Below are 72,089 nucleotides of genomic sequence, written 5' to 3'. Positions count from 1 at the left end.
CATTAGCGCCCATAAGCATAAAGACAACACAGCCCAGTCTCTTAAAGGTTATTCTAAATACAACTGTATTTTTCAAAAAAGACACAACATTTACATGAATTCTGGAATTGAAACAGCTTTCTTATACATCATCTAATTGTACAGTTCTGCATGAATACTCTGGAATGGACTCTTTGGTATTTTTGTGCTTTTGCTTAGCTGATGCCACACAGCTCTGTGCTCAGCACGTGTGTGGTGGTGCAGCACCGACAGGGACTCATTTCAGGGACCTGGAAGTTCAAGGAGAGGAATGAGGTGGATTGAAGGAGTCATCTCAATAAATTTAATTTTAAAAAAATTAAAAAAAGAAAGGGAGTGGGGAGATCAGGACTGAAGGGCTTGGGGGGAAACAAGGTGTTATTTTGTTTTTCGTTTGGGGAAAGCTCAAGAATATCTAGATAATAAAGGAATGCGATCTGTAAAGGAAAACATTTGCAATTACAATATGGCCTCAGGGATAGAAAAAGACAGTCTGGGGAATATAATCAATAATGTTGTAAATATTTTTTAGGGGGCCAGATGGACTCATGTCCTGTTGGGGAGACCACTTCATGGTCGGTGTAGAGGCCTGACCACCGCACTGTATTTCTGAAGCCGATGTTGAATAATATTGTATGTCAACTATAACTATATATACATATAGTCACAGGACATAGAGGAGAGAGTGGGAATGGAATCAATGGAATTGTAATAGATAAGCATGATATCGGGGATGGGAAGGCAGTACATAGGGGGAGGGGGGTTGCTACTTTGTGAGGGTGAAAAGGATAACTATTGCATTGTTCTGTACACCTGAAACTAACAATAAAATAAATAAATAAATAAAATAAAGAAAGAAAACATTTGCATATGCACAGGAGAAGAAACAATTGGTGAAGCAATGTTTCCTGAAATGTTGGAAAGGAGAAGAGTGGGAGAAGAAATAAAAGGATTAGTGTTAGTCACCAAAGCAGCACAGTTTCTATAGGAAGTACAGTAGGAACCACTGAGATGTCCACCTGGAGTAGTGTGTTCAAGGTAAATCAACATAATGCAAAAGGAGCTCTATCTTTATCAATGGTTTAACATGTGCATGTTCCTACTTAGTGCACAGAGGTGTAGTTTGTGTAAACTGTGAAACATACATGTGTATTCATTTATTTTTAGTGAAGCGCATTGTGTTTTGAGCATTAGATCGAAGAAATCAGTTGAACGAGACCTTATGTAGTGTTTAGTAAGAGAATTTAAAATAATAGCTAGCAATTTCTAATGCTCCCATGTACCAGATATTCTGCCAAGTACTTTACAAGCATCATCTTATTTAATTTTCATCACAAACTATGGGTTAGCGACTATCAATATTGCCAAGGGTCATGTAGCCAGAATATAAACCAGGATTTGGTTGTAAAGCCCCTGCTCTTTTCTGTAGTGACTTGTTTAAAGTAAGATTGAATATGCAAAGGTTATTCCTATAACCAGTTCGGTTATCACTGTGGATCACAGACTGAGGTGCAGCTAGACTGGACCACGAAAGTAGATGACCAATCAGAATTCAAAAAAGGTCACACATTATGGAAACTCAGTAACTAAGCTTGCAGCATTAGTGGAAGGGGTGTTTTATAAGCAACTGATATAGATCAGTTTAAAGCAAATTTTTCATGGCAAGTGACAGATAAAGTAATGAAGTGATATCTACCACAAAAATATCTACTGAAACTCATGAAGAAGATTGATCGAAAGGGGCTATGCAAAAACGCAAAGACATATCCAGGGAGTCATGTACCCACGACTCTGTGAGCCCCGAGGCTGTCTCTGCAGGAGTGGTTCCCCAGCTTTCCTTTTGTCTCCTTCTGGTCCATCCCTGACATGCTCCCTGCTCTCTTCCTGTTCACTCAGAGACCACTCTGGGGTTGTCTTCCATTGTCCGCTCCACTTTGTCCACTGTAGGCTCTAAAATCTATACTCTCCTTTGCACGGAGATGCCTGCATCTCAGGAGTGATTTCAATTCAACTTCCAGCTGGGAAGCCTGCTCTATGTGATTGTATTTAGGCACATAATGTTTCTGGGAAGGACAGCCTACTGTTTTCATCTTCATTTTCCGAGTGAAGCTGAGAGTGATTTTTCCATGGTCCAGCCCAGAATAAGTAGTGTTGATGGAGCTTCAATTCCTGCTTCCTAAAGCCAAGTATCATAGCCTTCTATGGGATAGTATTGTCTAGATCTAAATAGAATTCTGCCAAGACAGTTTGCAGCACAATGTAAATTGCTTTGTGGATTTCACTCATTCAGATCATAATTCTTAGGTTTGATAGGTAAAGATGCTGCACTGTGAAGAGTGATGAAAATAATGTGTGAATATAGGTAAAGGCACAGATGGTTGCTGAAAATTATAGAATCCAAGTGCCAGGGGTTATGAAGAATCATATTCTGAATGTACATGTTCCGGCTGTTCTCCACACTACAGAAGCTTATGTTAAATACATGAATGCATGATGTCCTTGATATTATTTTTTTATTATCATATTATTATCAAATGCTCTTAGTGTCTTATTTATCACTATGAAAGCTCAATAGATTGCAGTATTGTAAAATACATACAGAAAACTATTACTAATGCAAAACCACTGTGACACAGTGAAAAATCATTAATATAATAGCAAATTTCTTTAAGGATGTAAAAGAGCCCATTAGGAGCATTTTGACTGTGCTTTTTGTTGCTGTGTTTTCTATTTTTACTTTACTTTCTCTACAATTACAAAGAGAAGAAACTACTATTACCACCTACTTCAGCGGCTAGAAATGAAAATGAGCGACAGACAATTCTTTGTCTTTTTTTCCCCATGCAACATACCAATTTTATGTGACTTCTATTATTTACTGAATTGTTGTTAAATTTTTTTCTGATAAGCTATTTCAGAATTATCATACAATGCAAAAAAAGTTAATTCAAAACAAGCTAATGCAGTAATGTTACACAATCGATAAACTTCCTAGTTGACCTCTTTCTACATCTTTAAACAAAATAAAATTCCTTTTTTCTTATTATTAGTTATACTATAAGTCAGTCACATAGCTCTGCAAAGGGTCATAGAAAAAAACATCCCTTTCTTTTGAATATGATGAGCTAATTTTATGCAGCACCTGCCTTCCATCTGATGCAGCTATGTAGATAACAAGTTTAGATTCTAAACCTTCATTTTAAATATTCAAGATTGAAGAAGTATATATTAAAGGAAGTTTAAGGTAAGAAAGTCCCTATTAATGCCTTTGTAAAAATGGAAAGGCAAATGTACCAGCTCAGCTATTAATATGTAAACCCTAAGGAAGTTAGTTAACTATATGAGATTCAATTTTCTCCACAAAAGTAGCATACAGTTTTTTTTCCATAAGACCAAGCATTTTAATAATATTTGTGACCTTGTATCAGGCAAAGAGTTCTCAGATGTGATACCAAAAGTGCAATCCATAGAAAAATAAATAACCAAATTGGACTTCAAAATTAAGAAGTTTTGTGCTTCAAAAGACATCTTTAAGGAATAAAAAGACAAAAACCAGACTGGGGTAAAATCTTTGTAAATTATATATCTGGAAAATGATTTGTATCAAGAATATCTAAAGAACTCTTACAACTCAACAATCAAAAAACCCCCAAACAACTCAGTTTTTAAAAGTTGGAGGAGAAGGGAAATGGTGAGTGATTGTTAATGGATACAAACTTTTTGGGGGGATGATGAAATGTTGTAGAATTGGATTACTGTGATGATTGCACAAGTCTGTAAATATACTCAAAACCATTGAGTTGCACACTTTTAATACATAAAGTATATCTTATGTAAATAAATTTCAATAAACTATTAAAAATGGGCAAAATAGATGAATAGACTTTTCACCAAAAGAGATCTATGAATGGCTAATAAACACAATAAAAGTTGTCCAGTATCACCTATCATTAGGAAATTGCAATTAAAACCACAATGGAATAACACTTCACACTCACTAGAATGGCAATAATAAAAAAGATAATAGTACAAGCATTGGCAAGCATGTGGAGAAAAATGGAAACCTCAAACATTCCTAGTGGAAATGTAAAATAGCAGCTACTTTGGAAAATAGTTTGGCAGTTTTAAAAAACGTTAAATATGAATATGTCATACATGAATATGACATACAACCCAGCCATTCCATCCTGTGTCTACCCAAGAGAAATGAAAGATATCTGCTCACTAAAGACTTGTATGTAAATATTCATTGCAGCATTATTCATAATAGACAAAAGGTGGGAACACTTAAAATTTCCATGGACTGATGAATGTATATGGAGAACATGATATATCCATATAATGGGATACTAGTAAGTCATAAAAATGAACTAACTACTGATACATACTAAAACATGAACGAACCTCGAAACATTGTGATAACTTATTAAAAATATACTCAAAGGACAATTATGTGATTCCATTTATATGGAATGTCTAGAAAAGGCAAATCTATATAGACAGAAAGGTTCATGGCTGCCTGGGGCTGAGATGGGAACAGAGATTGAATGCAAATGTGCATGAGGAGTCTTGTTGAGGTGATGGAAATATTCTAAACTTGACGATGGTTGCACAACTCAACATGGGCGATGTTTAATGGCATGTAAATGATACTTCCATAAAGATGTTTAAAAATACTAAATAAACAAAAGTAAAAATAAACTGGAAGAGTGATTTAGAGAATTAAGGAGTACTAGGGAAATTGTTGATTTTCTTTCTCTCCATATATTCACATAAGACTGTTAGTCACATGAATGTATATATTTATTATACATATATATATATATACATATGATTGGGTATATATGTGATTGATAGTCTGATGTCAATATGCTATTATTCTTACATTTCTACAGGAGTACTACTGGTTAAATAATGGGAAAGCTTCTTCAGAATAATTATACATTAGAGTAGGTTTTTTTTAAGGTAATGAAATCAGGAGATCTTGTAATGTAGTATAGACCACTTACCATCTTTGCCATATGACATAATGAAGGATCACTGTTGGTAGAATGATCAATTAAACAACCTCCTGGGGTTCCCTTAGTGTTATAAGTTAAGTAATTACTATGATTAAGAAAGATGTCTGTTTATTGAAATGGTGAGGATTGCTTGTTTTTCTTTTATTGCTCATTGCTAATGATAAGAGGGGTAAATAATGTGGAACATACTGTATTCAAAACTAAGATTCTTTTTTCTTGAATGATATTTTATTTATGGAATTAATTTCTGTGAGAAGTTAAGAACAATAGTTAATAATTGACCTATGTAACACAAATATAATCTTGGTGATTTTCTGAGACCTAAGAGGCAGGTTAGCTCTTTGGAAAGCTTTAAAAGCCGTCACAAGGTGGGCAGGAAGAATCTGCTGATGAGAGTCCCCACCGTGAGTCATCCGGAGAACTCATAGCTATGGTGTGTGTGCTTTGTAGGTTAGAAGGTGATGGGAGAGGCCAGTTTGTCTCTCACAAACCACGTCTTTCTTTTGCAACCACCCTTCCTCTACCTCTGCCTACCTAACTTTTTCAAAAAGTGGAGATAACACATTCTAACAAGAACATTTCATTATTCCTCTTGGGAGAAGATTCCCATTGTTCCCTGGTATAACAGAATGGCAATCCCTTATATACACTAGGGATTCATGGTCTGTTGAAACACTTCCAGGGTTGAGTATCTCAGTGGTACAGTCTACGCCTCCACATATCGGTGCTTCCTCTGACACAACTTTCTTGTGCTGATGAACTTGCATATCAAGTGCATGTGGATTGGCGGCTTCCCACCATCAAAAATGCATGTTGCAAAAAAAGAAGATGTATAAATGTATCTTAACTCTATAGTGAAAGGGTACTCCATCAAAATGGATAGAACATTTATTTTATGGTATTTGCTAGAATTCTGTGAGGACATTTCCTGAGCAGAAACCATTTGGTATGCAATTTTGTGGCAATGTATAGTCATGCTGTATATACTATGAGCAGGAATTGCAGATTCAGTTAAATTGCTAGGATAACATAACAGCGCCCATCAGTCACTATGCCTTAATTGCTGAAGGTAACAGCCACCTAAGGCAAGAATAAATTATGCCCAATTGTTAAGGGCAATTATGTGCCTTATCAGCTGGTCAGCAACAAGAGGCTGGAATATATGGACCATTAATCTGTGTGTGAGCAGCTGTTCTAATGTCCCTTCCAGAGAGAAAGTGAGAGACCTCTTGGCTTCCCTTGTCAATCATCAGCAAATTAAAAACAACTTAACTGGCATCTTCTGTATCGCAGGTCATTTTTTAAAGAGGAATATTAGCCTAGATAATAGATCTACGTTCCTTTTAAAACCAATCAAGGCTTCAGAGCCTTTATCCCTCATACTTCCTCATATTCTGTAACTGAAGCATTTCAGGGAAAAAGAGATGCAAAACCAGGAGATTCTATAAAGCATCACGAACCTTAGTTCTTCATTTTCCTATAATTACTTGCTTACTTTAGTGTTCCATCCTTGATGCTGAGAGGATAAGAAACTGATCAAATATATAACTAAACGAATATGCATTTTAAAAATAAGAAACAATGGGAAAATGTAGGTAGAGAAAAAGGATAGAAAAGGGAAAAACATAGGTAGAGAAACCAGGAAGGATAATTGTGAAATTTATTCTTTGAAGCTCTGTATATTTTCTAGGTCAAGTTTCAAAGTTACGTTTTAGCAAGTTTACCACAAACGTACCTGATTTTATGGTACCAAAAGCAAGGATGGAAATGATTCATACTGTCTTTACGATGAAAACAACCCGGTGATAAGAAAAATACTCTCCTTAGCACTGCCACTGGAAAGACATTCATCACACAGAGATCAGTGTGTTACGTGGTGACTCTCACCATCAACAACGTCCTCGTCCATGAATACCAAGAGCATCATGTTTGTCTTTTATTTTTGTTTGTTATAACATGACTTAGAGCAGCGGTTCTCAACCTGTGGGTCGCGACCCCTTTGGGGGTCGAATGACCCTTTTACAGGGGTCGACTAAGACCATCGGAAAACAAAAAGATATTTACATTGCGATTTGTAACAGTAGCAAAATTACAGTTATAGATTAGCAATGAAAATAATTTTATGGTTGGGGGTCTCCACAACATGAACTGTATTAAGGGGTGGCAGCATTAGGAAGGTTGAGAACCACTGACTTAGAGGATGGCATAGCACCAAAAAGTTGTTAGGTGAAATAATTGGTTCTGGGGAACACTTGGAAGGCAGGCCATGTTCCTAATGAGCTCTAGGGGGAGGGATTAGAAAAAAAACCTTAGTCATGCATATTGGCTGAGTAGTACAAGAAACATATGAGCTCAGGGAAGGATTGGCTGTTTTACAAGCAGGAAACGACCCTGCATCACCTACATAGGAACTGAATCCAGGCACTGAGTGGCTTTATGGTCACCTCCATGGAGAGAACATGAGTGTTTGCTGTGCTTGTGAGGACGAGTCAAGTAGGTATTTAGATATGACAAATGTAGAGTGTGGCAGAAACGGGTAAGGTGTTTCCCAATCACATTTCCTGTTTTCTAGACGTGGGGGGAGAGCAACGTGTCCCAGTCTCCCTTGCAAGTAGTTTGGGGTCGCGGGTCTAGCTCTGGACGGTGCAATGTAGCAGGGCATAATGGATGCATTTTCTAGGCCTTGGCCCTGAGGTCATTTGTCTGTACTGCCCATGTCCTTTAAGGTGGGCACAACAGGAAGGGAGACTGGGTTTCTGAGAAACCATATGGGAGAGGGGAGGGGCTAGCCAGCCGGTGCACATCAAGCTGGAAGGTATTACTCTGATTAATCCAGTTCATGGTACAAATAGTTGTTTTATTAATGAAGAAATAAATGAGAGGCGGAATTTATCTATTGTCTTTTACTTTTATCATTATTTAGTCTAATATTAGTTATCCCATTTTTTTAAGTATAGTGTAATTTCAGACTTATTTTAAGTTTTCCCTACCTCTGTTGTCATCAGAATATTCTTTGCTTTCAGTATTAAGAAAGTACAGATATAGTAAGTGACCCACACAAGTCACAGAATCCATGAAATTTATCTGTTGGCTTTTTTTTTTTTTCAAGTAGGGAGTGATTTGGTAGCTTTTTCCATTTATTACTTGGTAATTTGTTTAAATCATATTTTTGATTGGGTCAGTAGTGGCTTCACTATATTATTAAATATTCTATTCATAATTATATTTTCCTAGGTAACCATCCATTTCATCAAAGTTTTCAAGTTTATTGGCAGAAGAGTTAAGTAGTGGATTGCCATATGGTTTATACATCTTGACCTGAATGGGCCTGTCTTCACCATTTACTATCTGTATGAAATTGATAGGCCACTTGAACTAACTGAAAAACTCTCTGTTCTTCACTTTCTTTATTTTTTTTAATGAAAAGGTAATAACACCTATTATATGTTTGCTATGATAATTAAATTCATGTATAAAGTCCTTAGAACCCAGTAGGAGGTCAGTGTATATTAAGTAGTAATCCTATTCCTCAATATCTCTAGTGGTTTTCCCTACTTGCATAATTAGTTGTGTTCATTTGCTCTTTCTTCTTTGAAAATGTTTAATTAATTAAAATTTGAGTCATTTCCCTAGTCCCACATCCCCATGTCAATACTCTAGCCAGATGGCAAGCCCGTCTCTTTCTCACTGCCTGTGGATGAGCAGGGGCGGGGTGAAGAGCGTTTGGCTTGCCTGGCACTTCCTGTTGTGGATTCCTTTTTGATTGGCACCGATCCTTGAATCCTTGAATGGAGAAAGGGCATTCTTTGTGCACAGCAGACCAAAAAAGAAATGGAAAAAGTTAACAAAGATGAACTAAATTGAAGTTTGGGGATCTTAATATCAAATTCTTTATATACATTGTGGAAAACGAGCAATTAGAGGGTAGAGAGTATAAATATTAATGTCTGGGACAACAGGTTTGGATTATTGACATTTAAAAATTAACAAAGTGAAGCAGCAACAGTCTTTGCTGTAGAACCTAAAAACAAAAACCACTAACTTGTCTTACTTGGTAAGGATACATAAAACAGAAAATATTTTAGGAAGCAAGAGTTTTTATATAGATTGGAAAATGAGCTCTCTATATTGGTAAAACAATATTACACATTGATTGAACATTTCCAGCCCTGCCGTTTGTTAACTATATACCTTTAAGCAAGTCTTCTTATAACTCTGAGTCTCAACTTGTCATTAAACAGTAAAAACAATATTTTTAGTGGGATTTTGAGTCAGTATATAAAAAGTACTATAGATGGCACTTAGAGGAGGATAGGAGCTTAATGCATGTCAGTACTCTTTCCCTTTATTATTCCTATCTTTTATAGATAGACTCAAGGTGAGAGTAATAAAGAAAATGTAGCTGTGCTATATATTGCAGCAATGCTTTAGAAAATAACGTAAATAGTAAACTATTAATGGAATTTTGATTCCAACTGAAATAGGGGCCACAGCATAAACACTGAAAAGGAAAAACTCTAAACAACAATTACTATATGGTTACAGGCAGGATTTTAGTTTATGTTTTTCAGATTCAGAATGTATGATGATGCATAAGACCATCAATGCCTTAAAGTAAAAAACAAAACAAAAAATATCAGTTAAAGTATCTTTTCCGTAAAGCAAGAAAATGTACTGAGAGAATACATAGAAGTTTTTTCTTTCGGGAGCATTCTGAATTGAAAAATTCTGTTATTTGGAAATATTTTATGCACATGGAATTTTTCAAAATAACAGGTCTTTTTAATATGTAATTGCTAAAACTGTATCGTAGGAAACATATGTATACTGATAAATTTATAAGTGAAATCCTAAAAGGAAAGGGAAATGGGGAATTTAATTGATATCAAATCTATTTTAAATATATTCTCAAAAAGAGTACATTTACTTGTTTTCATACTGAGTTTTTCAGTGATGTTCTTAAAGTTTTTCTATTAATAAATGGAAAATTTTAGAATTAATTTTGCTGGGCCACAACTTTCACCGAAAAACAAAACAGAACTTCTGAGCGCTTTCTTATTTCAGATCGATGATTCTCAAGTAAAAATATTTCATCCAACAATTCATTAAGCTTCTCACCAAAGGATTAAAACAAAATTTATGACAAATAGGGCAATATCATATTTTGTATGATGAACTAACAGCAGGGTTTACAGGAAAAACTATAACTTAAATACTTATATTATTAAAGAAAAGTAGTCTAAAATCAATAATCTTAGTTTCTACCTAAAGAATCTAGAAAAAGTTCATTAAAGCCAAAGAGAAACAGGCTAGATGAGTAAACAATAGAGAAAATCAACAAAGTTAAAAGTTATTATTTAAAATAACTAATAAAAATTGAAACTCCAGCAAGACTGATTTAAGAAAAATTACCAATATCAAAAATGAAAGAATGGGGGTGGCTGGTTAGCTCAGATGGTTAGAGTGCAGGCTCATAACACCAAGGTTGCTGGTTCGATCCCCACATGGGCCATGGAGGTGTGCCCTCCATAACTATATTGAAACAATGACTTGACTTCGAGCTGATGTGATACACACTGTTCCCCAGTAAATAAAAAATCCAAAAAAAAAAACCAACAGAAAAAAGAAAGAATGATATTACTACAGAATCTACAGATATTAAAAGGATAATAAGGGACTATATGGACAAGTTTCTGCCAATGAATACAATTCAGTGAAATGAATAAATACTTTGAAAAAAATAACTTACCAAAACTGGGAAAAAATAGGAAATGAAAATATTCCTATATTTAATAATAAAATTGTATGCATTATCTAAAACCTCCCTCAAGAATATTGTGGTTACATATGATTTCATTGAAGAATTCTATTGAATGTATGAGGAAGAACTAATATCAATTTAACAAACTTTTCTAGAAAACACAAGGGAAGAAAACATTTCCCAACTCCTTATATGAAATCACCATAACCTTGATACCAAAACCAAATAAACATATACCAAAGATAAAACTGAAGACCAATATCCCTCATGAAAATAGATACAAAAATCCATGACAAAAATAATAGCAAATTAAATATATATGTACACACACACACACACACACACACACACACACTCTAACACACACACACACACACACACACACACACACACACAAAGGTGCCAAAAAAATGTATACACATTTTTAAGAAAACACTGTTTTAAAAGTATGCTGATGGTAACCACTTTGAGCACCTCTTGTAATTGCAGAAGTCAAACGTGACTTGTATTATAGCCCCAACTGAAAGCAACTAAAATATTTACAATTTCTAGAAAGAATAAATTATAGTATTTCTTTTTAATTTGTGATTTTATAAATCATAAAATTTATGATTTTACATACTAGCATATTATAGAACATTAAAATTCATGAACTACAGCAATAAAACATGCATGGATCTTTTGAAACATAACATTTCCTTTTTCAAATTAAAGTTTATTGGGGTGACAATTGTTAGTAAAGTTACATAGGTTCCAGGTGTACAATTCTGTAATAGATCATCTATATATCATATTGTGTGTTCACCACCCAGAGTCAGCTCTCCTTCCATCACCATATATTTGATCCCCTTTACCCTCTTCTACCACTCCCCTCCCCCTTACCCTTTGGTAACCACTAAACTATTGTCTGTGTCTATGAGTTTTTGTTTCTTCATTTGTTTGTCTTGTTCCTTTGTTGTTTTCAGTTTTATATACCACATATCAGTAAAAAGATGAAATAATGATATTTGCAACAACATGGATGGATCTTGAGAATATGATGCTAAGCGAAATAAGTCAGACAGAAAAAGTAGAAAACCATATGAAATATAACACTTACCTTAAAAAGTCACATAATAATATGATGCCATATGAAAAAAAACCACAACTGTACAATGTGTTATTTAGGTACAAGTATGTATATGAAAATTTTAGTCAGGAGAAAAAGAAACTTAAAATTACAGATATTGGCTATCTCTTGGGAAGTTAGTGATAGGATAAGGTAGGAACACACAGTTGATGCAATGGCATTACTAATATTCTGTTTCATATATTGTGTGGTGGGATCATGAGTGGCCAGTTATTACCGTGCTTTATAATTTCCACATTTGTGACATGTATTCTTTTGTATGTATCAAATATTATATAATCTCTTAAAACTTAAGGAAAAAAAACCCACATGAATAATAGAAATTCTACCATTAAACCCCTATTTTTCTTTTTTTTTTTTTACTGAGATAAATAATAGTAGTAAGATACAAATTGGTTTGTCTACAGTTTCAATCTATTACTAAGTTCAATTTCAACTTAAAACTTTTCAATGTTCTATAGTTATATTTGGAAATAAGGAAACATGTGTTTTTTCAGCTGGGTTGGGGAGCTGTATTGCTGGATGGTTTTTAAGCTAAGGTAATTATTACTGGAAGAGTTATAAATTCTGTGCCATTGGAAATGTCATTTACTCTTAAATATTTGGTGCGTTTGTTTTTTCAGTGAGGCTAGCTAGCACCATTGGCTGGCCATTGTAAGAGAACCAGGAATAAAGGAACCCAGGCAAATAGTGAAGAATCCTGGTAGTAACTCCAATGGGCAACATTGGCACATGATCCTCAATGGGAAGGAGATTCTTAGCAGGGAAAGCTAGACTAGAATTATGGTCAAGTATTCAAGCAACAGAGATTTTACATAGTTATTATTATTTCAGGTTATAAAGAATGTAAGAAATTATTAATGTTAATGAGATATGTTCGGCCTTTTCTTATACTGTCTGAAATCTAGCTTGTATTTTATACCAGTGGTGCATATTAATTTGGACTAATCACATTTCAAGTCCTCAGTAGCCACATGGTATATGTGCTACCATATTGGATGCACACAGAAATCTATAGCATTCTGTCACAAGCACCCAAGGTTGAAATACATATTTTTGCCAAAATGTATATGCGGCTTTTTCTTCCCTCTTTCTGTACTTGTTTGTTACTATTTGATTTCCAGGAAAAATAACTTTAATTAAAGTTAAATAGAAAACAGAATTAAGTAGAGTGTTTAAAGAAATGTTGATCACTTAAACTGCCTATTGAAATTAGAATTTTGAGGCTTATTCCTAAACTTTTAATAGGTCTACTTTCCTGTTTAGAATGTTGTCTAGATTATCTTGTTTGTCTCTTATTATTTGAAATTAGATCATAGTGAATGCTGTTAGCAGTTTCTGTTCCCACGTAGTAATCAAGATACATAAATTATGGTAATTGACCTGGGATTGGTTCTGTTCCTCCTTCTAGTTAATTAGAGACATAGTCATCACAACTAGATAAAAGAAGTAGAACGCACTAATTGAATGATTATTTTGAATATTAAAGACTCAGTACGTAATCTTGGGTGGGCTATTAAGGATAAAAATATACTTTTACTTGAGTTTCAGAAACTTTCACTCAAAATAAATTTCTTTAAAATCAATTAATGTTCTCATAATTAAAATAACCTGGTTCACTAGCCTCAAAGTATTGAAATAAATAGTTACATGAGATAAATTGTGGATCTAGAATGACTTACCTCTTTCATGTTAACATTTCTGAAAATAAAAGATGGGTGTGTGTTTCTAGGTAGTGTCATGAGACAGTACGGATAACTCTGCTTTACACATTTGAATGAAATCTCAGTTTAAGGGTAAAAAAAGAGTTCCACCTTTCTATATCCCATTGTAACTTCAAACAAAGATAATAGATGTACCACAATTTAATCATTCATCCATCAAAAAAGCATGTGGTTTGTTTTCAGTCTTTGACTATCCCAAAGAAAGCTGCTATAAACGTTTATCTAAGGTTTTGTGTGTATTCTTTCTTCTTTTAGAAATATACATGTAAATCCTATGGACTTCTGTTACGTGGAATTTGAATGCTTTATTTTGTTTAAAATTGTACATTAAACAAGGTAGGCCAACTCAATAATTCTTTTTGAAAATGTTTAATAAAAACGTGTTTTGGAATCATCCTTTAAAAGTTATGTTTACATTTGTCCATGAAACAGATCTGAGCATATTTGAAGTCAGAATTTCCTAGAAAGAGAAGAGAGGAGCTTCTAGGGTGAACCCTCTGCAGACACAGAAAATTAGGTAGGGGATGGGGTCCTCCTTGGATCAACTTAAAATGAAACTCAATGGGCTCTCATAGAGCAGGATGGGCACTCTCACTGAGCGGTCTGTACCCAGGAGGATAAGGGTGGCAGGGATCAAACCTCTGGCACTTTTACTTCAGTGTAATCACTCCTTTTTCCTGGGGGAAAAGTGAATGAGGGGTTGGCATAGGGCTGATTGTTAAATTAATTGATGTCTCTCCACTCTCCCTGTGGAAGGAAATAGCAAGCGTTAGCAATGGTTGTTCCTACCCTTCGATGCTTTCAGAAAGCCAAATATGGTAATGCAAAATGAATTCCAGTTTGGATTCCTGCAGAATTACTTAGCAGTGGTTTTGAATACTAGAGAGCTCACGAAGCACATGTTTCTATTTGTTCAGCTAAGGGGCAAGACCATGCTGAGGCAGAGGCGTTAATACGATTTATTGGGCTCACAGAAATAGAGACATCTTCAGAACTCAGAGTAAAGAGAGTAAGATGTTTTCAGAGCCTCCTTTGTGTTGTTCATAAGGTGGGGGACTCTGAAAACTACTTGAATATGACAAAAAGCAGATTGCGCTCAAAAACAAAATAAAACAGAGATATGGCATATTTTCAAAAGAAAGCAAAGTTAGGGACCACACATTCCATACAATACCCACTTGTTTTATATTATATAGCTCTATTTCTACAAACAAGTCAAAGGTCTGAGTACTTCACTGAACCATAGAGCTGAACTCATCTCAAGATAGTAAATCAGGCAGACAGCAGTAAGATTATGTGTCATCCTTCTTTCATAGAGTTTTGAAGGGGGAGCAATTCCTCGTCCCCCTGACCTGTCTGTATGTTCAAGGCAGAGGCTGTAGTCACCCTTCAGAAGTGGGGACTGTTGGGCTTTTTGTGTTAAGGTCATTCCAGTCACAAAAACCAGCTATTTCTCTCTTTCTGCAAATTAAACACACTCCCCGTTGTGTTGTAATGGATTTCAGTCCTTTGTAATTAAAGATCCAACTGTTCACCTCCTGAAACCAAGAGCTTTTTACCACGTAGTTGCTTCATTTATCTCTGGGGAAAGACACTGAGCCACCCGTTTGCTGTTGGAGTGACACAGCACTCTCAGTATTGCTGGCAGTAACGGCAGCAATAAAAGTAAACAGTAGACACTTTGGAGGCGAACCATTACCTTAACTCGCTAATGAATTTTTGTTTTTCAAGGGCTTTTCAGTAAAATAGATTTACAATAGAGGAAACGTCAAACGACAATGACTGGCTCTTCAGAGTCTTATCGCTGCTCAGAGTGATTAAAATAGTTCCTCTCAGTTTCTTCAGCTGGACCAAGTTCCCCTTTCCCAGCGTTTCCTTTCATCTTTCAAAGCAGGATTTCATTTCTTGGCTTATTTTCTTCTCTTTCACTTCTAACCCTTCTGTTTCCATACTACCCATGACAAATGGCTCTTTTATTGTGTTCGATACTGGGTTCCCCAGAAAGCAGAGCCTGGGGCACAGAAGGGGCCGAGGGCATGTGCTCTATTACCAAAAGAAGCATGAGTGAGTGAGAAGGGAGGAAAGCAAAGGAGAGAGACGCAAGGTGAGGATGTGTTCTCATGCCGATGCTAGTTTGTTGAGTGTGGCCAGTTGCTAGACCCATGATAACCAGCTCCCGAGAAGCTGAATAAATTGCCTTGCAAACAGCTTTAGGGTCGAGAGGGAAGAACTTATTGACTGGATCCCATCTCTGATTGTGGAGGTTCATCTTGTGTTCTTGCATGTCTAGTGGTGTCTGTATGGACAGGTGCATCCTGTTGGTTCTCTTGGCCCACGCAGAAGTAGAGGTGCTGTTAGGGGATGTCTGCAAAAAGCCAGCCAGAATCCATGCAGAGCTGGTTGTCACAGCAGCAGTTGAAAGAGAAGGCTGCTGAAGGCTAGAGGATCTGAAGCATTGCCCACTCTGTGTTCATCACGCATGGCAATTGCTTCCTGTAAATTGTTGCCATGCAGAAGCACAGGCAAAAGTAGTCCCTGCAATTGAGGAAGATTTAAAATAGTCTTAGCAAATGGCTGTGGGATTATATTCTTATGTTTCAAGAGATTATTACTTCAATCCTCTGTCAGCAGCTAGAAAACAGGGATCACGCATGATTCATCCTGCATTCCCAATATGAAACATAGTATTTGCCACAGCACAGATTCTCAATGCAATTTTGAGTAGTAATGAGTATTTATGTATAATTTGCATTTTTTTAGGAACACTGTGATTTCTAAATTTAGTCGTTAAAAGAATAACTTCAGTGTACTTTAATGACATTAATCGATAATGGTGTGACCAATCAAAATTGAAAGTTCAGTCTCTGACATGCTAGAGCCATTTAAAAGGTCTGCTCTTCATATTTGTCATTTCAACACAGGGATCTCTGGAGACCATAATGTGTCCATTTTCATCTGACTAATCCGACTGTCCCAGCCCAGAAGTTCTAGACACAGATGTTACCTGATGTATGAGCTTGATGGCACTTCCGGTAGCGCAGATAGTAGCCCCTTGTGCTTATTTGTATTGATGCAGCCTTAGGAAATTTTAGCTAAAATAGTTCGCTCAGAACACTAAGCTACTATATGCAAATAGAGGTTATAAAGTAGTCAATTCAGTAGGTATGTAAAAGCAATACTGTATTGGGCCATGTTTATTTGACTGTCTTTTATTTTGGCTTTTGCTGCTGAAGTTTTTTTTTTAAAGATAAGTGAATTATGTGTAGACTTAGGACATAATTAGCTGTTTTATTTTTTAAAATAGCCAAACCTCTATTGCTATAGAAATATTAATTTGTATTCCAGATTAAGGTATAGTCAAATGATTTGCATCTGCTGCCAATAAAATTCAAGCAGCTGATTTTTTTTTCAAATCTAATAACAGACAGTTCAGTTAGATCTTTTGTGTTCTTTTAAAATCCTCTTTTGCAGAACACATCTCATATTCATTTAAAGAGATATAAGGATTTTGAAATAACATTCTTTGAATAACATTTAAGATGGATGGCTTTTTCATTTGTTCAGTAGCAGAAATGAAAAAAACTAAATTTGTACTCCCAGTTCTACATTTAAAGACTTATGAATCCATAAAATCTGCTGAATCCATCCATCCAGTTGATAAGAGGATTACTTTCTTGTTTTAAAAATTAAATTTATTGGGGTGACAATGGTTAGTAAAATTACATGAGTTTCAAGTGTACAATTCTGTAACACATCATCTATATATCACACTGTGTGTTCACCACCCAGAATCAGTTCTCCTTCCATCACCATATATTTGGCCCCCTTTACCCTCTTCTACCACCCCCTCCCCCCTTACCCTCTGGCAACCACTAAACTGTTGTCTGTGTCTATGAGTTTGCGACAACATGGATGAATCTTGAGATTATTCTAAGCAAAATAAATCAGACCGAAAAAGTCGAGAACCACATAATTTCACTCATATGCAGGATATAAAACTGAAAGCAACAAAGGAACAAGACAAACAAACAAAGGAGGATTGTTTTCTTTTCTTTTTTAAAAAAATTAATTTGCTGTTTTATAAATAGTAGTAATGAGCATGCGTTTGGTAGAGCACTGACTCCCAGAATGAGGAATGTAAGTATTATTGCTCCATTTCCTCACTTGTCCCAGTATCCACACATCCTTGTCAAGAGACTTTGTGGTTTCTCCTGCATGCTATATTTATCTATTGATATCGATAGAGAAATAGATGTCTCCCCCCCCCCCCATACTCCTTCACTCTGCATCCTGCAATGTAACTGAAAGAATCAGCTGGAAGCGACTGTCCAAACCTGAGAAGGCACATGCAATAGGCCTTGCATATACTTCTGCTTACTTTCTTGTGCCTCTGATACTGCCATGAAAAGAATATGCCCAGGCTAAGGCTCTGGTCCCAGGAAGAAGAGAGACACATGAAGCAGAGCTATCCAGCTCAGAGCACATTTGCCCACCTGTGCCACAGACACATGAGCAAGACAGCCAAGATCAGGAGAACTTCCCAGACAAGGCCACTCTCCATAAGATGACCCCCAGAGACATATGAACTATAATAACAAATAATTCTTATTTAAAACTACTATGTTTGGGGATAGAGAATTGATACAGTATGCACAGTCATCATGAACTGCCTCTAAAATAAGAGAATGTGGTTATTATGTTGAATAGCATGTCTGTAAAAATTACAGCTAGTATTTTACCTGTAACTATGCTATGACTACCAATGGACATACATATACTGCTCTCCTTTACTGGAGAAATCTCTCAACTGTACATATAAGAGAGCATATTCACATAGCACTAAAATTAATTACATACCATTACATGGGGAATTTGCAAATGCTATCCTCCACAATAGCCTGTGCATCCTTAGTAGAATTTTGTGAATTTATGTAAAGTAATTGTGGCATAGCATTATTCACAGAGATGGTTTCCATGAATCAGTCTAGTTTGTTTATTAAACCTTTATTGAATGCCTGCTTTTTCTGGATCTAAAAATACAAATACAAAGGGAATAGCCACTGCCTTTAAGGAGAATATAATGTCATTGAAAAGATCAAATGTAAATTAACTCTCACACAAGAATGTGAGAAATATGAAGACTCAATGTCATTAGTCTGCTTAAATAGAAGTGTGTAGATGCTGGGAAGGGTGGTAATTCCCAGGAGATTTTTGACATGGTAGAAGTAGTTTTATGTAGACTGAAATGCCTTCCCTGTTAAAAATATAAGAAAAATGTAAAAAATCTTATGTCCTAGATTTCAATTTTAATAATATTGAAAGTTTTCAACAATAATTTTTTTTCCTGGGCCTGTTATTTATTTTTTATTTTTTAAAATTAAGTTTATTGGGATGACAATGGTTAATAAAATTACATAGGTTCCAGGTGTACAATTCTGTAATGCATTATCTATATATCGTATTGTGTGCTCACCACCCAGAGTCAGTTCTCCTTCCATCACCATATATTTGACCCCTTTAACTTCTACCATCCCCCCATTCCCTCTTACCCTGGTAACCACTGAACTGTTGTCTGTGCCTATGAGTTTTTGTTTCTTGATTTGTTTGTCTTGTTTCTTTGTTGCTTTCAGTTTTATATCCCACATATGCGTGAAGTAATGTGGTTCTCGACATTTTCTGTCTGGCTTATTTCATTTAGCATAATAATCTCAAGATCCAACCATGTTGTCGCAAATGGCAATATTTCATCTTTCTTATGGCAGGGTAGTATTCCATTGTGTATATATACCACATCTTCTTTATCCAACCATCTATTGAAAGATGCTTTGGTTCAACAAGTATTTTTTAAACCATTGTACATAGTATCACAAATGAAAAAAAACAAAACTATTTTTCTTTTTAATTTACTTTGTCTTTTTAAAAATTAGTTTCAGGTGTGTACAAAGCAACATACTAGGTAGACATTTACACCCCTCACAAAGTGATAACTCCCCTTCCCCAAGCTGTTACCCCTCTGACATCTTATATAACTGTTACAACACTCTTGACTATCTTCCTTATGCTATACTCCACCTCTTGTGACTATATATATATATATATATATATATATATATATATATATATACACTTATAGTTGACATACGACATTATTCTACTTCAGCTTCAATTGTACAGTGCATTGGTCATGCATCTGCATAGTCTATGAAGTGATCCCCTTGATAAGCCCAGTGCCATGTGGATATACCATAAATAATGATACTGAATGGTTTATTTTTGCGGAGGAAATGATTTTTGAGACTCTACAATGAGCAGAACATTTGTTTAGGTACTGAAATAGGTTGACTTCAAGGAAAGACAAATGTTCATGAAGTAAATACAAGACAAAGTACATATAAGTGTGAGATCATATGGTATTGTCTTTCTCAATCTGACTTATTTCACTTAACGTAATATTCTCAAGGTTCATCCATGTTGTTGTAAATGATAAGATTTCATTCTTTTTTATAGCTGAGTAATACTCTATTGTATAGATGTACCACAGTTTTTTTATCCAATTGTGTATTGATGGGCATTTCAGCTGTTTCCATAAATTTGCTATCATGTATAGTGCTGCAATAAACATAGGGGTGCATATATTTTTTTGAATTAGTGTTTTGGGTTTCTTTGGATAGATACCCAGGAGTGGAACTGCCTGACCATAAGGTAGTTCCATTTTCAATTTTTTGAGGTACTTCCAGGTTGTTTTCCATAGTGGCTGCACCAATCTGCAATCCCACCAACACTGCACCAGGGTTCCCTTTTCTCCACAACCTCGCCAACACTTGTTTGTTGACTTATTGATGATAGCCATTCTGACCGAAGTGAGGTGGCATCTCATTGTGGGTTTTATTTGCATTTCTCTAATGATTAGTGATGTTGAGCATTTTTTCATGTCTGTTGGCCATCTTGTATGTCCTCTTTACAGAAATGTCTCTTCATGTCCTCTGCGCATTTTTAATGGTGTTGTCTGTCTTTCCTTGAAGTCAACCTATTTCAGTACCTAAACAAGCATTCCATTCATTGTATGGTCTCAAAAATCATTTCCCCCACAAAAACAAACCATTCAGTATCATATTATTTATGGGCTATGCACATTAGATTATAGTGCAGTCAGTGTTTTGAAAGAAATGTTTTAGGGTTCCAAATGTGAAAGACATATGCTACAAGTAATTGTACTTAGATCCCATGGAGTGAAATCAATGCCCCCTATTTAACATTTACCGTGTTTCTTACTAATAGAAAGTGGCATGAAATCATTTCTCCAGAGAACTTCTGGTTTTTCTTTGATCTGCTGCTCAATCATTTAAATAGGCACAGGAAAGCCTTTCTTCCTAGCCTCTACCTAAATTGCTCGTAGATAAAAGGAAGCTCCCCTTTCCCCAGCCATGATAGCAGAGCCTGATGCTATCTCCTGTATTGTAGAAATAGAGAATAGAGTACAGGTTAAAATTTGGGGCTTCAGAGTCAGGTTGCCTCCAGTCAGATCTGGCCTCTACCATCTGCTGGCTTTGTGACCTTAGGTAAGTTACTTAACACTCGGTTCTTCAGTTTCCTCACCTGTAAACTGGGGATTAAAAAAACCAAAAAACTAAGCCCATGGATTGTTCTGAGGCTTGAATGATTTCACACGTGAAAGGTGCATAGGGCAGCGTGCTGCATTGAGTTAACATTCCACAAGGGGGAGCTGTGACTTTTCCCTCCTCTGCCCTGGTTGGAGTTCCCAACTTCTGTTCTTGGATTTCTTTCTTCATAACAGTGTACTGCTTGGGAAAACCACCTGTCTCCATGGCTTTGGGTGTGTATTTTCTTCTTGTCCATCTTCATCAACTCTCCCTTTGATGCATTAACAGCACACAGAGCATATCTTCCTTGTGTACAGGTTCATAGGAATGTGAATAGTTTAGCCTTCTGAGTAGGGAAGGAGACCGCATGTAGGAAGAGGGACCAGGCTGTCCTCTGTGCTCTTTCCTTGCAGATTGCCTCCTAGAACTAAAGAAGAGAATTATGGCTTAGAAAGGTGGCCCTAGCATTTTGTACTATAATCAGAAGAATCTCAGAAACGATGCATATTTCTAGTAAATGCTGCCTTCTTCATTTGTAAGAGATAGGCTCTGGAGAGTCCTGTGAAAACAAAATTTAATTTGCCTGGATGCAAAATGTCAGTCTATTCTTTCTCTAAACATATCCCATTTTCAATTCTCTTTCTATATTATTACATCAGGCAAGAAAGCGCAACTGTGTGCTGTTGTGACTCTCATGTGGTTATGTTCTAGCATTTCCCTCTTTGTTCCTGGGCTAGGGGAAGTCTGTGTCATGTGACAGAAGTGGGGCCTCACGAGAGTCCTTCATGGGGCAAATGGTAAAATTCCCAAAGTCTAAATCCTAAATATGAAAGCATGAATGGTTTTTGTGTGCTAGGTTGACACCAGGACATATGCACAGACAAGTATGGGTTTTCTCGTGTTACGATGGTTTTGAACTGAGTAACGCACATTTTTCTCTGACTCACATGTCAGTGACGGTGACAGGAAGAGATCCTGAGGATGAGGGATGTATCCAATTGTGCAGTCACAGTTAGCTCTCTGGTGCGAAATATGTTTTCTGGATAAGTGTTGGGGCCATTGGGGCTTCTTTCGCATCAAAAAGCAAACCACTCTTTTGTTTTGTTTTTAAATAAGGCACATGAGAATAAATTTTCATAACCTTTCTGGATTTAATGAAATGATTTTATGTCAGCCCCCCCTCCTCAAATGAAGGGACAATTAATAGATTATTATCTTCAATTGGGACTCAAATGATTAATGGTTTGAAATCCAGAAACCTGTCCTTGCTGATGCTTGTCGGAACCTCTATCACATTTTGTCACAGATCATAAAACAGGCCTGAGTGCTCTATATCCATAACGTACCGTGGACGGAATGCATTGATCAAATAAAAATAGCATCTGACAATTCCATTCTTAGGTGATATTCTCATTTACAGTATGTTCTGTGTTCTTAAACACTTTGGTGAAATGTGTGCACAGTTAAAGAACATATGCACAGAGCAGAAGAACTAAAACATTTTCTCAGATTGCCCAGTGCATGCATGCATGCAAGAACATGCACAGAAGCGCACGAGTGTGCGCACGCGCGCACACACACACACATACACACACACTCGCCAATCTTTCTCTATCATTTTACTGCAATCAGTCCTTTGTTATAATTTTACTGTCTTCCAATTAAAACTATAAAGGATAAATAAGTGTTCAAAGATTAAAGAGGCATTGTGATAAATGACAAAAGTAAGTGTTGTTGTCATTAGGCCAGATTCTTAATGACTGCCAAGTAATTTCATCTTCATTCCTTAAAAGGATCTGAAATTGATCCCATATACAATGCAAGAAAAAGAGAGAAAAAGACTCAAAAGGACAACGGAATGTGCAGTAACTCTAAAAACCTCACCAATTTTAACAAAGTTTTGGGTTTTGAGCCTAATATATTCAATATAATTAGCATGCCTATCTAATATTATGTAACTTGCAACTCACCATGACATTTTATCAGAATCACTTGCAGATAATTTTAACACACACACACACACACACACATTAAGATATATATTTAACTATACATATTGATATATGAAGAATTCAAAAATGATTTAGGTATGTTATAATTTATTTTCTTAGGAAGTCACTGTCATCTGCTAGATCATTTTCTCATTATTTCTAAACATTTGTTCATGGGTTGGCTCACTAGTATTGCTTAAAAGAATCAGAAAAATCTTCCTATGTGAATTTAACCCAAGCTTACTCTAAATAATTACCTTTTATTACACCCTGTTGTGTTATTCTTGAAAATTCCCCTAACAGAGTCATCTTTGAAGTCAATTGATAAAAGCAGACACAAAGCAGGTTGCTATGATGTTGGCTGCTAAGAAGGTATTAATATGTGTGGTTATAAACATATCCATCCTTAATGGCATTCCTTTATCACAAATCCAAGAAAGGAAAAAAACTATATTACAGCAAAGCAACGTCCAGTAAAATCTGATACTCTTTCAGCCTTACAATTGAATGACAAGTTAAAGATATTATTATTATTAAAACTAATAATAATAATAATAATAAAACTAATAAGGTAATATAGTTTTGGAAATGGTTCACTCTTTAATTGAAAGAGCACATGTAGAATTTAGTAATTTTATTTTTCTTCAAGTCAAATGCTAATTAGTGAGAACAAAGCAAGGGGACAGAAACACAGCTAAACAAAAGAAATAAGCTTATGTACAGCTCTTAAGATAAGGCATCTTTTTACCAAAGCCTGGTTCTCTGGGCGGTATGCCTGATGTGGACTCATTATCTGACAAGAGTAACAATTGCCTATTTTGCAAAGGCCAATACAAATGCAGCTTGGAGACAAAAATGCCTGTCTTCAAACCAGCCCATTGTTCTGAGGTACCAGGGTACCGGCAGAGCTGAGAGACAGACAAATCGGGATCCGGATTCTAGGGGCTGGCTTATAGACCAGGGATCTGAAACACCAGAAACCAACTAAAGAAAGTTTTATTATTTGAAAAACCCATTTTGGACCAATGGTCATCTGGGATTAATCCCATCCTAATGCCCACCCTTGACGGTTGTGCCATTTTAACAAGATGTTAAAGGCAAAAATGATGCGGATCAGTTCCTTACATGTATAATCAGATACAGCAGAGCCAAGAGCTATCGTCCCTGGGAGCAGAGCCAGACACTGCGCGCTCTCACTGTCCCTAGAAAGTATCGTAAGCAATGACACTGAGTGCACGGCACTGTCTTTCCTTTGTTTCTATTCCAAATGGGAGTGTTCATTGTGGTTACTTAGTCATCCCAGCATAAGTATATATTAGATGTGTTGGAGGTCAATCAGGTGATCATTTGGCTATAGGTATTTAGTTACCATTTCTAGATCTCATTGAAAGGAATGTATACCACCCAAGGTCCTGGACTGGAGCAGTCCATGGGCCAGACCCCGGCTAGATTAGTATGCTTTTAAATGCACATGGAAAAGTTGCACCATTTTATTCGGGATTTTTTACATTTTATATAGGAGAAGGGTGTGTGTGTAGATACTAAGGAGGCAAGACATACAATGCAGTTACATTTTTGTCTGTTGATTTTTTTGGTTCCTTTTGAGAACACTTATGTGAGTCATGGGGGGCTGTCCATCAGATAGGCTGGCACTGTGGGCACCTGATTTCAAGTGGGTAAATCAGAGTATGCCATCCCTGGACACAATGTCTGATACGTGGGTGGACACTGTCTATCATGTCAAAGGGACTTACGTGAGAATATGGGAGCCTGAAGGTCCCAGGAGCACCTCCCAACTGCCCAGAGATGGCCATGGGAGTGAAGGGAAAAAGAAATCCCGCCATGCCCCATGCCTCACCCAGGCCTTGGGGTTTCCAGGCCTGTGCACCAGTAAATTACCTACTATAGCAGTTCCCTGTTTCCGCTGTTACAAATGATCACATATTTAGTGGCTTAAAACAACACAAATTTATTATTGTCCTGGAGGTCAAAAGTCTGAAATTGCTCTTAATTGGCTAAAATCGAGGTGTCAGCAGAGCTGCATTCAGTCTGGAGGGTTTGAGGAAGAATCTGTTTCCTTGCCTTTTCCAGCCCCTGGGGGGCTGCCTGCATTCCTGGCTTATGGCCCCTTCCTCCACCTTCAAGGTTAGTCATGTAGCATCTTCAGATCTGTCTCTCTTTGGTTCCAATGTGACATCACCTTCCGGACTCTATCCCTCCTGCATCCTTCTTATAAGGCCCCTTGTGATATATTGGGCCCACCCATTGAATCCAGGATAATTTCCCCCTGTCAAGCTCCACAATCACATTTTTTTTAAAGATTTTTATTGGGGAATTGGGGGATGGGAAACAGACAAGTTGCTGTCCTTTTGTTCTTCAGTCTAGTTGTGGAGGACGTTGCTTCACTGGCCCAAGTTGGCACCATCATTGCGCTCTTCCCGGGCAAGGCAGATCAGTCGCCGGCCTCTGGACAGCCGCTCACTGCGGCTGGTGGCCGCTCATGCTGGCTGCTGGCTATATACAGTAGCCCATGGCAACCCACTGTAGCAGGGGCTGCAGCCTATGCTGCCCCTGGTGACTCACGTCAGTCCAGCTCCAGGTTGAGCTGTTATTCAGCATCTTAGCTGTGTCACTGGCCCTCTTATGTGGGATCCGAACCGGGGCCCTCTGGCGTCCCAAGCCAGCTCTTAACCAAGTGAGCCACTTGGCCGGCCCTCCATAATCACATTTTTAAAGTCCCCTTTGCCATGTAAGATGACAGATTGACAGGTTCTAGGGATTTAGACATGTCCTTCCTGGGGAGGAATGTTCAGTCTACCACATACATTTTCAGCTGGTTTGAATTGGGATTTTGTCACTTTTAGCCAGGAGAATCCTAATTAAGATACAATGATTCTGCTTTTTAAAATTTTCCTTAGAAGTCAAGTATCTGTTAATAACATATCCCCTCTTGCATTTAGTGCATATTGTAAATTCTAAGAAGCAGAGATATTTAGAAGAAATGGCACTAGAATATGAATTATTTGTATTTTAATCCTCACTAGAGCAAGTTACATATTTGCTTTCAGGCTTAGCTTATTCATTTATGGTATGCAGATAATAACTCCTGATTTGCCTGATTCACAAGGTTATTGTGGAAATCAAATGAGATTTTTTTAAAAACTTACTAAATTCATGATGCTTGCATATAGAAGCTACCTCTTTTATTCTATCTCTTGTTTGTGTCAGCTTTTAGGGTAAGTCATTCACTCAGCCATATTAACTATAGTTTTTGAGCATGAATCTTGGTATAATTGCTTTTACATATTCCTCCTGCCTAATTAAAAAAGATATATAGGTGCCCTCTGGTTAAAGAAGGCAGAGAATAGGAAATTTCCTTCTTTTCTCTGGCTCAAAATTTTTTTGGGAAAAAGAAAACAAAACAAGAAAAAAAAAGGGAAAAAACTTTTTTGGAAGCAAGGAAATGCTACATCCTGACAATGGGAAGAAGCTCATATATTGAAAACTGCGAAATATGAGACGAGTGAGAATAGGAGGAACTAAAACATTGCTTTTCAGACATCAGGAAGGTTAAAGATGTTTTTGACCTCCTGTGACTGAGTCCAGGATAACTCTTCTTTGTTTAGTTCAGAGACAGAATACAGGAATGTGAACAGGCAGCATCTGAGGATGGCTGAGGAGATGCTGATGAAGGAAAAACGGTGCTATGACACGTTTCTGTAACTTACCACCTAGCCTACAATCCCAGGGGGTGCTTAAGAAGGTGGGAAGGTAAATAACAGTGGCCAAGTCAAAAGTTCATGCACCGACATTAATTGTGAACACACTGGCATGGTGGATACAAAAATTGAAGGGAGATGTACCCCAAAGACAGAAGAAACTCCAGTTTTGATGAGAGTGTGTTTGATGTAGCATACCCAGATTTGTTATGGATGCCTTCAGAAGCTGGAGGGATGAGAGACGGTCTGGTGAGAACCAATCAGAAAAGAGCCAGCAGGAGATCTGAGCACAGTCGCCTCGCCACCACCAATCAAAAGACAAAGGAATGAAAATAAAGGAAGAAAAAGAATGTATATTATAAAAAATTGCCCAGGGTAGGAGAAGGAGAGGTCACCAGGATAATTTACATAATCAAAATATCCCTAAACAAATTCCTTAAAGAAAAGACACATTAAAAAAAAAGATTATAGGTAAAAGAAGAAAATGGAGTGAGGAAAAAAACTAAGATATTGCAGAGACAAAATCCACATATACATATAATGTGGAATATGTGTAATTCAGATTAATTCTGAAACACAAGATTGAACTTTATTTTTATCCTGAACCAAGAGCTTAAATTGGTCCTGTGAAAAGGCTTATCTTATTTTGTCCCAAGGGAAAACAGTTAATGCCAAATTTAATTGGTATTATTTAAAAATGTAGGTTTTATTAGTATTCAGGCATAGTGAAGCCAAAGGTCAGGAGACAATTGCCATTGAATAGATAGTTACTCACAGTTCCCAAGAGGAGTGGGCATGCCATGCCCTGCAGGGCCACACAGGGAAGCACCAGGGCCAGTCAGGGGGCAGAGGGGGTAACGAGAAATTTGGGCAGGAGCCTTTATTGTGGTTTTGGTGGGAAGGAATGAGTGACGCAGGCTAAGCAGATTTAGGATTGGCTAGTTTGAATCATTTCAACAGGCTCTGGAGGACAAGGGCTGCCCCTAGTCGTTTGGTACCTGGTGCTGCTGGGTGATTGGGGCGGGGAACACTGGCCCAAGTGTGAGCCCCCTGTGAGGGCCAGATAAAGGAGGTGTTGGGGGTATGGGCTGTACACTGTTGGGTTTGCCTATGGAAGGCACTTCTGGTGGAGTTGTTTGCTATCTCTAGGAATTAATTAATCCTGAGAGGAATAGTCTCTACCAGTGTCAGCAAGGCCCAAGATGTCAAAGTAACAGGAAATAAAGAAAATAAAAAACATGATTAATATAGTCTATAGTAGGAGGGTTCTGAATAGACAGAACCAAAGGAATGGTTTGCCATACTGTGCCCAAATTGTCATGTATTGTGCACATGATGTAGTATTATTTAATTAAAACCTAGGGAAATTATGTTATATATCAGATCTTTGAGTTACAGGGGAATATGCTCTTGACAATTTCACGTTGTAGTGTTCAAAAGGAAGTTGTTTGTTCTTCCTTAAAATCAGATATTCTATGAAGGCTTTATTGACAATTTTTATATATTCAAGATAGAACATTGGTAATGCCTACTCTGAAAATTTGTATTTCACTCTGTAAATAAATAGTTGAACAAAGAAGACTAATAAATTTTAATAACAAAAAATACTAAAAGAATTACATAGATGGATATATTTCACGCATATGCCCACAGAGACTCCAGGCTCATAAGAGTTTGCATGTATGGAAACTGTTATGCATGAAAATATTGTCAGTGGGAGAACATTTCGTCCAGACTCAGTAACATAAATGATTGAACTTACTCTGAAACACAGACTTTTTCTTTTATTAAAATTAATGCCTTTGGAGGGCCGGCTGAGTGGCTCAGTTGATTAAGAGCTCACTCAAGAGTGCGAACTCTGAACAACAGGGTTGCTGGTTCGATTCCGAGCCCAAGCTGAGCTGCTGCTGAGCTGCCAACAGGTGGCATGATGGCTCAGCTAAAATAAAGATTAAAAAAAAAATTAGGGGCCGGCCGAGTGGCGCGATGGTTAAGAACTCGCTTGGGATGCCAGAGGGCCCCGGTTCGGATCCCACATATGAGGGCCAGTGACACTGCCCTCTGCAGCTAAGATGCTGAACAACAGCTCAACCTGGAGCTGGGCTGCCGTGAGTCGCCGGCGACGGCGTAGGCTGCAGTCCCTGTGGCAGTGGGTTGCCATGGGCTACCGTATGTAGCCAGCAGCCAGCGTGAGCGGCCAGCAGCCGCAGTGAGCGGCCGTCCAGAAGCCGGCGACTGATCTGCCTCGCCTGGGAAGAGCGCAATGATGGTGCCAACTTGGGCCAGTGAAGCAGCGTCCTCCACAACTAGATTGAAGAACAAAACGACAGCAACTTGTCTGTTCCCCTTCCCCTAATTCCCCAGCACTGTTCCCATCCCCCCAATTACCCAATAAAAATCTTTAAAAAAAAAAAAAATTAAAATGGATGCCTTTGGTATTGAGAACCTTGGAACTAATCAGATGGAGTGGCAGAGAAGGGATGAGCTATGAAACTAATTTATTCCACAGAAATAATCGGTCAGTTTGTAGCACTATGTAACACTATATAAGTGTGACATAACTATTCAATAATCTATCACTCAGACACTTGTCAACAAGTGAAAATAAACAACAACAACAAAAAAAAAACACACCAAAATTCCTTGGTACTATTCTGCAGGGTGCAAGTATTATTTTAAAATAGATATCAGTGACTTCAAAGAAGGCATTGGGGATGTTTCTCATTAAAATCACAAATGGCACCATGTTGGATGTGAGGATATAAAGTCTATAACATAGAAGTAAGATTCAAAATTTCCTTTATAAATTGGAGAAATGAAATGAACCATCAAAATAGAATGAAATTGAAGAAGGCCATCACTGCCTCATTGACTGTGCACTTCCATTACTAAAGTTTCTCATCTGAAAAACAGGAATAAAAACAGACATAAAAACAGACAAAGGACAAAATCCCTGGTCACAACATAGTTACTAGTAGCATGAAAACTTTTGGTATAAAATCTATACAGGCTTGGCTCACTTCTAAATATCATGCATACTAGATTATTTTAAAACTCCACAGAGTAAGTTTCAATTATTTAATTTTTGTTGAGGATGAAGATCTTTGTATTTTGAACAGCTTTACAGAACCTTTACATTTCTTACTTTTAGATTTGTGCACTTGTTTTGGAGAGGGAAAGAAAAAGATAATCCAAGTGTCTAAAATATTTGATAACAAACACTTTTTCATGTATTCAAGTGCACTCTGTATTTACTTGAAGGAGTAATGTATTCCATCTCTGTACACTGAAGCCCAATCAATAAACTAATTTATGCAGGAACATGGGGAATGTTCTTAAGAAAGAATTAGTAGGATATAAATGTATGTACATTGAGGCAGAACTATATTTCCATGTACGTCTTAACCCTGGGTCTTAATAATTATTTATGTTGCTCAGCAACTCCCAGAAGTCAGCTCATTGGCTTCTTGCAGAACTTAAATAAGGAAGACAAGGCAGGTATTGATGTTCACTTAAAAATGAGAAATTTGGAGCTTACCAGAGGGAAACTGTGGTCCCAAAAGTGGCAGGAGAGTATTACAATAAAAAGAGCACAAGACAATAAACTAGGATGAGGCCTCACATGAGTTTTGACACCAACTGGGCGGGTGGATATCACGTGGTGTCCCGTGGCCTTAGTATTTGCTGCTGCTGCTCTTACCTACCGATGGTTTCTAAACTGTGTAATAATTCAATACATCCTAACCCTTTTCTTGCCTCCAAGATTCTTCCCATCACAGGTATGCTCCCCAGCTCCCTCATTCATGTCAACATTGAAAGGAGCACCACACACAGTGAGGATGCAATAAATACCAGCGCTTGTGTTGTTATTGTTACTATTATTATTCATTCAACAAATATTTGTTCAACATGTATGATTATTCTGCTCTGTGTCATATTTAAAAAGGGGAAAACATACAATACACAGGCATGATGTTTTTTCTTTATAGATCTTCTACTCTAACATGGCCTCAAACGGCATCTCTTCAAATCCAAGTCTCCCCCTCATGCTGCAACAGCCGCTAATTTATTATAAGAGGAAGTCCATTGCTCTGACATGTCACCCAAGGTCTTCCATGATCTGACATTCCCTTCAAATTCAGCCTTACTTGTTGCCTTTTGCTGCCTTTAAATTAGAGCTTTCAAAACAAACACCCGTGTTGTGTAATTCCCTTGTCCTATCTGCAAATAAATCCTGCAGAATCTTACTTCTCTTTCTTGGAATTTTCTGGAAACAATATAAGACTGGCTAATTGAGGCCTTTAAGATTTGGTGCAAATTCTACCTTTTCTACATAGTCTTTTCTAATCTCTTCTCATCCTTCAACTTTTGGCTGTGTGTTATTACCACACTTGGCACATTGGTTTATAACAGTGGTTCTCAGCCAGGGATGATCTTACTCCAAAGGGGACATTTGGCAATGTGGTTGTCACAACTGGGGCTATGGCACTGTCATCCAGTGGGCATATGTCAGAGATACTGCTAAACAGACTACCATACCTAAAACAACCTTCCACACCAAATAGTGACCTGATCCCACATGTCAGCCGTGCTGACGTCGGAGACCTCACGTTTGTGATTCTGCCTCAGCCTCTAGGTAATGAGCTTCCCTTGGCCAGTAGCTCTGTCTTATTTGTCTTTATGTCTTCAGCATCATGTACAAAGACTGCAACATCTTTAATTGATGTTTGCTGAATAAATGAAAGAATGAAGGGAGTAAAGTATGCATGACTACATGAATAATTGGAAAGTGCTTGGTTAATAAAAAAGACATTGACTATACTTAAGAACACAGCAGTGTTGCCCAATGTGGGAATAAAACTTTCCAGTAGGGGACGGAGGGGAGTGGGTGGGAATGGCAGAGGGAATAGGGATAGAGGGCCGAGATATCACAGGAATTGAAGATTAAAGTTCTAATAACAGCAAAGGAAAATCAAGAGGAAATATCAGAGACATTTTTAGCAGCTTAAACACTTTCATAGGTGGACGAAAGTGTTGGTATGTTTATTATTGCAGCCAATCAAGATTAATGATATGTATAGTTTCAGTAAACAAGGTTATCTATCCTTTTATTAAAATTAGAGTTCATGTAATTTATCTAAATATTAATGCAACATTGATTATTTAAAATGTGCTGTCTCGTTCTTTCTCGTTCTTTAGTTCAGGTATACGATCCGGTGTAAGCAAAATGCATTTTGTGATATTAGTTGATGGTAGGTAAAGAATTCTTATAAAATAAGAGCTGCTTTAAACTGCCAAATTAAAATAAAATGGAAATAGTTTTGAAGTCTAAAACAGTTCTTAACATTTTCATGCCTTTTGGAAGTCTATTATTTCAATCAATAGCAGCCAGGAAAGCATTGAATTACTACCAAAAGCAGTTCTTGAAATACTTCCAAGATTTGTAGAAAAAATCCCCCAAACTGGAAAGGGCTGGACGTCTCATGGGAGACGGGTAGCAAGAGAAGGTTAAAAAGCTATCAGGAATCAGAGAAGCTTGAGAACCTGAACTTCCTTAAAAATTACTGACACTATTAATAGCATCACATTTTTGCAAAAAGGTTAACCAAAAAGTATAATGAGAATTTTCCCATTCCTGCTTATAGTCAATTAGGAAAATTCATTTAGTAGTGTATTTCCTTGATTACTCATTCCAGAGTTGAAGTTTTTCCTCCTCCCTGCCTTTTTAGGTTCTTATAATATATATTTTTCCTTTAAACCTTTTTTATAACCTCAAAAAATTTTGTGAAGTTTTTACATATGAATAGTCTCCGCACAGATCCACTTTCAATGTTCTTCCTTTAAAAGCACTTTAACTAAAACTTCCCATCGATAAATTGCCCTCCACATAGGATACCTGTAGTCATTTTACTTTTTGAACAATTTTACTATATTTTAAATTGTCATTTTCATCACCACTAAAATTTTAGAAGCAAAATATTTTCTAAAACTCTTTCTTCTTTGGTACAAAAGAACACGAGAGAGTCTGACTCTTAGTACCACCTTTTGGTTATCACTTAATTGTCACTACCTACATTTCTGACCCCGCATTTGTACATAGCTGGAGTAATAGTGAAGATATAATGGCTTACAATAATCTCCTGTATGACTATAGAAGGCTGATTAATGGACATCCAAAGACATAAAATCCTAATCCCTAGAACCTATAAATCTTCCTTTATAGGGAAAAAGGGTCCTCTCAGACAGGAATAAGCTAAAGATCTTGTGATAAGGAGTGAGCCCTACATGCAATCATAAGTATTCTTATAAGAGAGAGATAGAGGAAGAATTGTTATAGAGAGAAGAGGAAAAGGTGCACTCATACAGATGAGAAGGCAATGTGATCACAGAGGCAGTGACTACAGTGATGGAATACTGGCCGCCACCAAAAACTGGAAGAACAGACTCTCCCCTAGAGCCTGTGAGAGGAGCGAGGCCCTACTGACAACTAAATGCTAGTGATACTGGTTTCAGATTTCTGGCTCCCAGAAATGTGAGAGAATACATTTTGGTTGTTTTAAACCCCGACATTGGTGGCAGTTTTTTGACAGCAGCCACAGGAAACAAGTACATGACACATGTCATCAAAACATATCTTAAGAAATTGATGGAAAAAAAGATAAAAAATGAGCACTCCATCATTGGTCCATATCTGAATGTTAGTGAGGCCAACTCTCCCAGTTCCTATAGAACGATTGAATCAAATTTGGAGGTGAGTTAAGAAATCATTTGGTCCACAGTGATTTCCAACAGAGGAACTCTATAATAACCTCTCTGTTGGTTGATCATCAAGCATTTGCACAAGTCCTTTTAGACCGCAAGCTCACCATTTTAAAGGCAGTACATTCAGTGGTTGGCCAGCCATAATTCCTTGAAAAAAATGCATGTATCATGCTAAAAATGGGGACAAGATGTATGTATTCATTTGGCAAATATTAATTGAGCATCTGTAATGAGTCAGGCATGTCTTCAAGACGCTGACATACAGCACAAATAAAGAAGAAGAAAGAGAGAAGATAATTTATAGTTCGTTATAGCAGCCATAGGAAGCTAATGCATGCCTGGTATAAATTCAGTAGAAATAAAGCATTACATGGTGGCCAAAGTAAGAAATCAATAATGAGAAGAAAGGAATACTAAAAAGAAAAGAAACAAGATTGCTGATAATAAAATGATGATCTTCATGCATATAACAAGATGTCGAGGGATATGTTTTGTAAAAAATGAAAAATCAGGACTAGTATTAAAGCAATTGCTTTATCATTCATGTTGAAAAGTCATTAATAACCTCTGGGCAATGGAAAGTAAATGGATTTTCACACAAGTATAGTTGTTTTAAAAGAGGGAATATAAAAAACTTACCGTATTTTGCTGTGTATAATGCCCTCCCGTGTATAATGTGCACCCATGTTTTGGGCCCAAACTTTCAGGGAAAAAAGATTTCATTTAAATTTTTTAATTCAAATTTTTATTTCTTTACATTTAGGGACTTGTTTTTTGTATTGTAAAGGAATTTTAGCATTTAGTTTGTCTAACATATTATGGTACAAGAAATTTTATGTAACAGATAATTACAAAACACAAGAACAGATACAAGGTACAAGAAATTTTATGTACTGATAACAAATTTACGATATTTACGCATCATAGAAGGCCAAGAAGTTTTTATCGTTACAAGTTCATAGTAAGTTCAACAAAACCAATTATCGTATTCCAGGGTATTATTTTGCATATGGATATCGTTATTGATTTCTAGAGGTACACTTTTAACTCATAAGCATAAATAAAAGAATTAAAAACATTTATATAGATACGAAGTTAGTACTACCCACGTATAATATACACCCTTATTTTTCCCTCACAAATTTGGGCAAAAAAGTGTGCATTATACATGGCAACATATGGCATATTAGTTAATTATGTCATTTGGATCTTCTAAGAACGGAAAAAGAAATCCTGAACTCTGTTTAATAAATACTAATACAGTTCACACATCTGTGTAATTTTCACATACCTATTATCTTCTTAGTTCAGCACAGTGTTTAATAGAGTTGCTTGGATATCATATTGTGGCCTCTCTTAAAACAGTAGGATAATATAAAGGGATAGAGAGCACAGAACTTGTAGTGTGGGGAGAGGCACGACCAGCAGAGGTAGGAGTTAGAATGCCTGTGCCTGAAAGGCTAGATGAGCCTGATTGTGGAGAGCTTGCATGGCCAGGATGAGATTTTAGTAACTGGGAAGCAGGAAGGAACTTCCTTTAGAAGCTAAGCCAGTAGAAAGGCATGCCACAGGGACCTTAACCAAAACAGCCTAAGGCCAGCTAGCAGTAGGGGTCTGGGAGGTGAGAGGTTCATTGAGGAGGTACTGAGCCCTTGGAATGTTTTGTCCGGTGAGAAACACAGGAAGAGAGAGAGGTGGGACAATTCAAATGAAGAATCCACAGAACTGATTGACCTTTTGAATAAAGGGGAATGAAGAAAGACAAGTCAAGCATTTCTCCAAGATTTGCATAGTAGGTGTTTGAGGAAAGTATGAACAAAAATTATGAAGGCAAGATGGGTAGGATAAAAAAAAAACACCCCAAAATAAATGTGAACTTCCAAATAGAAATATTCAGTGGGTAATTAGTCATCCAGAAATGGGATAAGATAAGCCAAAATTCTGATTTTTCCCAATAGAAGCACACTCAGGAGCATCAATCAATTTCATATTCTGACTTGCTTCAGCTGGGGGTTTTAAATTCCTCTCTGGCTCAATTTCTCTGACACTGACGAATAGTGCAGAAGATGGACGTAGGAGGCTGAGCACACAAAAAAAGGCAGTGTGTGGCTTTGGTGAAGTGTTCTTTTGGCCTATAGAGGCGAAGAATTATGTCAAACTGAACCTGAGAAACAATGTTTAAAAAAGTGTATGATTGATGCGAGGAATAATGTTTGTAATGGTGAAACTCATTAGCATTCATCTCTGGAAAGGAACTATTGGAATTGGATTATTTGATCATGGACATATAATTTCAATGTCACTGGGATGGTAGAAAGACCACGGGGTTGCGCTGGAATTGGAATTAAAGTGTTCTGATACAAGATGTGGGGAATTGGGCAAGATACTCAATCCATCTGTATTTTAGTTTTCTTATCTGTAAAAATAAATATATTCTTCGTTGTAAGGACACAGTATCCCTATAGTTGAATAACAATATGACAATGTCTACCACATTGGCTCTTTGCTGATACAATAATAGTTAATTTTGTTCTTTATACCCTATTTATCTCCCACACACGAAGGAAAAAAATTTTTAAATAGATAATGCCTAGTTGAGAAAAACGATCATATTTATATTGCTTTGTGAACAAAGGCTCAGATCAATGTATAGGTAATAAAACACTACCCTCAAGTTTATTTTGTTGTACCTTTGAATCCTGTGGTTTTGAGTGAACATTTCTCACGTTTTAGATTACATGGAGATTAAAAAAGAATTAGAAAATCTGTAACATAAAACTGAAGACCTTTATTTGGAAATGCTGAGCTTTGGTGTTCAAATTTTAGCCTTCGAGAATTTATTGGATCATCCACTGATTATATGAGCATTTTTCTGCATATAGAGTAGGTACAGTTTCAGTAAAAGTTTAAAAATTTTAAACTTTCTTAATTTAAAAATTCAGCAAAAGTAATGATAGCTGCCATGTGTTAAATATTTAATATGCATCAAGGATTTTGAATACAATATTGCACTTAATCTTGTGAAAACAAGCATTTCACCTTCTAGTTGATGAAATAATCTAGTGTTTAAGCACAGTGGCAACATCTATATGTTTTAACACTTTGACAAAATAGCTTCACTGTGCATAGATGTATTTAAAATTGTTGTGTTATATGATAAACACTCAAGGGGGAAGGCATATTAGGCCATTCAGGACCTAGAAGAAAAATGGGGAACAGATTGCAGGATGAATAAGAATTGCTTAAAATGGAATTTGAATGGATAGTGGGTTGGTCAATCCAACTTGTCGTTATAATTTATTTAGTCCAGAGTATCATCCAGCATTTTATTCCAGGTAGATTTTAGCGGTTTAGCTTCAAAGGCATGTTGGATTCGAATTCTTTACAAGAGTACATGCTTGACTAACACTGAGAAGAGTGATTAAGCTTTTCAGAGTACTGAGTGCGGGGTCCAGTCAAAGTTCATCTCTGAAAAATATTCTGATCATTGAGAAACTAAGGCAAAGTATGACTTTAGAGTACAGCTTTAACAAATACAAACACGTTTTAAATCCCTAGTTGGAAGTGAAAGCTACATCTGACATTTTTGTTAAACAAATTCTATGATTTTGTTTTTGACCTGAGGAAGAGTAAAACGTATCTCATCTTTTGAGGCCACCTCTGTTTTGTTATTTAAACATAATAAAGTAAAAATGTTTAGAACAGCTTAAACAGGCCTTGGGATAGAGCTCTAGGAGATGGCAATCAATAGGGATTCAAATTACTCTGTGACTTCAACGTTTGAGAGATTTAAAGGAGAAAACAATGTGAAATTACGTAAACTAGCAACATTCTTAACAGAGGGTAGTTACACAGTTCATTAAGACTGACTGTTAAGTCGATAACGCAATGGCTCTCAGCATTTGTTTGGGCCTCTCTCTAGCTTTTCATAAGCCCATCTCTGCTTTGCAATAATTTAACTTTTTTTTTTCTATAAACCAATACAGTAAATCAGCAAATGTACAGATAATGAAAAATCAATGCAGTCTGTCAAATACTCCCAACTCTCTTCAGATTATTCTCACTTTGGAAAGAAACTAAAGCACTAGGATATTAAATTCTTGAATCAATAAAAAGACAAATCTAAGCAAAAAAATCACATAGGATTTGAGGTCAATTCAGGAAGTGTATTTGTCTCAGAGTACCAGTAATGTCTTCCCTCATACCGAAGTCATTTTTTAAATCATTCTGATTTGTATTTCTCTTCATAATCTATTTTTTCACATAGATTTATTCACTGCATTTAAAATGATGTGACTTAAAACTCAAAGAAACTTACTCTTTAAACTGTCTTACAGTTGTAAATACTGGCAAGTATGGACTTGTCTTTCTAACCATTCTTTTTATTAGTTTGCATGATTTGGTGAGTTATTTTAGAAATTGTAAGTTATTAAGAACACAATTGTTCACTTCGTAGATACTCTTATCTGTGTTATAACTTTGCATTTAAATCTGATAGTTTAATTGAAAAAGGACTTACTTAGAACAGAAAAAGGACCACAAGCACGTGAAAAATATTTCATTGGCAGTAATACAATGTAGACATAAAATTTATTTCAATAATATGTAGTTTTTATTTAAAATTTATGCATATGCTCGGAGTTGATATATACTGGTGGTGCCAAAAAAATGTGTATGAGTACACATGACTTGTATTCATCTTTTGTTATCAGTATATATTGAGAATTACAATTTTAATACAGGATTTTCCTTTCTTAAAATGTGTATACATGTTTTTGGCACCCTCTGTATATTACAGGAAAAAAAAATCCCACATTCTTTTCTCATCTGTTTCTTCTTTTGTTTTCTAAACAAAAGCATAATGATAAGTTTCAGAGAAGAAACATTGGTTTTCACAAAGTAGAGCATGCGTCTCTCCTAAAACGCCAGCTCATGCCCACTACTCCTGTGACTCCCAGAATTCTAGGTCCTATTGGCCCAAACTGAAAAGTTCTGAACTCACTTGAATGAAAGAAGATGAAAAAAATCATGAAATCACTGTAAAAAGGTTTTAAAATTTTCATCCCATCCATAATTTCTAGAATCCATTAACTACCAATTTTGAAGATTCCTTACGAACTTGAGTGTCTATTTTAACATTACAGCATATAAGAGGTAATCAGCCAAACTCTTCAGAAAAGAAAGTGGACACCCAATTACACCGCTTTACTTATACATGCTGTTTTTTGACATATATGTCTTGTGATTCTTGATTAATATAAATAATCTTATGTTTGTATGCTGCAGACTTGGAATCAAAGATTAGTTTCTAATGATGCCTGTTTATACTGTTGCCAGTACCAATGGCTTTATTGTTTGGCTAGGCTAAGTATCTTAATTTACATATCTTTATTTCACCTAACAGACCCGCTGTTATATAAAACTCTGCTTGCTTTGCTGAATTCATAACTGTGAGGAGTAACATATTTATGATTAATGATGGAAAATATGCTCAAGATGTTTTTATTTGCATTTATAGATATAATTTGCTGAAGGATTTATGTGAGCACTGCTCATAAATGTTCTGATCAGATGTTTGACTATAAAACATTTCTAAATGCCACACTCCACAGGCTAATGATCTATTTATCTGAAATAGTATTCTGACTCCCATGATATATATTTTGGATTTTTAAGAGATACCCTTTATATTCTCTTGTTTTAGCGCATACCTAGAATAAGAATAAATCCCCTGGACAGTTAGGATAATTCAGAAAATGAGCTGAGGATGGACCCTGACTTGTGAATCAGGACTTAAGGAGAGGCTCAGGGTGACTAGAGATTAACCTTGAAAGTCCAGGCCAGACTTCACAAATAGCCAGGAAAGCCAAGAGCGCACAGAACATTTGGGGTAAAAAGGGATGTAATGAGGAAGTCGCTTACAAGATGACAGAGTATTATATATGATTAGGGACATCCATGAGAAATTCAGAGATAGCCTACCTAGACAGATAAAAATGAGTGATATGCCTGGACCATCTCAATTTATAGATAGGGTTATACACTTCAAGGGAATATTTGTAAATCCACTTTTCCCCACATAAATACATACTGTTGCTCCACATTAGCTCATAAACTCCTACCTCATCTTTTTCCAATGAATACCTGATTCTTTTTTTTTCTCTTGGCCACCCCTTCTGGACTTTCCAAAGCAGTTTGGCTGGCTCCATTATAAGTTCCTATCTTTATTTTTCTCTTCTTTTTATACTACCTCTCATGGTTATTATTTAGCTTTACTTTACTTCCTACATTATTTTTGGAACTAGGAAAATTATACATTAACAAATTGTGTCAAAGCAAAAATTGAATAGGACAAAGTTAAACAGGGGAGGAAGACTTTATTTAGGCTATTGCAATAGGAGAGACTGAACTTACCTCCTCTGAAATGGGGGGGAGAAGGAGGGAGGGATTTTAAGCCCTGGGGTGAGCTAGTGAAAACTAGTGGATGATATTAAGGGGAGGTTGATCAGTGGGATGTGTTCAACACAGCGATTTCTCCCTGAGTCTGCAAATGTTTTTCTCTGTGATTAGGCCATTGTGTTTGCTAATTGGTGCCCATCGAAGCTAGACTTCAGTTTCCCACAGAGACTGGGAAATAGGTGTTCCACCTCCTTAGATGTTTACTTTCAAAGAGATGGTTTCCAGGTGCTTGAGAAACCATTTCCTGGGTTAGAAAACCAGCAAGAGGCTGGGAGAGGATATACACACCTTCCAAAGGGGCACAGGAAGAATTTGCAATTGCAGCTTTTCTAAAGGATAACCTGTAAGAATAAGGAAGTCAGGGCCTGTAGTCATGAAGAAACCTGTCTAAAGTTTACATGAAACTGAAGGGAACCTTAAAGCTGTCTTGAATGAATGTTTATTTATTTTCAAATATTAACATTTATATTCATACTGTATCAGTTGTGTAGTTCATATTTGAATGTAAATTCTGTAACACACAAATGTATGAGTATAAATATTTCACGCTAGCCTTTAATCTTCTGCCTGTGTTCTGAATTCCATTTCCTATTTTGTAGACCTCCATTATCATTTTTTCTTTTTCATCATCATTTTTATTGAGCCAAAATTCACTAGAGTGCCCCTCATGCCAAACACTGAAAGAGCTAGGACACAGTCCCTCCTCCCCAGGGCCTCTCTCCGCTGACTACATGAATGCTCAGGCCTTTATCGCCTAAAGGTAACCGCAGTCACAGAAGAGAGGGTGATACAGTGCATTATCCAGTGACTTTGCTGCAGGCTGGACCAATGTTATGCATAGCCCAGAAGAATAGACAAAGCAGCCAGGCGCCCCTTGACCCTTTTTGTACATTCCAGTGCAGAAAGAGGAAGTCGTGGATAAAGGCATGTCTCTCCTCTCCATAGTTCAGCTCACTCCTGGCTCCCCAGACTTGGGGAATCTCTGTTCAGAACCTTAGAGCTGCACTGTCCAAAAGGTAGCTACTACGCACAGGTGACTGTGGAGCACTTGAAATGTGACCAGCCCAAAATGAGAAGTGCTGCAATTATAAAATATACATTGAATGTAGGAAGGTTACTATGATAAAAAAATAATTAAATTATCAATGATAATTTATATATTTTTTGCTTGTGAAAATGATAATATTTTGGATATATCGGATTAAATATTAAAATGAAATTTACTTGTTTTGTATTATTTCTTGTATTATGGCTACTAGGAAATTTAAAATTACATATGTGGTATGCAGTATATTTCTACTGGTCAATGAGGCTCTAGAGCAGCGGTTCTCAACCTTCCTAGTGCCGCGGCCACTTAATACAGTTCCTCATGTTGTGGTGACCCCCAACCATAAAATTATTTTCATTGCTACTCTATAACTGTAATTTTGCTACTGTTATGAATCGTAATGTAAATATCTTTTTGTTTTCCGATGGTCTTAGGCGACCCCTGTGAACACAGGTTGAGAACCGCTGCTCTAGAGAATCAGACTTTCCCCTTTTCTAATACCTGAACTATTTCTCTCCTTCATTTTGGTCCTTATTAAGAGGACTACTGCCCTCTCTGTTTTCTGCCTGCCTCTCTTGTTCACATACCAGCTGAAATGGTACCTCCTCTCTATAGCACTGGGTTACTTAACACTAATTTATCGTTTATAATATAATAGTTATATACGTATCATTATATTCCTCACACTAAAATATGCTCCTTTTTGTACTTACGCCCCACTCCACAGAGTTTATAATTAAACCCACAGTAAAGCTCAATAAATATCCATTTAATGTCCTGTATTCCGATCCCACAGCTATCTGAAAACCCACTGTCTTCAATGTACTATCACATTCCTATCATTTCTCTTGAGGGAGGAAGGAAGATGTAAATAAGACCTTTTTTTTTTTTTTACTTAAAAAGATAAGCTGCTGTTCAGAGTTCAGAGAGTCTGAGAAAACCCAACTTCCCTCCCTCCCTGCCCCAATCCTGGTCATTAGCCCTCAGGTTGCCAGAAGGAGCCTGCATTCTTGCTTCTCTAAAGATGCTTGTGTGAACTCGAGGATACGTTAAGTAGAAAATTTTCTACTGTGTAAAAGCAAGGAAATGATGATGAGAAATATATTTTTTATTGATGTGCAAGTTTTTTTTCTGCACAATGACTCTTATTCAATGTTGTGATTGTTCCTGTCTTGTAAAAATGATGTCCAAAGGCAGCATTCTATTCATATAAACTTGTCAATGAGCACCCTTGATAAACGAGTGGAAGAAATCAGAGTATTCACTGGAAAGAATTTCAACCCCATGCTGACTTGAAGCTAGTACAGTTTAATGGAAACATCAATGACAGAATATTTCTATGGTCAATGTGCAGACCTATAAATTATTAAATTCTCCAAGGCTGTTGAAGGAATGGTAAAACTCGGTTTTCGAAGTGTTTTAGGTAAATGTGTTTTAAAAGAGTTGCCGCTGGAGGCACTCCTAGAGCAGCTTACTTTGTTCCTTTGTAAAAGACTAATCGAGTAGCTTAGAGCGTCATAAGGAGGATCATTTCCCACGGGCAATGGAAAACACAACTTTATCTTTCACATTGTCCATTCTGGGCACTCAAGGGAATTATACTTGCTGCTAATGTACAAGGTTAGTAAGCCCTTACAGAAGCACACCAAGAACAAGGATATACAGAGGCCGAGTTTATAGTGGACTTGAGAATTAGGCATTAATTCACATTCACTGCCTTCCCACAGCTGCCCCTGAAGCTCTGGGCCTGGGGTTCTCCATACCTGCACGTCAGGTAGACTTCCTTGGGTCTATCAGATGCCAGTGTGAGACTCCAGCCCAGAGAGATATGCTGTAAATATAAACTTACTTCTCTTTCCTCCAGTTTCAAGGATGACATAGAGACTGTAAGGATTCTGAAGCTAAACATTTCAGTTCCAACAAAAGGAACCAATACATTACTTGCTCTGAGGAATGAGATACATCACACATGGTAACTCAGAAAAAAAAAAAAGGCATTCCACTATTTCTGTATTAAAAAATTTAAGGTCATGGTTTAAGTCAAGATTTCTTAGTCTTGGAACTATTAACATTTTGGGCTGAATAATCCCCCCTCCTTTTTTGGGGGGAGAGGAAGGGCACATCCTGTGCATTATAGAATGTTTAGCAGCATTCCTGGCCTCTACCCACTAGAAGCCAGGAGCTCCTGTCCCCGGGGCCGGACAACTAAAAATCTCTCCACACATTGCTAATGTCCCTTGGGGAGGAGGGCAGAATCGCCGCAGGAGAACCACTGATTTAAAGTAATATTTTACAGGGATCACTTACGTATGTAGACAGACACACACATACTGGATCTTTATGAGGGTGTACAGGTGCATATGATCACATACAAATCATAGCGCATCTCAATACTTTACAAAATACGTGAAAGAAAACTTCAGTGCAATCACTATCAATGAAGACCTAGAGGGACAATAATGACCTTCTCAATTATAATTTATGCTCGAAGGTTTTTTTTTTTACAGATTTGCTTCAGATATCACTGTTAATTATAAAAGCACCCATCATCATAATTAAACCAAATGCAGCATTCAGAAAATGTTTGTCGAGCAAACTGAATGAGCCAGATGTTATTCCAAGGATTTGGGCTGAAGCAGAGAAGTGAAGCAAGCAGATCCCTGCCCTCATGAAGCATAGAGTATAGGGAGGGTCATATAATAACCAAATAATCATGCAAGCAGATGTGAAGTTAACAATTGTGACGGGAGCTCTGAAGACAAGATTCATGGCAGGGACAATTCTCCAAGGAAGCAAGTTATAATAACATTCTAGGTATTATTATTAGTGATGTAGTGAAAATGTTAGAAGCAAAAATGCTTGCAGCAAAGATGCTTACAGCAGAAATACCGGCCCATTATAATATGTATGCTGTGCATAACCATACGTATATGTCACATGTCAACAGTGTTCATATTGTCACCTTAAATCAATGGTGGTGCTCACGGAATTTCCACAGAGTATTGGAATAGGTAGTTGAAATTAAGGTACGTTGTGATTTTAAATGGCAATTTTATCTGGTACAAACCTTATAAAGAAAAGGCCTTGGGACTTTTAATTTCTGAACATGAATTTTCCTCATCAGCAAGATACGTGCAGATAATTTATCTGATGGCTCATATACATGAAACATAGGGATGCAATTCTATTTGCAGGCTGTCTACTAAGTAAGTACCCAAATCCCATGGAACAAATGTCATGACAAAGATGAAAACTTGGTAGCTAGTAAGTTATTTCTCTCTCTTATGCGAAGTTTGATGCAGGTGAGGATTGGGTGGCTGAGGAAGATTCTAGTTCACATAACCAGTCAGATGGACACGCCACTATCTTGTAGCTGAAACTTCTGGAACACTCAGACCCGCTGGTCACTGTGGCGGGCAGAGCAAGCCAGGAGGTTCAAATTGTGGCTCTTCCCTGGCTATTTCATTGGACCCAGAGTCACATGGTGTTGCCTAGTCACGGAGGGGAGAAAATAAAGTATTTGGAGAATGTTAGTATGTCTGCTACATACACTAAGTTACATGTTAACAGACGTGCTTGTACACTTTACAACAGTCTTTGTATAGAATCCTGTGGTGTCTGTGATGGAAACAAAAGAGCAGGACCTAAATTGTCATCAATCTAGCCATGGATAAATATGGTTAAATGCACCCGGAGGGTGGAATGACGGCATAGTCCTGTGCTTCTGTGGAAGGAGCTGCAAGTTGGCTTGTTAAGGACAAAACAATAAACGATAGAATACCTTTAATCGTGTGAAACCTCTGCTGGCGAGATTGGGGATGGGGGCGTCAAAAGGGAGAATTTAATTTTTTACTTGATAGCCATCTGTACTATTTGGATTACTTTTTGAATTTTTTTATTTTTACATGTGCATTCAATCAAGAATTACTGAATTAATAGGTTAAGGAAATATAATGGTTGCATTTTGACTATTCAGAAGAGAGACATATTATGAATGTAACAATATCACTAGAGCCCATTCAGAAATCATAGTGCATAAAAAAGGAAAGAATTTTTAGAAGCAATGCAAGCTTAGAACAATTTTAACTTGTTTTTTTTTTTAGGCTAAAATTGTTCAATGAGCTCAAACCCTGACTGGCATTTTGACCATTAATTATCACTATGTATTTATACATATGCTCTTTCTCAGCAATTTCAGAAGGTTCAAGCAAATGTATATAATCAGTGTATTGTTTGCCTGAAGATAAAGTGTCATTGAGGCTTGTGTAATCAAAGGCAAATGGATAACTTTAGCACTGGCTGGTGTTAAAATGTTGAAAGGAAGAGCTTTTCAAATATAAGATAAATATACATATTTACTTTCAAATCTAGTCAGATTGGGGCTTAAAAAATGCAGTCATCATGAATAAATATGATTTTATTGATGCACTGTCCCAGGAGTATATTATAGGAATTATATATGGTATGAAGGATGGATTTGCATTGAGTCAATCTTATGTAGCCTGGTGTACTTCGGAGCAATTCTAAGCCTTCAGAGATGCTTCCTCTGCTCACAAGTTTTCCTTTCACCTAATCAATAATTACGGTTCAGATAGAAATTCAGAATCACTTCCTCAGGGACACCATCCCTGACCCCAAGACTGCGCCAGGTCTCCTACATGGACAATGCAAAGCATGCTTTATAATTTTCCTTTGCTCTGCTTATTACATCATCCAGTTAAAGATTTGTGTTTGACATGACTTGTCTGCCTCCTGTGTCTGTAAGCTCTGAATCTGCAATGTTCACCATGGTAAGCACATTTCTGATCACAGTGGCTGAAACGTAGGCAGTTTCAAAAGATATCTATTAAATGAATACATGAGGCAAATATTGGGTGGTTGGAAAAGTCATGATGCATTTTTGCAACGGAAAACATAGAAAAAATACGTCATGACTTTTCCAACAACCCAATACTTGTGTGTGTGCGGTGGTGGCGGTGGTGTGTGCATGTGTCCCGTCCAGAGTAACCTATAAGTAAAGGCTGGGGGTACTGCAGGAAGAATAAAGACTCATGTCCTTGTCATGTGCAAAGAACTCATAGAGAATGATGTAGCATATTGGCGCCCGCTCTGAACCATCCTACAGGCCTTGGAGAGCCAAGGCAAACCCTGCCTTGTCCTGCCCCAGACCGAATGTGTTGTGATTTTTTACGTCATAGCTCAGACTTTGGAAAACATCCTGCTGCTACTGGACCATTGTGTCCATCAGGCCTTCCTGGGTGGGGGTGGGGATGGAGATAGGTACAGGGATTACATTTACCCCATCAGCAGGCGGCGAATTTTTGTAAAGCAGAATGAAGATATAGACTGCAGGACTTTGAAAGCATGGTTTAAATCTAAGGGGTAGCAGAGCATTACATAACATGGAGGTAGGTGATTAGAATGAGCAATGGGATCGTTAAGAAGGGCTTGGTCTCTTTTTCTCCTGAAAAATGGCATGTTTCTTTTGCTATATTGTGGTTTCTTCTCGACTTCCCTATACTGTCAATAACGTCAGTTCCTCATAGTCAGCCTTTCTCCCAGAAGCAGCCTGAGGAATTAAGGTTGTACAGTGATGGCGCTGTGCCCACTTAGGAAGGTCAGTGATCCTGGGGCTCCAGGCTGGCATGTGTCAATGTCATCAGAGAAGACAGGCAGCACTGTAAACAGATGGTCTCAGGGCTGACAAATATGGGGATTGGTCCCTGGGGAAGGCAAAGGAAGTGCAGACCATGGACAGCATAGGAATTACAGGGATGCTGAGGGATGAGAAAAGGCTACTGGAATTACATAGTGAGAGTAGAGCCTGCACCAAAAAGTAGCATCTGGCTCTGCCCTTTGTAAGGAGTTTGAATATCATTCTGCAACCAAAGAGGGATCACTCAGTTTCCGAACTGCTGAAATTTCTCATCTCTCTAGGTTTCAGAAAGAGAACTTAAGAGTCATTGCGGAGCGAGGCAGGGCCAGTGCTGAAGTCATTAAAATGTAAGAGCAAGAAAGAGTCATTTCTAAAATAGATTCTGATTTATTATGTTCTATTTTTGTATTATAATTGTATCATTTTTACTACAGAAATAAAAAATATTTTTATTAAAATTATGGCAAAATTAACAACTTAGAAGACATAGCAGGGTTGGGGAGAGGTATCTCACAGGTCCAAGATTTTATAACAAGATTTTATAATAGTAAAGGGTACCTGTTTTGTGAGGTTGGAAAACAGAAAAGTAGAAAAACAATCTATAGAAGCTTAGGGCTGATGAAAAAGAAATACCCGTGTATTTCATCCATTGGTTGATACTTGACTGCATCATTCAGTCAAATGGAATTCTGAAAAGCAATATACTTGTATGGCTAAAGAATGAAGCATTATTGTATCACTGGAGGATGTGTGTGTGTGTGTTGTGTATGCATACAACACATATGTATACACACAAGTATGCACACACAATACATACATAGATTTTATCTGTTATCTCCACCAAATCATGTTATCACCAGAGATTTTTAAAATCTACATACTGTAGCTAGCAGTGTAATTTTATTATCTGATGGAACTTCTTTTCCCAATAATTGCTGTGCAAGAATTAAATGCTAAATCAGCAAACTTCTAGAATATTCAGTTGATCTGCTATTATGCAAGATTATGCAATTTCTGTTGAATCGTTCCCAGAGGCTTACAAAACAGGTTAACTTTTTTCCTAAATGTGGATTAATTTCTTTACTATGTCCCAGCTTCATTTAACCTCTTTAGTGTGAAGCATTATTAGTTTACCCAGTATTTTTATTTGATTTAAATATCAAGGAAATGAATTCTCAGAAAATGCTAATTCCTTTGCTGTATTGTAGCAAGTATAACAATGGAGGTTTTGATAGTAATTTTTGTCATAGTTTCTTTTTTTGGTTCTGTTACCTCCTAATACATTTTGATAACATATACATATTTGTATAATCACTGATGACATTTGGGAAGGATTATTGCATGTTGCTATGGAACACTTTCTCCTGTGAATAAAGAATATTTGTTCAAAGAAATAAAGGGAATGACTGAAAATCTGGCAGGGACTTTTGTTCAGACGACCTTGTTAAGTAATATATGTACTTTATTTGGCCTGTGCTTCCTTGGTATGTAATTCCTTAAAAATATGAGAGTATAGCAACATCAGCTAGCCCAGAAGCAATGCTGTATCAACCTGTATGGTCAGGGCGGTTGGGAGCATGTGGGAGCAGTTAATGAGCTAATGGATATTTCTATAGGGAGAAGGTGTCTGGGGGTGACACAGCCCCAATGGACAGCATCATGGTTGCTCCACTCCAGAACTAAAGTCCCTTTCTCTGGGTGGTTCTGCTGCCTGTGTGGTCTTTTTCTCCTCTGCTGCCACTTTCCCATTGCCCACCATTAATGTATTAAATACGCTGTTTACAGTTACCGCATTTAACTCAAGGGTAAAGGATGTTTTGAATTCACCAAAGAAACAAATTTAATTTTAAATCTATGTTACATATATCCATAACTTGTACCGAAGACTGGTTTTTAAGACATTACAATGTATTTTTCACTGCTTCTATAACATGAATAGTTTTATTTTAATATAAGAAGCTGTAATAAGCTATATGTAACGGCTCCAAATCTCAGCACCCAAATAAATCCTAGAATCACCCTTTCTAGGTGGCCTCACCTTTAACTCCCACCAACAGGGTATAGGATATTATAAACCATTTTAGTGTTTGGCCTTCTGAAATGGGAAAAATGGTGTTTAATCATTATGTAATTTGTATCAATATGTGATATTCTCTATTCTTACTTGTTGGCCAGGGCCAAAAATACTTATTGCGTCTAATTTATGTTTAAATGTTTTTAAATACGCTTATTATATAGAGCTATATATTACATGGACTTCTTAGGATATGGGATAATTTAAGTCTTGTAAATATATGTAATAAACTTTAGCAGCTTACACTTCATAATAATTGGTAAACTTTGAGAAAACATGACTAGTATCAATTGTGTCTATTACTCATCAAAACCTGTTTTAAATGTCTTATCAAGGCAGGAGAATAAAGCTATAGGCCCTCAATCTATTATAAATAGACCAGTGGTTTTCAAAGTGGGGATGTCAGACCATCAGCATCATCTGGGAGCTTGTTAGAAATGCAAAATTTGAGGTCCCACTAAAACCTACCCAGCAGAATGTTGGGGTGGGGCCCCACAATCTGTGTTTTAACAAGCCTTCCAGGTGATTCTGATGAGTCACGTTGAAGTTTGAGAAAACCGGACTAGCTCTACAATGAGGAACCTCATAGGAGACCTGCTTGAGCCCTTTTTGCAGCCCCTGCAGCATGTCACTATGCACGTTGTCTGATAAGAACTCGCTCAACCCCCCTCCCCGCACACACAAGTTCCATTTATTTGTCTTTATTCTTTAACCTTTCCCAGATAATAGCTTCACTAATGTATTGCTACATGTGGAGAATCTATTAACTTTTAAGATAAAAAGTTCATTTGCTAAATTTTTCCCATATGTTCAAACTCATAAAGTGCTTGCTCTGATTGCTATGTATAAACAAGAAGCATATCACTCAATTTGGCATAACTTTTAAGAGTACCTTTGTGGTCTTGCATTAGCACAGAGTTTTGAACGTGCTCTATTAAAATCTAAAATCCTCCCTCCTAGAGGTTGTTATAGAAGCCCCAGTGTATGTCAGATTTTTAGGTTAAAAGTAGAGCATATTTACTCGTAAGGGTAGTAAATAGAATATGAGTATTGTTATTCCTACCACTATTATTATTAAAACTACGTATGTTAATATCATTATGTGCATTTTCTTCAATCCTTATAAGAACTGTATTATTTTCGTTCTACACATAAGTCTGCTGAAATATACACATAAAAATGAATTGGATAGGCACTCAAAATTTAAAATTTGTATAATTGAAACTACTTAATTAAATTCTTCTCATCAAAACAAATTCCAAATAGACTTCAGATGAATCTAAAGGCCTTTATTGAAATGAAATTTTATTAAACAATTTTCCTGTTTATTAAAATTCTCATATAATCTAATATTGTACCACTTAAAGTGGAGTTTCTTTAACAGGATTTTTAATTTAAAAAAATTTTTAACATCCTGATTTTTTCTATTTAAATAATTCTTTGGAAATATGATTTCCTAAGGAACTATAACTATAGTGTTGTAAATTTGGGCATCTTCTGGGCTTGAGAGTTTCTGGGGAATTCATCAAAGTTTTTTCTTTTTTACACTGCATTCCAGTCCAACTCATCATTTTCTAAATGTTGAGGGTGTATCAAGTCATGGCTTCCAAGAATGGCACTGTATTGAAAGTGAAGTAAAGAATAAGAAAATGGAGCCCACCCTTCCATAAATAAATTTTCTCTGGTGCCGTTAAACCTAATCAAAATTTAGGAATAATGCAAGAGCACAGCGCCTATTTATTAAGTGTTAGTTTATGAGGTATACTTTTGGACCTAAACTTATAAAGAACTATACTTACTCTGCTGAGGAATCTATTCAAAAGACAATGCAAAGAAAATTGGAGGCACTCATTTTCTCATTTACAAAAAAGTAACACAATGGGATTTTTACTAGAAGGCATATTTAGCAAAAACAGTTTACTAGAAGATGGTACTTACATCAAATACTGGATTTTTTTGTAATTAAAAAAATGGATATATTTTAAATACAGATAAACTAAAAAATCTAGGTTTTTGCAAACAGTTATTGAACAGAGAGGAAACCTAAGATATATGACCCATCCTTTATGGAAAATTTAATTAACTTGTGCACTTCAGTGTTATTCTAATGACAGAAAAATGGAGATTGGACATAATGATTTTATGGGTGAAATGGACATGATCCAGTGATCCTGGATTGATGAGACCTTGTTTTCCTTGGAGGACAGATATACACCATTTTGTTTTGAAAAATTATATCTTATTACATTCAGAGAAGCATCTTGATTGGAAATGTAATGTGGGATAAGTTATGTGTGAGGTTATCCGTCAGTCAGATTTATAATTTTCCGCCTACTCACAATTGACCCCCCATCCTGGTTTGGATGTGTCCCCAGTTGACTGGTGAGAAGCAGAAGGCTTCCTGCCAATATGAAAGCCAGAGGGCCACACCTTCCCGACTCCCTGGCCACTAGCATGTTGGCATGCATCTGAGATTTGGCTGGTTATTTGCTCCCCACTCAGGCCAGGTGCTGGTGAGTCAAAGACGGGGCAGAGCGGGGTTCTCGTATTTGGTTCCTCAGGGCTGCCTTGGCTTCTGTACAAATTTTAACCCAAGTCCTTGAGAATCCCATGAATCGGCCTTATCTTTCCACTATATTTCCTCTTGTTTGTGGTGACCAGAATCAGAATCAGTTTCTTTTGCTTGCAACTAAGATACCTTATTTTGAGAAATATTTTTGCATATATTTCTTAAAGGTTTATTACAATTTTAGTAATGTGCAGATGTCTCAGTTTTATTTACTAAGGAAAATCATGGTTTATGCCTCTAAAAATGTACAACCTCAAGCAGGAGGTGAATCAATATTGAAAATGCTAATATGCATATGAAGAAACAACATTATACAGATTTTGAGACAACTCAGTAAAGTGCCAAGGACTTTAAGGACTTTTTCACACATGGCAGCCCTACTTTCATTGGGAAATTTTGCAAAACAACTCGTGTGTGTGTGTGTGTGTGTGTGTGTGTGTGTGTGTGTGTGTGTGAGTGAATGTTTTGGGTTTAAAAACCTATGTATGACTTTCTGAAAGCTATCCAAACCAAAACTTATTTTTAAATATGAACTGCTATCTCCAGAGAACAAATATAATTTGAAAGGAAGCTTTAAGATTAAGATCCGATGACTGACTTCTCCAATAAAAATAAAATCCATCCATCTATTCTCCTGCCTTCTCATATCCGAAAACAACTTCTTATTTTAGATACTAACGATTCAAGTCTTTTGAAACCTGCTAAAATACCGAAAAGTGTATTTTCCAAGTGTGCTGATAACCAATTGCATCACCTACTTGCTAGCATAACCTCTTATTGGATATAAAGGAACAGATATATTTAAGACATTTTCTTATAAACTCTGAATTTAACACAGTTTCTGTATAAAGATAAAAGGAAAATAGCTCTTTGTTTCTGCACACTTTCATCTAAAATAAAGTTGTAACTACCAACTTTGATTCCAGGCTCAATCATGAGATCTGGTGATATGTTTACAAATGTGAAGATGCCTGGCATCACAACTTTCAAAGCAACAACCATTTCATAGTCTTTCAGGGAATTGAATAGGGAGAGTGATGAAGTTTTTGCACCTGATAACATGTAATCTATAACTAAATCTGGGTATACACGTATATCCTTTTCTTCCCTAGCATAACGTATCTTCTTTCTTAGTAGGAATAAGAAAATACTTTTGTCTTCAAAAATGTCCAGGAATAGAGAACAGAATACAAACGTATAAAGATATTTTTTAAAGACTTTTTTTATAATGCAAAAGTTTTGCTGAATTGGAGGCTGAGAAAACCCAGTTCAAATCTGTTGACCAACGTCCATTACCTGGATTTAATATCTGGTGTAAAACTTATTTTCATTCTCTACCCATGTAGAGACTGAATCACTGGGAAAGGAAGAATGGGTATTTGGAATAGGACATGGCTTACTTTAGACACTATTCCTGCATTAATCAGGGCAGCATTGGTGTGGTGGTCTGGTGAACGTTAGAACATCTTGCAATGTTAGGTACCTGGACAGAAAAGGGAGTTTTGTGGTGTCCAAAATACACATTCTTTCAGTCTTTGGAATAGATGATGAATGACTGTCTATTATCTAATAATAGCACATTTTTCATATGGAGTGACATCTGGAAGGAATTCTCTGCTTTTATCACTCATCTTGCCAAGGTTGAGTCATTTTCAGTATTCACCCTGGACTTCTAGTTGAAAATATTGCATGGACCACTCTGTTTTTTTCCTTTCTCAAACTCCAATGCAGAGGTAGGGATATAATTTTTAAAATAATCAGTACATATGGAAAACAAAAGTTCTGAGAGTCCACTATTGATTAAAGGTATCAATAGCTGTATTGGGAATCAGAAGGCAATGGAGGAATCGTAACTAATTTAGAAAGCAGAGTAATTGTGAACCCACACCCTTATGTGGATCAGCAGTCAAACCATATCCCCAGAGGAACTCTGAGCTCAGTGCTCATGGGATTCTAGTACCCTTGGAGGTGGGCTCAAGCGCTGAGCTAAAAAGAGAAAAAAACGGCTGAAATTCTGTTAACAAGGTACTTGTACCGAAAGAAATCTTCCTCCACTCTGTACCTACAGGTGATCAACCCCTCTTCCAGGTGACAGGAGTTTTGTTTCTTCAGCTAGCTAAGGCAGTTCGTGGTTTCAGCTTTCGTTCTGACTACGTTCCCTTCCAGGATGTCATATCTTTGTGAAGTAGGATCTTTCAGTGATTTCTGTGATACACAGAAAGCACTGCATGGAAATCAGGGTGGAATAGGAAATGAGGGTGTTGTTGTCTAATCTGATTTTAAAATTTGAGAAGTTGTACAGCACCCAATAGGCACACACGTTTTATTAAAGATTGCTATTATTTGAGTAGCAATTGATGCATAGTGTTTACTGAAATGGCTGCTAAGTTGATAGAGATATAAATACATGGTACACTGTTTGGTCCCAAATACTTAAAAAAAAAGAAAAAGGAGGGAGGGGGTGGTATTAGTATTTCTTTTTCCTAGGGACACTGTGAAAATAATCACAGAAACACCAGTGGAGCTGTGAACGGAGAAAGTTCAGGACCCTTTGGTCTAAACTAGTTAAAGCAGATCCTACTTGCCTCGCCCGCCTTGGAGTTAGGAGTTGCCATAGGATTCAGTGTTAGTCAATAAGATGCAGGAGAAATCGTACTGGGTAACTTCTTAGAACGTTATTTCTCTTCCGAATAAGAGCGGTTCACAAGAGATGAAAGGATGTTGCCACTCTGGCCAGCTCCTGCTTCCTGCTTTTGAAGGTGGTCCTGTTGCCTGGAGCTGAGTCAGCCATCATGAAATGGGATTTGACAACTGTAAGAGTACAAAGCACAATATCGAGGGCAGCAGGGAAGAGCAGTCATCGTCCAGTTCCAAAATGTTTGTCAGAGAAAAATCGAACTTCTCCTTATTTAAGTCACTGTGGTTGGCTTCCCTCTGACTCGTGTTTGAATTCCTAATGGATGTAATGCAAATGGAAACAAGGATGAGTCTGATTTAACCAGAACTATGAAATAACAACTTTATAAGGGTAATTTGAGAGGCATTGAAAGATGGTGAGGAGGCACAAAGTTATTATCTATCAGAGTCAACAGCAAATAAATAATGTACACAAGGATGTCACTTTTTAAAATATGGAGCTAAATACCAGGGGAGAGAGCGAAGGTGGCTGCCATGAGAATTAGGAAAGAGAAGGTGGGGGTAATGACATTGAGTAACATTTATTTTGCGCTTATCTTGTTGCTGGCATTGTGTACACGGTCTTATACAGAGCTGTTCACAGCAACTCTATGAGCGAGGGACTTTTTCATCTCTCCATTTTACAGATGAAGAAAGTGGAGCAGAGATATATCAGATGACTTGACCTAGGTCACACACTTGACAAATAGAGGAGATACATGAAGTGGGAGCCGGCTGTTCATTGTAGACTTTTTAGTGAAATTTCACTCTTTTCACTATACCTTTATTAATGTAACACATATAAAAATCATTTAAAAGACTACAACTACTGAAGATTTCTTCAATTCTTTTTTTCTCTTTTTGAAGAAATTTTATATCCCTGAATTAATATCCCTGTGTTGTTATGTTGTAATATTATGTTCGTAAAATTTAACAGTGAGAATGCTGGGCATGAAGAGACTACATAATGCTTTAAATTGATGTTTGTGATGTCAGGCAGTGCTTTTGGAGGTGGGCTTTGTGTCGGCCAGAATTCCTACCGGTGAACACTATTCAGAAATGTCAGCATCTTGAAAGAAAAGCATGGGGCGGGGTTTGGCAAATCTTGCATTTACACATGGCTTGGGTAATTGTTTCTGTTTCACTGAGCACCACGTGTCGAAATAGATTAAGTTAATTTTAAATTAAAGTAAGATCAGATAAAACTAGAAATAATGTAGAGTAAATTAACTTCATTTTAACTTTTACCCCAGAGAAACCAATGTTATTTTCTTTAAGATAATTTCTCATCATTTTCTCTAAAGGTAATCAAGAACGTATATACTTGTAAAGATAAACTTTTATTCATGCCATAGGAGTCTAGAAACTTGGATGTGAATGAGGCTTTAAGGATTGTTTAGTCTAACTTAGATCAGGCCTACAAACATCTTTAGAAACTCCCAGAAAATGAATAACGAATACCTGTTAAATGTATCCCATGACAAGGAAATCAAACCTCTTGAGGTCATCCACAGGCAATCTAATTATTTGTTACAGATTCTAACTTATATTGGCATTACCTTTAAGACTTAATAATCTTGATTAATAAAGCTTGAAGTAACACATTTATTGAACTAATATATAAAGATAATTATGTGAAAGGCAATATGGGTTTTTCTTAGGCTCTTTCCTTTCCCATTAAAGTTTATCCAAATTAAACTGACTATGGGTACAGTTAGTCACAAAAAATTTCTCTCTTGGGAAGATGGGGAAGGGGTGCCAAACACTCTATTTTTGTTGTTGCTGTTCATATAGGGAATAAAGTAAATAATTTAATTCTGCCCTTATGAAAATTTAAATCTTAATAATTTATTTTATCTATGATAACAAACTTTGTTTTCATCCATTTAAAAATTATGATCATTAAGTCATCTTCTATACACAACAGTATTTTTATTTTTTTAAAGAAATGTTTATTAATGTGGTAAAATCTCATTCCTGGTATTTTCCATTCTTTTTTTTTTAAAAAAAAACTAAATTTATTGAGGTAACAATGGTTAGTGAAATTATATAGGTTTCAAGTGTACAATTCTGTAATACAGCATCTATATATTGCATTATGTGCTCACCACCCAGAGTCAGCTCTCCTTCCATCACCATGTATTTGACCTCCTTTACCCTCTTCTACCACCCCCTCCCCCCTTACCCTCTGGTAACCACGATACTATTATCTATGTCTATGAATTTTTGTTTTTTTGTTTGTTTGTCTTTTTCCTTTGTTGCTTTCAGTTTTATATCCCACGTATGAGTGAAGTCATATGGTCCTTGACTTTTTCTGAGTTATTTCACTTAACATAATAATCTCAAGATCCATCCACATTGTTGCAAATGGAAATATTTCATTTTTTCTTATGGTTGAGTAGTATTCCATTGTGTATATGTATCATATATTAATCCAGTCATCTATCGAAAGACATTTTACTTGTTTCTATGTCTTGGCCACAGTAAATAATGCTGCAATGAACATCGGAGTACATATATCTTTATGGATACGTTTTCAGATTTTTTGGGTAGATACCCAAGAGAGTGATTGCTGGGTCGTATGATAATTCTATTCTTGATTTTTTAAGGAAACTCCATACTGTTTTCCATAGTGGCTGTACCAATTTACATTCCCCCCAGCAGTGTATAAGGGTTCCTTTTTCTCCACAGCCTCTCCAACACTTGTTGTCTTGTTGATGATAGCCATTCTAACAGGTGTGAGGTGATATCTCATTGTGGTTTTGATTTACATTTCCCTAATAACTAGTGAAGTTGAGCATTTAAAAAATATATCTGTTGGCCATTTGTATGTCTTCTTGGGAGAAGTGTCTGTTTAGGTCCTCTGTCTATTTTTTTAATTGGATTGTTTGTTTTTTTATTGTGGAGTTGTACAAGTTCTGTATATATTTTGTGTCTTTTAAATCAGCAACACTTTTTACTCATACTTCCTGTGTAGAATACTACATAACTCATGGTATTTTTAAAAAATATAAAATATCTTTTAAAATGATAAAGCCATTATGTCATGACATTCATTCTTGAATATATTCTTTGATTTCACTGACTTTAACCAATATGATTATTTAAATTTTAATAATCCAAGAGAAGGCAAAAGAGGGGAGAATAGATGAATTTTAAAAGTTGTATGTGTTACAAAACCATATGTTATACTTTTTAAAAATGTATGTTTATACATAGGAAAGAGTTGCCCTTTATTGATTTTACATGGACATGGATTTTTAAAAATCATTAATTCTGACCATTGGAATGAAAATTTAGGGATAGAAGGAAAGACAACATTTAGCTATAAATGTGGTTTTCTATTTTCACATTTATTTTTCAAACACTAGAATTATTGTTAGATGTAACCTGATGGTGTTTCACTACTGTAAACAATATATTTTATTTTTGTGTGTGGGGTTTTATTTACTAAGAAATGTTATTATTTGCCTCCAAGAAATAGTTCTCATTTGAGGACAGGGATTGAAAATGGATGATGATAGGGCTGGGTGAAAAAGGTGAAGGGATTAAGAAGTACAGATTGGTAGTTACAAAATAGTCATGGGGGCGTAAAGTACAGCACAGAGAATATAGTTAATAATATTCTTATAACTATGTATAGTGCCAGGTGGGTACTAGACTTATGGGGGATCATTTCATAAATTATATAAATGTTTAACCACTATGCTGTACACCTGAAACTAATCTAAAATAACACTGAAGATCAACTATAAAAAATAGTCATGGGGAAATAAGTACAGCATAGGAATATAGTTAATAATATTGTAATAAGTATGTATGGTGTCAGATGGGTAATAGACTTATTGGGGTTATCACTTTATGAGGTATATAAATGTCTAATCACCATGGTGTTTTTGTACACCTGAAACTAATTAAAAAAAAAAAAGCAAGATGATAGGAAAAAAATCAATTTGTGGAAAATAAATTTATTGAGTTGAATTTTCACTGGTTTGCCTTTAAGTTACCTTATTTGACAATTTATAATTTATACATGATGAAGTAAGCTCATTCTTGTGAAGATTTACCTTTCATGCATATGTAGGAATAATTTCAAATATAGGAGTCATTCTAAGCCTATTGAAGCAAAGTTATCCTAATGAGAGGTCATTTATGTACTTTATTGAAGCTGTTCTTCCACAGCTTAGAGCGTATTAAGCATGGTCTTCATGCCTATACGTTGACTAAGCTTCCTAAATGTGTGACTTATAAACATAGTGAGTCATAAGCAGTATTTCAGGACATTGGATTTTAATAACATAAACAACACTTAAAATCTCAAAATCTCTTTCTTTACTATTAGGATATGAAATATTTTTTATCGTAAACTGATAATACAAGTTTGGATATATCACACTTACATATATGAGATCGTGAAAGGTGAACACACTCATCCAAAGTGACATCACCATAAATTACTATTTTAACACCCACAGTAAAGGTGAATGACTAGTTAGTGCTCCAAGTCAATGTCTGAAGCCATCTACACATTATTCCTCAAGTTTAATTCCAGATTCAGAGTATTAAATTCATCATGGATAAGAGGATGAGAAGAAGGGAGGAAGAGAAGGGAGAAATAAGAAAGGAACGAAAAAAGGAAAAATTAGAGGAAGGAAGGAAGGAAACAAGGAAGGAAATCTTATGGGCCTAAGATGTGTCAAGAAATTTAGTTTTCACTATATATAATATAGGTGTGGTCAAAAGTAGAAAATAACACGTTTTTTTCCTGTAAAAAGAAGTAAACTGAAACTGTCTCATTATGTGTTGTTTCTGTATATGACAGATTTAACAATGATGAAGCCATTATATTGTGACCATGGTTCTTAAATAAGTCCTTTGTTTTCTCTGGCTTTAACATAAACGTTATACAATTATTTACTTTGCATTTCACTAATCCAATAGAGCATAATCATTATGCAACTAAATATGCAAAAATGTAAAAAAAAAATCAAAGCGCTGGTAAACCAAAATAACAATAGAGTTGATTCTCTATCATCTTCTTTCTTTCTTTCATTTACTGTCTTCCTAACAAAAGAAGGGATGAGAAGTAAATTTAGAAATGCTTGTTAAAATGTTGTCAGTAATTTCCCCTCATTTCATCTCCATAACAACCATGTGCCTTGGTATTTTATAGATGGAGAAATAATGGTTCATATAAGAAGCTTAGCAATGAGGTTGGTTATAGGATCAATACACAAAAGTGAATAGTTTTTTTAAATTCACCATCAACAAATAATTAGAACACACACACATATGTGTATATGTATGTTTAAAATACATAATTTACAACTAAAATAGTGAATCTAGAAATAAATCTAACAAAAGTTTTGCAAGCCCTGTGCATGGATGTGTCTAAAATTTTGCTGGAATACATTACCTAGTTTAATAAATGGATATGTATCCCATTCTCATAATGGAAACACTTATTTTTCTAAGGATGTCTATTCTCTCTAAATTGATTTATACACTTGAGACTTCTCCAATAAAAATGGAAAAAGAGTTTTCCATGAAACTGGACAAGCTGATTCTAAAGTGTCTATGAAAGTTCCATGATCCTAAAAGACAAAGCATGTCTGAACAAGATGGATAATAAGGGAAACTTTTCCTATTTAGAGATCAAGATTTAAAAAACCATGGTCATTAATATAGTGTGCCATTGGTGCAAAGGTATATAAATTGACTAGCACAGTAAGTCCGTAGATGGTTCCAATAAAATTATGAATAAAAACATGAACTTGCATTTCCTTAAAAAGGAAGCATATATGTTCAATAAAGTAAAGATTTGAAAAAACATTTAAGTTCACTATGATAAGAAACATGCAAAATGATCTACTATGTTGTGTTCATTCAACTGGCAGAAAATAATAAAAGAGAAAATACCTGACGTTTGAGAGGATGTGGACCGATGGAATTTATTATTCCTTGCTGACAGCAATTTAAATTGGCATGATCATATTGAAAATTAGTTTCCCATTAGCTTATGAATTTGAACACGTATTCACCCAGAAATTCCATCCCCAGTTATATATCTAGTAGAAATTTTACACCTGGCACCAGGAGAGACATAAAGAAGATAATTCATAGTAGCAATGTTCATAATTTTAAAAATCCAGAGACGACCTAATTAGTTTTTAACAAATTGAACTATAGTCACACAATAGGTAGCAATGAAAGTGAATGAACTACACTATTCAAGGGCAACAGGACAATCTAGATTATTCTTAATAACATCCTGTTGAATGGAAACTAAAAGGCCAGATGAGATGCAATATGACTCATTTTATATCTTCAAAAACAAGTAAAGCTAGGGCTAGTTCATGGGCATTTCTTGTATTAATTATCTTACATTCATTATTTTTTTTCAAAATTAAGAAATAGACTAAAAATAAAAATGAAATTCAAGTGAGTCATGTGTGAACTCGTGATGAAGGGAGTTACGAACCAAGGATTATGAGTAATCCCATTTTATGTGGCTGATAAAAAAAGAAATTAGAGATCAGAGAAGTTAATTTATTTGTGTAAAAAATAAATTACAAATGGAGCCACTGTAAAATGGAGTCAGAGCTGCCATCCCAGAGGAAGTGCCTTGCACGTCTTACTCCTCAAACCTTTGGAATGTTCAAACTGGGCAAAATAACCTTCGGACTGGGCCTAAAGCAGCATTGTATCCCAAACAACTGTTTGCAAAGATAACAAGAACGCAGATATTATTACTACCAGACTGAAGGTTAAAGATATTCTTTAGAATTAGCATCACTTTTTGCTTATCGGCACCTATAGAAATGCCTTCCTTCTATTCATGTAACTATTCCCCTTCCCTTTCTCATAAATACCCCTTGTCTTCACCTCCTGATTGGCACATTATTGAGTTTCTGCCTCAGTCAATGCTTTCAAATAGCTGTTCTTTTGAATCTCAAATAAATGCTTGTTGCCTCTCACTTTGGCCTCCTTTTATGTTTAGGGTAATTAACACTTGTCTAATGTTTAGGTTACCACTTGTGTAATATAAATATGATGGTACAGAGACTGAATTCAGTCCGTGGGGTTTAAATCCAATATCTCTCTGCCATCCCCACTTGCCATAAACAACAGGGGAATAGAAAAAGGTAATTCTTTAAGATAGCTCTGCACAGAAGTTCCAGAATTAGAGAAGGTGTACATTTCTGGCAACTATTTAGCAATACAGTTCTCTAAGACCCACAAGAATAATTTATATAGTTTGTCTCCCCTAATATTTTTCTAGCCTCATTTGAAAATACTCATGTAAGAAAATAGATATCTAAAAATGCAGAGAGCAGGACTGACATTTTAAATATTTCCAATAAACAGAAAGCAAATTTTGTAATGCCTTCTCCCGTGTGCTTTGACTCAAACACCTTTTAAAGCATTTTCATAACATTTTACTTTCCCAGGGCTGAAAGGAGCATTTGAGATCATCTATTCGCATCTTCTTATTTTACAGATAAAGTTTCCAAGGTTACTGTCTTCATAGCCATCCTGGACTCAAGGTCACGTCTCTTGGTGTCTAAATCCCATGGTGGTTTCTAGCCCTGATCCAGTGACCTGAGGGATTTCTGTCATGCTGGACAGAATAATGCTTTTAGAAGCAATTTGAGAAAGAGAAAGTGAATGCCAAATGTTCTAGTGGATTCCTCACATGGGAGGTAGCTCCGCCACAAATTTATTATGCTTCTACAAAGTGCTCTCTCAGTGGAATTGAGCAGCTGCTCCCCACTAAGCCAGTCCCTCTCTTGTTCAGGTAAACTTCCTTAAAAAATTTAGAGAAGTAAATCAGTGATCTCTTAGAGTATAAAGGAATAAAATTGGCATGACAACATGGAAAATGTCCTTAGTTTTTCTTGGAAATGTTTTAAAATGCTTTATTGATGTATTTGAAAAGAGATGCCACGTTTGAGGAGACTCAAATCTAACTACAACCTCTTGTCAAAATATTTCTTATTCCTATTAATAAAAAGTACTTTGAATGCTACCCAATCCAAGAAACAACTGTCTTTCAAATGTACATTTTAGGCTCACCTAAAAATGAAACAAACAAACAAACAAACAAGCAAAAAATGTCATTTCATCTACCTGGAAATCCTCCAACTCAGACAGTGACTTAGACTCCTGTCTATCATTTAAATTCCAGTTTCTAGTTTACCTCCTCTGATATCCTCGCGTATTGTGCTTCTTTCTTAGAGTTAGTGTGGGTCCACCTCATGTTTCTCTTACCATAGTGCTCAATCCCACAGAACTTGCTTTCGAGCCACTCGCGTACATGTCTGCCATTGCACTGTGATTTCGTGGAGGTTGGTACTCTGTCTTCCTGTCCTGGGTCATTTGCCATTTTGGTCTGAACCCCAATTCTTGCCTCTTGGTGCCTTTCTTCGTGTTGTGGGAGGCTGCGAGCCTGCAGGCTACATGCCCCAGGCTCCTATTGTAACTGAGCAAGGCGGTGCTCACTGCTGGAGGGGCATAGACGTCAATACTGTGCATCAGCTTTTGAGAAAAGAAAAAAGCTTTTATTGTGAAGTCTACCGGCAAGGAGATAGGAGGCAAGGCTCAAATCTGTCTCCCTGATCCGGGACTCAGGGCAGGGTCTTAAGGGGTAGCAGTTAAGAGTTCCGGTTCATAAGTGTTGCGTGGGTGGTGTTTCACAAGTGCTACTCACTTGTAAACTTGGTTCTGGCCCATGTTACAAACAAGATAGGACCAGTTTGAGCTGGTTCTGAGGTTATACTACAATCTCTAACTCCTGATCGTTTCAGCTAATGAGAGAGAGAAGGAGGGAAGAAACTAGCTACTCCTTTCTTGGACTTTGCAGTAAGAGCAGCGAGGGTGGTGCCAGAAGGGGTGGAGGCAGCAGCAGCAGTGGAAATGCCTGGGCGGCCAGGCAGGTGCTGGACGTGTGCTCGCAGCTCAGTCCCACTGTGGATCCCAGGGGCACGGCGCTCTAGGAAAACACTGCTGACTCCTTTGCTTCTCCAGCCCAGGAATGGTAGTGTTCTCCTGTAGTTATTATCGGTGGATAACCTTTCCTCCTGTTCCCACAGTCCTTTCAATACCAAGGTCTTAAACTCCCTGTGTTTGAAATTCATAGAATGGTTCTGTTTATTCATATCTGGAACTAATGCAATGTTTAATACAAAATCGGGAGTAAAAAAATAATTTGGATGAGAGAGGGCCCTTACTAAACTAAATACGATTCCAGGTCTGCAATTAGAAGACAGAGTAGGGACATAAAACTCTTAACAGCAAAGCAAGCAGTCACTTATAAATTATTTATTAAATCGGGTAACTCTTAACCATCATTTCTGCTTAACTCTAACATAGACCCCTGTCACTCGCTGTGTTAGGTCATTTGTAGGTTAGTTCATTGTTAAGTATAAGATGTTGTTAACATTATATATACCTAGCAAATTACATGCAAATTTATTTCAAACTTCAAAAGATAATGATTTGAATATCAATCAAAAGATTAAGAAAGGCCCTTGGAAAAATTGATGAAGACCACAAATATTTTTGCAAAATTTTCCTTTTGGGTTTATGTTGTTAAAGTCAGACAGATGCAAAATATGCCTTATCATGCTGTCACATAGTTTTGTCAGAGAAATAATGCAAAGATAAAGAAAAAGAAGACTCAGCATGATTAGATTATTTTCCCATCCTAGTATGTACCTCTCTTTGCAATGTGACATTGCCACTCCCCCCAGTAATGAAGTGGAATCTCTTCTTCCACCTTCTTAAATGGGAGCTAGATTTGTGACTCACTTTGATGAATAGAATGCATTGGAAGTGACACAGTGTAACCTTCAGAGATTAGGCTTTAAAGAGACCTTGCAGTTTATAGCCTCATCCTCTTTGATCACTTCCCTGAAACCTCCATGTAAGGAAGTCAGTGTGGAGGAGAATGGAAACAGTGCATCTGACACCCAATCACTAAATATGTGAGAGGTCATCTTATATTTTCTAGAAATTATGAGAACTATGAGAGCTCATAAGTTATTATTGTCTTCAGCCACTACATTTTGGGAAAGATGGACTGAAATACAATACTTGCTTCAGTTTTAGATTACTTTAATAACTAACAAAGAGTTGTAATATTTTCATAATTACCTGTTTTAAAAAGGTAATGTCCTTCTCCATATAAAGCAATAAACAACTGTCTATTTGACCAACCCAAAATATTTTTATACCCAATTTTAAATTTTCTTTGGACAATATTCCATGAGTGAATAAATCTTTGTTATTGACATAAGCTGAGAGAAAGTGACTGGGCAAGAGGAAATGGCAGGTTTTCATAAGCGATCAAGATATTCATCCTAATAGACATTCATATCTTCAAGGAAAAAATGGCTTAATTATCAGGACAATGGTTTTGATGATATATAATGCAATGAGATATTTTCAAGAGATTCTATGAATTTCTTAAAATATCCATCTGTGTTTAACAAAATTTGCAGGATCATTGGTTAAAGGTATGTTTTTTTTTTCAAGAATGTGCAGCTTTATAATTCATATTATAAATCTCCCTCCTTTAAAGTGAGATCCTGTGACACTGAAATTTTCTTGAAAATGAGTCAAGTGATGATACCTATAAAACTACACACCCAAAATCTGATGCCATTGAAATATTGTTAGATATAGAACTATACACATAGATATACATATATCTATATAAATATGTTATATATAAAAGACATATAATACATGTGCTATATATAACACATATATCATAAACTGTTTTACAACTTGTAAGGAACAGGACATTAAGAAAAAGCACAAACACATAAAAAAATTAATAATCCTAACCTGACAATGGGTCTGTATTCAGTGGCATATAAATGGACGTCCTGATGCAAAAAAAAGTTGACTTCCTTAATTCAACCAGGGCATTCAATGAAGTGAAAGATTTTCACAAGGACTTTGTAACTTAAAAAAGGCTCACATCATTTTGTGGATATTTTTTGCAGTGAAGAAAACATGAATATAATGGACTTCAATAATATAAATTTTTAGTGCAAAATTGAATCTGGGTTAACATCATCTCAATATACAACAGATAACTACAGGAACTCAGAGGGGACAAAACTAACATTCTACCATGCTGCTCTCTGCAAAATTTCTTTTCTATGATATATATACTAAAATCTAAGAGTAAGTGTATTAAACTTTTGGTTTGGACTAAATCATGACATCGAATACATTTATAATTATTAGGTTTTTGGGGAAAGTTTTTTAAAGACAGTTTCCTGTGTTTATTTTTTTAAACCACTTTATTCAGGTATAATAGATATACATAAAGCTGTATATATTTAATGTATACAACTTAAGTTTTCTAGGATTTATTTTTATATTAATAATTAGGGCACCCATTTATTAAACCCTCATTGTATTACAGAAACTGGAAACTTTGCATTAATTATTCTCATATAATATTCACAAGGTATAAATATCAAAGGTTAGAGAAATTTGGTGACTTGCTTAGGTTGGTGAAAGTAGTAGAAATCAAAACTGTTGCTGTTGGCCTCATTCTCTTCATATTTCATTTAACTGGGCCATGGAGCTCTCTAAATTTTAACTACAGTAAATTTTGTTCTATTTTTTAGGTCTTTTTTTTCAATGTTTTTGTTTTTTTCTTTTATTTTCTCAGATCCAAGATACCTTATTTTAAAATGTGAACCAGAGTATGCACACTAATTTGTATTAGAGGACTACTTACTGTATACCCTAGTTATGTTGTACATAATCTTTCACTTATATTTATCACCTTGGTAGGAATATTCCACCTACATCACCAAAATACTGTCTATGAGCAGTCTACATGGTTATTTCAGGCAGGTGAGTTTACTTTTTATCCATAAAGGGCATAGAAACTTTGTTCTCTTGAGACTACTACCTGAAATTTTAATGCACATAATTTTACTAAGATTGGAAGGAAAGTTGTTTTTAAAAACTTTTTAATGGAAAAATTGGGTACTGAAATATAGGCATATTACAAAAACTTTACCCAGCCTTTGCAAACATCTAGGGCAGCACTGTCCAGCATAACTCTCTGCTTTGATGAAAACGTTCTATGTCTGCATAGTCCAACATGGCAGCCACTTGCCACATGTGGCTAGTGGGACTGAGCATCAGACTCTAATGTTAATATGGTGAGTAGCGGCAATAGCAAGTCAAAATGAAATGACTGCATATGTCCATCTACCTCATAAGGCCGTATTCCCACTTCTGTCCAGACAGTACACAGAAAGTGAGCTGGTCTCTTTAAGAAAGCAAGTGAACCCAGTAACTGCGCTCTTCCTTTTTCCTGCTACTGTAAAGATGGCACCATTACCGTGTTTGCAAAAGTCTAACAACCGGTTTTACTTGTAGAAGATTAACCCCAGCTCTCCTCAGTCTTCTAGAACGGTGGTTTTCTACCTGAGAGTTGGAGAATTGCTCCCTAAGGCACTTTAAGGCACATCAGCTGCCAGGCATGAAACTTGCTGTGTGTTGTAGATCTGAAGATATGGGTGGTGGGTGGATTTGATTTCCCTGGACCTGCCCGAGGCCAAAATTGTTTCTGCTTCATTATTCTGAGAAATGGAAACTTTCCATGAGGCCGTCTAGAGTTCTAAAACACAAATTCTGGTAGATATAAAAAAATGTCAAAGTCCTTATCCTTTGTTTTCTGCAGTAACTGTGTTCACTTATGCTTAAATCTATTCACTATAAAGATATCACAAATCTAAGCATGACATTTCCTAATGCTATGGCATTCCTACTGGGATAAGCTTTTTCTATCAGAGAAGTAAACTGAATGCTGTCGTCACCGAGACAAAACTGTACAGGAGGCAAATCCATCTTTGATGCCTAATAATCTCTTCCTTTCTTCTGCCCCTTCCCTCACCACACCTTACGCTTCATTCTGTTATTTTCTTTTATTTTCTGTCCAACCCTCTTGAATCTGGTAATCTTTGCCTTCTCCTAAATTATGGTCAATTCCTAGAAAAAGGGCAGAAATTCAGATGAGGGTGATTAAAGACAATCTCATCTTTTTAGTGTACTTGAATTTTAAGCATAGTTTTCTATCTGTTTAAGGAATTAGATGTTTTGTCTTGTGTGAAATGTATTTAAAACAACTTGATGGAATCAAGGATTTACTTTCCAGCTCCTGAAATCTCACCTTAATTTTGTGTACCTATTGTTCTTATGTGTAAAGTTAACCCCAATTTAGGTTCAGCCTAATCTTTCTATATCTAAGAAGATATCTAAATCAAGAATGACCATATAAGGAAACCTGTATATCAGTGAATGTTGTTGTTATGACACCTTGTGATATTAAATTACACACGAGAGCATCCACATGGTACTCACCTTAAAAAAAAAATTCAAAAACATTGTTTAGAAAATAACTTTTTTAAAAATTAAATTTATTGGGGTTACAATGGTTAGTAAAATTACATAGGTTTCAAGTGTACAATTCTATAACACATCTTCTTTTTTCCCCTCCTGTAACCTCTCAATTCCTCATGGATAGTTAACTGACTTTTGGTTTGGCACATAATTTAGAAATAATAGCCTTCAAAAATAGCTTGATCATCTTATGTATAACAAAAGTATGTTACACCATTTTTTTTATACTTCTACCCAATGTAGAGGAGCAGGGATCAGATTTATTGAAACAACCAAAATAAACAGATAAAATTTGTTTTAAGATACTAGATACTGGGTGAAAAAGGATAGTAATCTCTGAAAGTTAAAAAACAAACCAGGTGAGCTCTAAGACTGCCTCACATTATTGTTTATAGAATATTTCCAGGCCATGGTGCAGGGAGAAAAAATCCTGTACAGAGTCTGGTGGATTCCCTGAGCTGAGGAGACGGAGTTGTGAATCTGGGAAGATCAAAGCAGTTGGAATACACAGGGGAGATTATCATAGAGGAAAGAGTTGCACAGAGAGAGAACCTTGAACATCTATGGAGAGTCTTCTTGAGTATTCAACAGAATACTAATCAGCATATGTGTGTGAAGAAATTATCTGAGGCTAGGAAAAAACATTCACATATTAGAGGGAAGAGGTTTGGGCACTATCATAGGGTGTGGAATAATGCTTATGCCTACCAGCCACGTCTAGGTAAATTCATAATTCACCGGGCATTGTGTAGAATACTCAGGAAGGTCTGGCCTCAGGAGTGGGGCATAATTAGACCTAGGCTAAGGATTTCTACAGCCTCACCTAGAACTCATAAAAGTAAGATCTGAATGGATCCAATTATTTCTAAGTAACCTGACTGCATCCCAGAATAAAGCTAAGAAGATTTATAGGAATACAAAAATATCCAGTAATCAGCAAGCTAAAACTCATAAAATTGTCTGACATGCAATAAAAAATTACCAGACATGCAAAGAAGCAAGGAACACAACCCATAATGAGGAAAATAAGAATAATCTAATGTTACTGTTATACTGTAACAGATGCCAGAATGAGAAGATAAAGACATTAAAACAATACAACTTTATTCCAACTCAAAAGGTTAAGTAGTGTCAGGGAAGAAGTAAAATGGATGCAAATTGAAGTTCTTGAGCTGAAAGTTACAGTGCCTGAGATGAAAAATACTCTGGAGGTAACAGCATATTAAATATGGAAGAACAAGAGATTAGTGAACTTGAAGACATAGAAATGTAAGCTATTCAAAATAAAATACATAGACAAAAATTATCAAAGAAAAGAGCTTGCCTGAATTGCAGGACAACTTGTAGTGGCCTAATACACATGGAAGTGGAGTCCCTGAAGAAAGTGGGGGTAAAAATTTTTGAAGAAATAATGGCCAATGTTGTCCAAATTTGATGAAAACTATCCAATATAGATCCAATGTGCTCATAGTAATGGATTAGAACTCAAAATCTAGTTAAGATGCAGTTTCTTTCCATGTTAATCTATAGATGACACAATCCCACAAACGTTCCAGACATTTTCTTTTGTAGATATCGGCAAACTGATTCTGAAGTTTATGCAGAAAGACAAAAGACCTAGACTAGCCAACACAATACTAAATAAGCACAAAGCAAAAAAATGACACTATCCAACTTCATGACTTACTGTAAAGTGACAGAAACTCAAGACAGCATGCTATTGGTAAAAGAATAGCTACATAGATTAATGGAACAGAAGAGAGCACCCAGAAATAGGCCCACACAAATATAGTCAACTAATCTTTGAAAAGGAATAAAGACAATTAAATGGAAAGAGGACAGTCTTCTCAGACACTCCAACTTTCACACAAAAATGGACTCAGTATGGGCCATAAATTTAAGTGCAAAAAAATAAAATCAGAAGAAAACTTTGGAGAAAATCTATAAGATCCTGAGTTTGGCGATAAGCTTATAGATACAACATCAAAACCAAGATTCCTGAAAGATAAAAGTGAAAATACATATTTTATTAAAATTAAAAAAAAATCGGCTCTGTGCAAGACATTCAAAACAATGAGTAGATAAGCCACAGATGGGGAGAAAATATGTATAAAACATACATCTGATTAAAGAATTGTATCCAAAATGTACAAAACTGTTCAACTTAACACAAAGAAAATAAAATACCTAATTAAAAAATGGGCAAAAGATCTGAAAAGATCTCACCAAAGAAAATATACAGATGGCAAATAAGCATATAAAAAGATGTTCAAGATTATTTGTTATTAGAGAATTACAAATTAGAACAATAATGAAATACAACCACATACTTATTAGAAAGTCTAAGATTCAGAAGACTGACAATAAAATTGCTGGCAAGAATGCAGAGCAACAAGAGCTCTCATTCATCGTTGTTGGGGATGCAAAGTGGTAGAGCCACTTTGGAAGACAATTTTGCAATTTCTTAACGAAGTTAAGCATAATCTTACCATATGATACAGCAATAACACTCCTAGATATTTACTCGAATGAACTGGAAACTTGTATCCACACAACATATTGCTTGCGAATGTTTATAGTAGCTTTATTAATAGTTGCCCCAAACTGGAAGCACCCAAGAAATTTTTCAATGGTGAATAGATAAACAAAAAATGGCATACCCATATAATGGAGTGTTATTTAGCAATAAAAAGAAAGGGCTATTACATCATGAAAACCATAGGATGAATCATAAATACATATTGCTAAATGAAAGAAGCTAGACTGCAAAGGCTTCATAATGTATGATTCCAATTATATGACATTCTTGAAAAGGCAAAAACAAAAAACTAGAGAGATAGTAAAAAGCTCAGTGGTTAATGGGTTTGGATGAGGAATAAGACAGAATTAAATAGATGAAACATAGGAGACTTTTTTTTTTAAGGGCAAGAAACCATTTTGTATTATAATTGTGGACGCATGACTCTATGCATTTGTCAGAAGGCACAGAACCCATAGTACCTTACAGCACAAAGAGTTAACCTTAATGTGTGCAAATGAAAAAGAAAAATTAGGAGGCAGGATTCCCTGGATGGAATACAGAATGTGACAAAAGAATTACCTGTATTAGAAATGTATGAAACAGCCTCATTTCAAGGGGATGGGTGAAAAAGTTTCTGAACTAATTAACTTTGGCAATGCGTGGTTTGTAAGACTAAAGGAATAGTACCTAAGCACTGTACTTTAGTTGATAAAGGTGTTTACCAGGGGTATCACTCTAAAGGCATATTGAAATTGAGCAATTAAGTAGATTATAGTGGATCATGAGAGTCTAATTTCTCACTGTTGAAAGGCAGTTTGCAGATAAAAAAGAGAAGGAAGCTGGAATAATCCATGTGGTAATAGATTAGAGTTAGAGATGCCAGTATGAAGCCATACTTAGCTTAATGTAAATACAAATGGATACACATAGAAATATTTATAGATATCCGGATATACACAGGTTTGTAAATACACATGTATTTCCTTGCTCTTTCAGCTGACAGGGCCTAGAAATAAGGATATCCAGTAGCAACAAGCACACTTCGCATCTACGCGTAGATTTTGGTGTCTAATACCTTTCTTCAGTAAAAGGAACCAGGGATCCTTAAAGAAATAGCTAATTCTAGGACTGGGGCAGGAAATATAAAAGATGTGCTTAGAGAATTTTGTGGCAGAAAGTCAGAAAGGGCTAAATGTATGCGTGTGCGTGCCATACGTGCATACGCACACATGCGCACACACACACAAACACACAGACACACACATCCTAATGGCAGTATGTCAAAGGACACAAGATCCAACTGAAAAGGCTATGGATGGAAGCCTTTTTACCTAAAGGTGAAATAATTTGAGCAACAAAATCGAGTAGTATTGTCAACATATAACATAAATATCCATGAATCCATATGATTGATTAAATAAATAAATTGAGAAAATAGATGAATCTATCATGGAGAAAAATTCCAAATGATTTGTATACTCAGGTAGAGCATAATTTCCCACTCCTTAAATGTCTGCTGTGCACAGTGACTTCCTGCCAAAGAGGAGGGAAAAAAGGACAAATAAAATAAAATAAAATAAAATAAAAAATAGAAAAGGAGAGTAATGTTACAGTGGGGAAACCTGACAAAGACTTTCTCCTCCAAAGTGATTGAAGTCAGCATCATTAATGATAAGCCATATTAATGATATGTACTCTTGATATGGTGTGGTGGAAATGGCACTTTACCTCTGTAGTCTTCATCTCAAAAAACTGAATCATGGGGCTGGCCAAGTGGCTCAATTAGTTAAGAGCTCGCTCAAGTGTGTGAGCTCTGAGCAACAGTGGTTCGATTCCCGGTCCGAGCTGAGCTGCTAACAGGTGGCTCAGCTAAAAACAAACAAACAAACAAACAAAAAACTTAATCATGAGAAAAACAATAGG

This window comes from Hipposideros armiger, unplaced genomic scaffold (genome assembly GCF_001890085.2).
Source record: "Hipposideros armiger isolate ML-2016 unplaced genomic scaffold, ASM189008v1 scaffold_102, whole genome shotgun sequence".
NCBI classification, from domain to species: Eukaryota; Metazoa; Chordata; class Mammalia; order Chiroptera; family Hipposideridae; genus Hipposideros; species Hipposideros armiger.
The sequence above is the reverse complement of the archived record's forward strand: the minus strand, read 5'-3'. Positions refer to the sequence as shown.